A 55,455-nucleotide genomic window follows, 5' to 3' on the forward strand; every position below is an offset into this window, starting at 1 on the left:
AGGAATGCTGTTTGTGCCTGGGGCTTTGTCTTTATGCTTGATGCCACTGGCACACAGAAATGAGCCTTTCAGTTACACCAAATACATCAACCCAAAACTAAAGAGATTCCACCTGTGAAGCTATTGCTGCAGGAATGTGATTCACAGCAATGAGGAAGGTCTGAGGAGGAGGCAATGAGATTTGCTATGATTGAGGCTGCTGCTGGAGCTTCCCAGGCTGGAATTAGTGGTCTAGAAGTCAAAGCTGGTTTTCTTAATTAGGCAAAAGATAAGAGTATGATGCAGACAAAATTGGATAACTTTAAGGACTATTAGGGGAAAAGAACCTCTCTCCAAAATGAACCCCAGAAATCCATCACCAGATTAAAAAGCCTTGATTACCCTGCACTTAAAAATTCATGAATTAAGCTGAAGTGATTAGACAGGGGAAAAAAGAGATACTTTTAAATTATTCAGGATCAGCTACTTATGTACCCCTGAAAGTGCAGATGCAGCACCAAGAGGTATCAGCCCTATAGGGTTTTCTTTACATAAGTGTTGTGACATAAGCACTGAGTAGCCATTTTAAGGGCATCCTTTAGAATGAAAAATGAGCATAAATTAGAATAAAAGATGGGCAAGTATCATAACCAGTTTTATTCTACAGGGAGACCAATAGCTTTCCTTTCTAAAGTAGGAAAAACAAAGCATGAAAGTGGATTTGATTAGTTTTTATATGTACCCATATTTAAGTATGACATAAAAAACCCAGATCCTATTTATTTAACTAGGAACCAATGCTGACACCAGTTTGTCATACATTATAAATATACTCAGATGCTAACAGAAATTCTGCTAAAGCAGAGTTCACAGTTAGGAGATCCATGCTGCAGCTTGCTGGCAGTCTTCAAACTGTATTTATTTCAGAGTGGCATTGAGGCCAAAGAGGCAAATATTAGCACATTATCAGGAAATATTACAGGGATGTCAGTCTGGTATCTAATTACCGGGGGATGTCAAGCAGGAGGAAACTGCATTGCCTTAAGCCGCATCCTTTTATATATAAAAGCAGCTGTAACTGGGAAGATGAAGTGCTTTGTGTACAGATTAAGGGCTATTCTGTGTTTTCTAAGCATATGAAAACATTTCTTGTGTTCTAGAACTGGAAGCCCCTGAGGAGAATTAGTCGCTGTTGAATAAACCAGCCTGCAAAGTTTGATGAAAATGTTTTGATCAAGACTATGACACTTCAGCTTTTCCTTTTCAATAGACAGTAATATGTTAGGAGTTGTCCTAGCCTTTTTGCCATCTTATTTCTGCCAAGGTTTTGTAAATATCGGCTACTCCAAACTGTGCACAAAAACCTGTCTATTCATCACTGTCTTCAGTTTTGATGTCAAACAGCTTCTGCTTCTTGCAAGGGGTCATACTAAAGGAATATTCAGTTTTGTGTGGGGTGAGGTGACCTTTTAAAGGCTCAAGTGTTTCACATTTGACTTGGTTGTTGTAGCTATCCTTCTTCCAGAAGTTTGAAGTCTTCAGTTTGAGGAGCTTTGAATTTTATAGAAACTACTCAGGAAGGCTTTAAAAGCATTCTGAGCTATCACTGGATATATTATATTGTGTCTTTTTTGTTGTTGCTGTTCATTTAGGTCTGCTGAAGACTTATGAGTGTCTTTTAAAGGGCTAAGGATAATCTGACTTTCCTGTAAAATAACTTTTATTATTTCTTACTGTAGTAAGCTTAGTAATTTGTCAGAGTGAGTTGTGTTTTTTACCTGATATTCTTTCTGCTTTGGCATCTTTATTGAGAATTTTCAGTTGACACTCAGAAGGATAAAAATGTTTATACATAGACTCAATTTCAGGATGCTTGAAGGAAATAGATGATGTATGTTAATTAACTAGGGATGTCAGAAAATTTTGATAAGGATTTAGTGGATTAAGGCCTCCTTGATGAATTTAAATTTCAATGGAAATTTGATCAAACCAGGAGTAATTATAAAGCAGCAATAATTCAGCTAATGTTGATAGCAACTCATTTGGTGTTAAATCAGTAGAGATTTGTGATTATTTAAAACTGCAAAGATTTCACAGATAAATAGCAGTTGTACAAAACAATTCCTATTTTTATTTGTTATTCTATCTGGAGTAAGGCAAACTTAGTGGCATATAAACTTGTAGGAAGTGCCCTAGTGAAGAGGAGCTAGACTGTGATACGTTTCATTTTTATGTGGTGGAAAGTGGGTCCAATGGCCAAATTCTTTCCTGTTTTATCTACTGTGAAAGAAATACTTGAGGTTTGGACAGTGAATATTGACTCAGGATTCCAATTACATTTGTGGATCAATTACAGACTTTCTGTGCTGCTGCAGCAAGTAATTTAAGTGACACTTTCCTTCAGCTGCTCCTGTATATAATGCTTTGCTGAGGCATTGCAAAGATGAAATCCACTACTAATTTGTGAGCTGCATTGATTCTGCAGTGTGAGGGCCATATTATCCCATAAATGAGTTGTTAGAAATCAAATTATATAAAATTATTTAAATGCAATTATGTATTATCTAATTATATTTTCCTGAAGAACTTCACAAAGACAAACTCTTAGTTCCAGAAATTAAACATGTGTGCTGGGTGAAGGAGAGCTGAGACTGAGAGCCAGGAAAGTGTTGAGTTGGGGTAAAATAACTTTGTGTATTCCTTAGAGAAATGCAAGTTTCTTTTAATTCAAAAGAAATGTAAAGCATAGCCTGCAAATTCAGTGTGTTTTATTCAGAAGTTCTTCTTTGAATATATTATTTAAAAATGGAGTGATTAATATATGCTTTATTGAAATATGCCTTGGGATATTTTCTTGGCTTTTATTTTCTCAGGCATGCATATTGATTTGCTGTTCTCCACCCTGGAAGGAAGTGCTCTGAGTTGTGTCTCAGCCACTGGATGTATAGAAATGGAGGAGCAGCAGCCACATTTCTATAGACAAGGACATGTTTTCAGGCCTTCCTAACATATTGCCAATATTAGTTTGTGGTTTCCGAGGGTGTAGCTCCATGAATTTCATTAGACAAATGGTTGTAATAAAACACAGAAAAATCTGTAACATTTTCCCTGTTACCATTTTTGTGTGAAAAATATTCTTAGCTCTTCTAATTTTTTCTTATTTTTCCATAATGTTGTGTGGTCTTATTTTTTGGAGACTGAATATCTTCTCTGTTTTTCAGCTTGATAGTTAAATGCTTAAAAAAGCTCTAAATCAAATTGTGATTTGTTTCTCTATAGGAGTTACTGACAGTTTAAGTTTCAGAGAAAATATGTTGTAGGCTCATAAGAAATGATTGTGATCAAATAATATCCTAATTATTAAGGTGTTACCGAACATTTTGCTAATTACCTGTTCATAGTCATAAAAAGGTTAGGCTGGACTGAGGAGCTGCCCTGAATTACTTTCAACTCCAGTGTTATATTTTACCAGTGCAATCATGAATTCAGCCATAAGATGCATAGTTGCGTGCTGTAAATGTTTAAGAAAAATCTTCATTCATCTAGAGACACACTTAAAAAGAATGGCTAGTTCTTACAATGCTTAGGAAGGGACTTAAACTTGGGTATTAGGCATTAGTTGGAGCTTTTTTCATTGCAAACAGCACCATTGGATGACATCTTGAAGCATAAGAATAATCTTTTGATTTGGGGACTCAGAGAAGTAGATCCCATGTATGGAATGCCCACTGCATGGAATAAATTCTATAAAAGTACTCTTTTTTTTTTTTTAACGTGGTAAATGTTACAGAATGGCAGAGAACAGATTTTTGAGGTCTGCTGTTCTCTTCTTTTGCCATAAGGCAGAATAAATTGTCTTATTAATTTCTTCCTTGTAATGTCTGATACATTTGTCAAAATTTTCCTTTTCTTGTGCTCCTGTTAGCAACTTAAAACCCACATAAATATTCTCCAGTAAGTCACAATCTCTTTATAAGTGTGGGTAGAGGTAGTATTAAACCCAAACCCCTCATTTAGGCATTTGCAGCCCAAAATGCCTAAAATGGCTTTAGAAAAGAAGCACAAGAAGATAATTTAAGAAGGATTGGGGCCAAGTAAAGGTGCAGAGCTCTCTGCACATCTCTGGTAACCTCTCCATGGCCATTTTGCAGTGTTTCATTATAGGGCATGTGGATGTGATAAGCTTGAATACAGGTATTAGGGGTAGAATCTGTATTTCTTATTTATGACTGCAGACTTGGCTTTAGGGGCAACAGTTGCTTCATTGGCAAAGAAGGATAAAAAATTAGGTGCTGTAATGAGCACATTTCCCTATGAGAGTTGGGAGAACTGATTTAGAATGTGTAAAACTGTGCCCTTCCAGTCCAGAGCTGGACTGCATTCTCAGTGGGGAATGTACAATTGCCAGGCAGAATCAGCTGAAGGTTGGTTTTTTAAATCCACCAGGCTCTGAGCTAGCCTCAAAACACGTCTATGGAAAGCATGGTATGTGGTACCCTAACGGTGCTGGCTCCAGTGAGATATAGATACCAGGGAGTCTTTTAGGGACAGACCTGTCAAAATATTTCATCTGTGCTTTACACATCTCTGCTTTCATCTTGAGCTGAGACTGACATCTGTCAGATTGTGTGCTATGGGAGAAATGTGATTTAAAGGTTGCAGGAGTGAATGGGATTCTAGATTTCAGATGTGAGTGGGAAGGTCCTTAAACAAGTAAATGAATTAGGTTTTCTCTTCAGCCTTTTGAGAAATGTTTATGAGGATTAACAATTCTAAATGAAGAAGAAATAAATGGAGAAATATAGATTCATAATTTACTGCAGCAAAAGGCTGATTAAATTGATGAATGCCACAGTCAGGGTTGCTCTATTCTACTGATTACACATATCTGCTTAGTACTTGGAACTTTATAATAATTTGATATCAATAATAAGTGTGGTTTCATAAAGAAGTGGTTGTACCAGTATCTAATGGGGCAGAGAAAAATCAGTAACTTTCAATATTGTGATTGAAGATTAAAAAAAAAGTATTAGTTGGTATTATTTGTAAAAGAAACAGTTTCTGTGTGAGGTTTGTCATATTTAGCACAAAACTCAATATCATCTTGCTTCACCGAACATAGGGATTGGATACTAAGACAGTGCATACTTTTGGTTACAGGCTAAAATTTAATTTGGTGTTGTACACATGAAAACCTTTGTTATAATACTAAGTTTACTGCTGAAAATTTTTTATAGTAATATATATTGAAAGATTGAAAATTCAGTTACATTAGCAATGACATATCTCTAAAATTAATGTCTCTGAACATTCGTGGGCAAACCTGTATTACTCAGATTCAAGGTAGGACCAGGTTATGATTATCACAGATCTGGGGAATAATCTTTCTATTGCAGTTTCTTATTGAAAATATGTATGTATGCATACTATGTATGTGTAGTTCATATGTCTGTAGTCCGTATGTGCCTCTTGCAGATTAGGATTGCTCGCATTCTTAAGATCCAAACTTTAAGAAACAAAAATATAAACTATTTGTACACTTTTATTTTATGGAAAACTTAGGAGAAGTTCGTTGTTGGGCAAGGCTTGAGCCTAACTGAGCATTATATATGGGCTGCTGTGTTCAGCACTACATGAGCTGTCTGCCTGGCTGACCTGCCAGTTGCTATCAGCTGTCTGTCCTCTTGTGCTCACAAAGGATGAGAATTTGAGTGGTGTGTGACAAGCAGAAATGTTCTTCTGGTGTGTCTGGTTTAAAAAAAATATTTTTCTCCTAATGAGGTTAATGTTCTCAACTACTTCCGCATGAAAACACACACACTGAGCCCACTGCTACAGGAAAATACAGAACAGTGAGACTGAGATTCTGAGGAGTTCCCAATAGAGAGACAGAAAGTCTTAGAATTTTTTGTATTTGCAGTGTTTATTGAACTGCTGGTATTAGGGAAAAGGTTGAGATGAACTGTTGCAGATATTGGTTCAGAAAGTTGCAGAGGGGTTGGTGAGGGGAGTGTGGCAACATCTGACCTGTCTTTCTGGAATAGTGAAGCAAAGTGCTGTTATAAAACCAATTCTGGGTGGATTAACTGTGCTTATTGTATTGCAATCCGTGAGCTCAGGTAGGAGTGCATTGCCACATATTTGGTTAAAACTACCTCTGCTGACATTTTGCAATGAAGAGAATCATCAATGCAATCTAAGCTGGCTTCTGTTCCCCAGTTCCAAACTCTGCAGCTGCCACCTCACTATTGGGATAATTGGGCAGAAGATGTGTACCTTCAAGACTTTTTCTGGAAATCCTGTGGACTGGACATCATTGCTTTCTTCTGTTGGTGTTGTGTTTCATGCTTGTAACCACACGCAGATGTTGGGTATGGTCTGCTATATTGCTCTGGTTCTGTTTTTTTTTTTTTTTCTGTCTGCCTCTCTACTCTTTTTCTCTGAGTAATTTCATGATGTAAACACGGACCAAAACTTCAACAACAAACAGCAGAGCTGTCTAACCTGAAAGCATAAGACCAAGTGTGGAACTACAGAAACTTCTCAAGCTATTTTCCAAACAGCATAAAAGAAAATTTTTTTTTGGTGACAGGGATTCTTTGTACACTTGGAAGAGGGTGTTTAATTTGGAAATACGTAAAGAATGCCCGGTGAGGGATAAATCCATACCCAGTGGTATGGATTTAATGAGTTCATGCTGATTCAGCACAATTTACCTTCCAAACAAAAACTGCAATATAAGCTTTTAGTTTCCTTTTGCAGAGGTAGTTTTGCTGGAATCTCATTTCTAACAAATCTTATGTTGTTTACACCTACAGTTTTTGATCTTGTGTCCATATACCAGCTGTCAGGAAAGCACCAAGCCCACAAATTACTGATTAGACATGAGGCACAAAGAACACAAGCTGCTACTGTTTGGAAAGCTCAGCACTCTTTGGAAAGGCTTTGCCCCATTTGAACTGTACCAGTTTTACTTTCCCTAATGATATATTGTATAGCTTGTTTGGCAGCGTGGGAGTTTATCATAAGTTTCTCTTTTGTTCAGCCCTGAAATCAGGCTAAAATATGTAATTACAGTTACTTGTCATCAGAGGTCGTGTTTTTCAATAGAGAAAGTGCTGCAATGCCTCTTAAATAGTTTCTTGATGATAATTTGTATCAGCTGTCCATAAGAAGCAACAGTGTGATCATGCTGCCTCAAAAAAGCTTTTTATCAAAGGTTAGAAATAATCTTTATCATTCAAGAGACTGAATTTTCAATGAAGATGGTCAGATCTTTGCAGTCTGTTTGCCAGTTTGCTCAGGTGTTGGGTTGGATTTGGTGTAGAGTTTTTTGCCATTTCTAACCTCAGCTTTCAGGCAGCAGCATCTGCTTTATGAAAGGGGAAACAGAGCCCTGTGTCAGGAAATCCTTTGTAAATATTGGAATATATGATGCATTTTTCATACCGTGCAAGCTCAGTTTGGTCTCTGCCAGCCAAAGCTTCAAAATGGGGAGCCTGCAGCAGATGGCTTCCTAAACCTATCATTTGGCACCTGCATGTGTAAGAGATTCTCAAATCTATAAGTTTGCTCAAAGCCTGGTACTCTTCCACCTTTTCTTGGAACAGAAGAAAGTTTGGAAGGGTTTTTTTCAGGTTAACAGTTGCAAGATTAGATCATGGTCAGTTAGATTTGTGTGAGTGACTGTTGTTTAATCATTTTATCGATAAGTGAAAACCTGGGGAGGCAGGGGAGGACAATGCATTTGTGCAATCCTGAATCTTTTCCTCACTTCTCTAAGTAAATAAAACAGTGATTAAACAGAACACAGAGGGTTTGGGTATGTGGGTAACCAGCAATTTCCATGACATAAGAAATTAACTTTGTTATGGAATAGGTTTAGTTAGAGACTTGAGAATTTCTAATAATTAATGCAACAATTTAATTATCTAGGCAAAAATATAGACCCTTTCTAGGACAAGCATTTTTCTCTTTATGTTAGCATGATTATTTTTTCCTATGGAACAAGAAATACTTTCCTATCTTGTTTCTGACAATAAAAATGTGTTATTTGTATCTGAAATTTCTCCAAAGACAGTAAACTTACTTTGAGCCTATACTTAAAATGTGTTGCTTTGTCCAATTTTCAGTACTCTTGAAATTTAAAAATCTATTTGTGCTCTTGAAGATTATTTATAGCGATTGATAAAACACTTAGTGCTGGCATTTAGATTAAAAGTACCTTGAGTTACATTTGTCTTAGCATTATTGCTTTGCAAAATTGCACAGGGAATGCAGGTTTTCAAGAGAAATTGTCTGGCTATGTAGGGTCAGGAATTAAAGGGAAAAATAGATGTTCTAGAATGATTTCTGCAGGTTCTCATTTTACCTGTCTGCAGTGTAATGCATATACACATAGAACTGCAGCAGCACAGATACCCGTGGTGTGACTAGTGAATCTTGATAGGGATGAAGTAAATGAGGGATAAACAAAAAATCCTGCCTCTGTGGACTAGAAATTGGTTCTGATTTTTGATTACATCTTTGGCGACACTATTTTTTATCAAGATGTTTTATAATAAAGGAAAGCACCAAGATTGCTGTTGTTCCCTTCCCTTCTGCTCTGTCAGTGCTTTAACATCAGGAGAAAGTAGCTGGTAATTGACTTTCCAAATAGGGAAGTTCAGCATGCTGAGAAGCACTTGCTTGAGAGCTGAAAGAGGGAAAATCAATAAGGAAATGAAAGTTGCTGTTTCTAGTACTCCATTAGCTGCCATGTAATAAGATCTCATCAAATAAATCTTATCAGCAGAATAAGCGCATTTAAGAGCAGAAAATTTCACAGATTATGACAGTTAAGACTGTGGTTTTCTGGTATCTCATGTATAAACAGCTTAACCACTGCTGAAGGAATTGGTCAATATGTGAAGCACCAGTGCATGTGACTGGACAGATTGCTATTGATTTTGGTGGGGTTTGGGTCAGGCTTTAGTAACCAAAAAGATCAGAATCACTCAGCTGAAAATGAATGATGATGTAGGCCATATTTTGTCATTCATTTTCCTATTGAATAGAGGGAGAGAGAACAGAGAAAGAAGATTAAAAAAAGTAGGCAGTGAAGCTTGGAATTTCTGGTATGGTGCTTTATTTTGATGTGATACCCAAATGGGAGTGATATTTTGGATTACTGTAGGATAAACAAAAGGATTGATTTATTTCAGTCATTAATAACATCCACGTTTATTAGAAGAATATATAGTAAAAACATCAACAAAGGAGTGAGTTAAGTGGGGAGAATCACAAATCTATATATTTGATATTAATTCCATAGTGCTTAACTTTATTGTAGGAGTGGCATTTAGATGATAGTTACCACCTCAATTCCTGCTTCTTTTCCTTACAGAGACACTTGTTTGTTGGTCAGCTTTAACTGGTGATTAAATAGTGGTTAAATGATGGCCAAATAGTGTTAATCTTTCCTAGATTGTCATTTTTGTATATTTTTTTACTTCCTTCCTAGTGCTACAGAAGTATCTTTATGTTCTTGGCTGAGATTTTTTTAAAATACTTGTTAATAAAGCTTCATAACTAATGTAAGGTTGCTCTCATCTTCATCCTGCCTTTGTGGTACAGGATACCACAGTATTCTTGCAGTAAAGATGATATAGTCAGCTGAGACTACTCTTGCTTCCAATGATCTCAGTGGGGTTTTTCTATAAATATGTGTGGAATTGCTTATGAATTAAGAAACAATCTTCTTACACTGACAAATAATTTATTAGGTCAGTCTAAATCAAACTACTTGGGAGACTGACATTTGCAATGTTATATCATTAATAAAATAATGGATGTTAAATTGAGTACTGTTTTACTATCAGGATGTTCACACTGTTTTCTGTGTTATTTGTTTTCTTCTGTTTATGAAGTGCTTCATAATTGAGTTTCTACTAATTTTATATTCATAAAATTTTAATTATATGGGCTTCCCTCCTGGCATGCATTAATGTGGCAGCACCTACAAAGCTAATAAAATATCTATTCTGATAATAAATTTCAGTCACTGTTGGAATGAAAGTTTTCTAGATCAGTCAGAATATCACTCAAACTCATGTTTTCTAGGCTATGGCAGTCTCAGGCTTTAGATTTAGTGTAAAATTTAATGCAAATTGAGCTGGGAGTCAGCTCTGGGAGTAGAAATGGTAACTTAAGACTTGTTCCTCCCAATTTTTTATGCCCAGTGTTCAGGCTTACAGAGCTGGGGCTGTTGGCTCCAGTGGGAAAGATGGGGAATAGTTGCTCCCAGTTTCTGGACAATAGATGGTTGGCATTGCTCAGGGTACTGATGAAAGTTTGGAAAGTGCACATAGAGGAAGATGTTGCAGGCAGGTCTGTCTATTTTGGTTGCCTTGGCAGGCTCCTTCCTGACCCACTTCCAAGCACGTGGTGGCTGAGCCTTCACTCCCTTTGGCAATGGTGCTAACAGTGAGTTTTTCTGCAGCCCTGTGAACCACTCTGTACCTGCCTGAGCCAGTGCTCTGTGCCTCAGAGATGTCCTGCCTGCTGGGGCCAGCTGCCTGAGGCCAGCTACAAACCCAGAGGGTGTGTGAACTCCTTGGGGTGAGGCTGGAGCTCAGTGTAAGCAAGAACAGGCACCCCATGGGTCCAGCTGAGCCTCCAGGGAATGCACCCGGAGAGCTCAGGTTTGCCCTCTGAAAGGCTCCAGTTCTGAGTGAGGGGTGAGAACACACAATTCTTAAACCCAGCTCAGTTTTTGGTGTGCTGGACCTGGCCACGTGGATGCTGTAGGCACCTGACTCTGAAGTGACCTCGTGTCCATCTCCTGGCTGGGCTGAACTCACCTGCCCCAGATGCTTTCTAGGCAGGACCTGGCCCGGGGCTCTGCCACCCTTTTGGGTGCCATGGGACTGAAATAGTAATTATTACAGAACTTATCTTCTAAGACCCTAAATCCTTTATTTGACCTAGCTTTTGATTTCAATACAAGAAGGTGAAAAATAGCAGGTACAATGGAGAAGGAGGAAAGGTGTTGGTGCAGGCACACTGGATGTCTCCACCCATTAGGCACTGTCCAGAAGCCTGTGAGGTATCTTGCTTCTGGCTGCCATAGTCAGAATTTCTTTCTCTTGTATTGACAGTGTCTTTTTTTTTTTAATATATAATCAAACCCTGACGTTTTATTTGAAGAAAAAATGTAGAGGAAAACTGGATCTATAAATTCACTTTGACTCTTTCTTGGTTTTGTCAGGGCATAACTTGCCATTCAGCTGAATGTTTAATGTGTCTTTCATTTGTAGGCTTTATTGAACTGCTATTTTTAGATGACTGACAAAAATGTATTTTAGTTGCATTTGATTTTAAAAGGACAATTCTTATTTTCAAATTATATTGTCAGAATATTTTCACTCTCCATGCTCAGAGGAGAATGGGAAATGATTCTCCCACCCTTCCCATTGTGGATGTAAATGTGTATATTTCTGTGTGTGTGCATATATATGCATACATAAAGAATGTAAAGAGCTGTTGTGAGCCACTACTCTTCCAGTAGTATAGAGAAATGTCTTTTAATGTTCTCTTCATGGTGGTTGTTACCCAACACCAGCAGGTGAATGTGTCTTTGAGGCTGAAGTCTCTGCCTTTTGCATCTTCTTTGCAGGAAACCTTTCTTTTATCTTCAGAAATGTACACAGGTATGTGCCTGTAAGAGGACTTTGTCCTGTGTTTGTGTGTGCAAATTTTGGCAGCAAGAGGCTACAGAGGTGGTTTCCAGAAGCTTCCCCCATGTCTGACAGAGCCAATGGCACCTGGTTCCAGCATAGTGCCACTGGCCAAGGCGGAGCCCAGCAGTGATGCTGGTGATGCCCCTGGGATAATGTGTTAGGAAGGGGCAAATTTCCTCTGCACAAACACCTGCAGCCCGAGAGAGGAGTGAGAATGAGTGAGAGAAACACCCTGCAGACGCTGGCCAGTGCAGAAAGGGGAAGGAGGTGCTCCAGGTGCCAGAGAAGAGAGTCCCCTGGAGGGGAAACCATCTCTGCAGCCCATGGGGAACAGATATCCACCTGGAACCCCACCCTGGAGCACTCTGCTCCTGAAGGATTGTCTCCTGTGGGAGGGACCCACGCTGGAGCAGGGGGGAGAGGCTGAGGAGTCTTCTTGCCTTGGAGAAAGGAGCAATGTGTGATGAACGGAGCACAACTCCCATTCCGTGTCCTGCCACTGGAGGGGAGGAGGTAGAGAGATCAGGAGTGAAGCTGAGCCAGGAAGAAGTGGGGAAGGGGGAGGGAAGGTCCTTTTGACATTTGACTGGTAATAAATTAAAATCATTTCCCCAGGCTGGGTCCATTTTACCTGTGATGGTAGTTGGTGGTGGTTTCCCTGTTTTTTGATCCACAAGCCTGACTTTCTTTGTCTCCCCTGTGCAGCTGAGGAGGGGAGTGATGGAGCAGCTTTGGGTGGGCATATGGAGTCCAGCCAGGATTCAACACACAACAATGTCAAAGGCTCTATAAAGAGTAATACATTTATTTTGCATTTCAGAATTAATATGGTTTGACTTTGAATTAGTTGAATAGAAACTATTGTGTACACAGTAAGTTATATTTAAGTTAATTTTTAAAATCACTTCAGCCTCTGGAGTTGTAAGGTGTACTTCCAAATCTAAATTCATTAGAAACATTGCTCTACATCAGGAATCTCAAAGAAAACATGAGCAGTGTGATATGGGCTTGAGAAGCACATATTAAACAGTTAATCTTATTTTTCTAAATGGAAATATTATGTGTGTGTGACCTATTTCTTTTAGACCTTTCAGTTACTAGTACAATTTTCCATGTGTTTCCATGACTGATGGACTGACATTAACACAACATTAATATCAATGACAAATCAAGCTGGTAAACTATGAAAAGGTGGAAACCTTTTTCCTGTTTTTGTCAAACTAAAGTTATGTGAAATGTATTCTCTCTTTACTACTCTTCTGAGAGTTTATTTTATTTGGGGAATACAGTTTACTGAGAAACAGAAGAATAAAGTTTTAATTTGTTTTTTCTTATAAGCAAAACTGCAGTTTGCTGTGCTAATTAGAGCAGCTGGATTACACAGCCTGCCTTAAATCCCAGAGGAAATCAGGAAAAGAGGCTGGATTTAAGTATTTTTTACTGTCTCCAAGGTTTTAAATTAAAACCTCTTTTGGTTAATGAGAAAAGCTTAGAGATTCAGTTTTCATTTGGGGAAGGAGTGATGGGGAATTCTTCCTTATTCATATTTGACTCAAAGCATGGCCTTTTGGTTTAGAAAACTACCACAGTCAAATAGTGGCCAGCAGTACTTTTAATTTTTTTGGAGCAGGCTGAGGTCTCTTATAGATGACTGGGCACAGAAGGGAATAGAATATAGAGAAGCTCTTGGAAGAATAAAAGACATGTTGGTGTTCTCAGGTCTTTTAACAGATGTATGACTTCCCCCCAAGGTAATTAATATATTAAAATCTCCACTTTGGGAGATGCATTTGGGTGTCCTATCAGATGCTGGTTATACTAAGCCTGGTCTTTATTTGCATGATTTTTCACTCTTAATTTCAAATCATAACTGCTCTGATTGATTTATTTTTTGTCCCTGTCTTTTTAAGTCTGATTGTGTAAGCCTGGCTTAGTGATTAAAAAATACACTGTCCCAGCTTCTGAGGTTTGATTTGAAACTTTTTATTATGAATGGCTTGACTGCAATGTAAATGTCTGATACTAATGCTTGTCAACCTCAAACACTAGAAAACTTTAATGTGCTGAAAAAACCATGGGCTAGAAACAGCCTTTGAAATACTGTGAAAAGAATTTACTTAACTAGTGAAGAGAAAAATGTCAGTTTGTCTAGAATCATGAAAATGAAAATTAATGAGACTTGCTACATATGTAAATGTATTGCTTCAGAGAATTGTGGCAGAGATCTTCTCTCTCCATCTGCAGTGAGGAGAAAAAATCCATAGAATTTGTGTTAGTGAATCATTAGGGAAGCATATCTAACAGAAATTAATGGATAGGACAGGAAGAGCAGTTTTATGTTAGGGCAACATTTTACCTTCATCAGCCAGGTTCTTCTAACTTGTGACCTTCTACTCAAATTACTAGGCTGAACGACATGAGTAAGATAAACTTATCTAGCAGCAGAGTTATAAATAATCAGATTAGATGGGTGCATTAAGAATAATTAACTTTACGGTGTAAACCCCTGCATCCCTCTCTTTGGATATCAATACCCCTTCCTAGTAAAGAGCTGGTAATACAATGTGTTAATCTTGTGTGAATCATAATTTTTTGTTGTAACTCACCTGATTTCTGATTGCTTGCAATCATATGGCTGTGATTATTGAGGCTTAGATCATTTTTCAGTTGCAACAAAATGCCAAGTTAATGATAGATCACATGCAGCTTAAAAGTAGCTACAGAGCCATGAAAAATCAAAATGTGCTAATTGCTTTAATCACCTACTGATTTTCTTAGAATTAATGAAGGCTTAAGTCAGATGTAGTGTAAGGAAATCAAAGTGATTTTATGATGAACCCACTTTGTGCAGGATTAAAACTGCTTGTAGCTGTGTGTTTATCAGGTTGCAGACACAGGACTGGCTCTGAGCAAGGCTGCCCAGGACATCAGAGCAGGAGAGGACAGAGCTGCTGCCTGTGTGGGTCACTCCAACCTTCACACACAGGGTGATTGCCAGGGCTGCATCATGCTTTCACTGTTATCTCCACACACAAGATGTATTCTGTTCTATTTCAGGTCTAAATCTCCAGAGTGGGAATCCTTCTAAAAACTAAAATAACTGATACCTAGCATGAACTCATGAGGGCTTTCAGAGACACGTGGGTTGTGTTGGATTATTTAGGGGGAAGGAGGACCTCACCCTCGTGCTGTCCTTACCATGGCTCTCTGCTAAATGGTATCTCTTTAATTAAATAATTTTATTTTATTGAGAGCAAGGGAGGACAAGTTACACTTTTGACATGCCAGGAAAGCTGAAGGAACAGAAAATTCCTTATGTCCTTTCTGGGATCTCATTATGCAGTCTACCTGGTAATACATCTAGAAGTTTTGCTTTTAAATACTTAGGTATTTGCAATGTTAATAAAGGATGCTACAGCAAATACTACACATTGACATTTTACTATAACTGCAGTAACTACTTGCTGTATTTGCTTTTCTTTAAATTAATATGTGGTTTCATTTTCTGCAAATGATTTTGTTTGGCAAAATGGGATAACTTTTTGCACATTAATTGTCAATATCCAATATCCATTTGGAGAGAAGTTTTTCTCAAAAAATTTTACTCAACTTTATCTGAAATTTATTTTATTCTGTAGTCTTTCTTTCAGTATTTAGGCAGAAAGCAGGGCAACCCAGAGCAGGTGCCCAGGATTACATGCAGGCAGAATTTGAATATCTCCAGAGAAGGAGACTCCACATCTGGAATTTAAATTTGAAGTGGGAATTCCTTGCCTTAAAAAAAAGTCATTATGACCAATAGTTATAAACTGATGAATTGACAGAGCCCAATATGCATAGAAAAGCATCTGAAATTAAAAACCACCACCTGTATAACTGTACCAGCAACCTAGCATTAAATGAAAGATGCCTTCAAAGTTTAAGACAAAATTAAGTTTTGCGATTCATGGATACCCAGTATTCTTAGCATTAAAAAGTCATTACAATTAAAGGTATAGATCTATATAAAAAATAATGTTGACGTTTATACTCCTGTGTCTAGAATTCAGTGAAGTATTAAGTATTCATCTTATCTACAAACCAGCTGAGGTCCAGAGAAATGTTTTTCGTGTTATAGAATCCTGGTGATTTTATAGCCTCATTATATTAGAAATATTCAGTATAATTTTGTGTTAATGATAGAATTGTAACTAGAGAAGACATTGGGATAATGTGCAATTAAGGTTCTTAATGTGTTAAGGCCAGAAGATTTTTAAATCATTAGAAAGTGATGACAGAAAAACAATGAAAATAGGTAAAAATAACCATTACACCAGCAGCTGAGGTTTATGAAATTTGATAGTTCTTATTCCCAGAATATCTTGTACACAGGGAAACCACTGCTTGTGGAACATGAGCTTCTAAAGTGGAAGGATACTATGGGAGTGCTTTGATTTATAATTAATACAGTGCAAGTGCAGTAGCATGCCAATTCTTTCAGACTGCTTTTACAGAGCTAGGGAACTACAGAGGATACTGAATTTAATCTTGGAAAAGGTGAATTCTTGTGCAAATTTACAGAAGTGCAACTTTTCATGACACTGCAGACTAAAGGGTGTAGGTCATAGTTTTTTCTTTTTTAAATTTATCCTGTTTTACAGAACTGTGCTTATATCAGCTGATGAGAGGAATCTCACATGACAAGCAGTTTTAAAGGCTTGGTGTAGAAAGTGTAGATGTTTTATAGCTGTAGAAGGAACCATGCAGGCAATGTCACTTACAGGAGGGTTTCTGATTTGAAGTATTTGGAAATTTCTCCTGGTGCGGCATTACTGTGCTCATGTCTATCCCCAGATAGGCAGTGACGAAATGGACATCTTGCAACTTTAAATGTTGGCACTTTCATCTTAAAATCAGAAGTTAACAAGAAAAATTAGGAGTAAAAGTTCAAAAGGTTTAGGACTTGAATTGCAGAATTTGCCGCCCTGCACCAATCTCACCAAAGTTGGTACAAAATACAATATTGCAAATCTGCATCATGTAAAATTCAAATCAGTTATTAAGTTTGCCAGTATCTTACCAGAGAATAATCATTTAATCAGGAGTAGAACTAAGGATATCGTGGAACTTCTTTTTGTACCATTAGAATGCTTAGAGTCAGTCATGAATTACCAATTATTAATTGCAAAGCTGGAGACAGATGGCCTGCTTCAAAATAGGTGCACATGAATACTGGTTTCAAGCTTTGGCTAGTGAGAGCTGATTCAGGTGTTGCAAATTCAGAGAAAGCAAGACTGAAGACAATTTGGACGAAGTCTGAATGCTCCTCATCATTGTGCTGTTTCTTAGGCTTTAAGAAAGCTACCAAATTTTCCTGTGTGGATTTCTCACTAGAGCCATATAAAAAAGACTCCAATGTCCAGGAAACTTGTGCATAATTTCATATGTTTCCAAATGCTGGCATTCTACACTTAGCATGCCAGCCACATTTCTCTATTTTGTGATGCTGTTCCATTTGATTCCACTCCCAACCATGGATATCCCGATGCTATTAAACACATATTAATTGGTTCAGTTTGCATACTTAGTTCTGCTAAGTCCTTAGTCAATGTCTGTGAGGTAGGGACCATCATATTAATGAAAATTATATCCAGGGTCCTTTCAGTATACTCAAGCTGAATTTGCTCCTTTAAGGGCTGGAGTACAAAATACCTGCAGCTTGTGCAATGAGACACAAGTGACTACCTTTTATACATTCCCTGTTTTCATTTTTCTCGTGTCATTTGTACTGGCTCCAGGCTGCACAAAATGTTGTGCACAGGCCTATATGAGTATTGTCTACTTGAAAGTGACTTGTGTTTCTGGCCTACTTTAAAGTGTAAAAAGGTAGGAGATAACCTACCTGCTGAAAAAACTCGGAAAGGAATATTAAAAGGGCTGGGTTTAGAAATCTCACAGCATTCTGCTCAGAATTTCCTATGAGATGCCATTTACCTCTGTAACAAAGTCATTGAAGTGGATCAAGAGAGTAAACACATTATTTTTACTGATAATACTTGGTCTAGGATTATATTGAAAATGAGATACATGCTGCATGTTTAATATAGAAGATAAGATTTATCAGTACTCACTTGTAGAGCTTCAGAGTTCCCAGGAAGGTTTTCTTACTTTCTTATCTGTGGTAATAACAAGAAGTTGTATTTTGGGGTGGGTAAAACAGACTTCTGGTGCTTGGTAAACTGTAGCATTTTTCACTAAGGAACAATGGAGAACAATTTGTCTAGTGGAGTAATGTCACCTATAATAGCATAGAATAGGCATGTTCTTCTCTGGATAATAAATTGTGTTATGATGGACTACAGGCTAATTTTGATAGGGTTCATCAGATAGTGAAAGGGTTGGAGGCACTGCAGTTGTGCTGATTTACAAGGGTCAAGATTTTCCTAATCTCTATAATTAGTCTCTGAGACTGTATTAAAATATTCCAGTACTACCACAGTATACCAATGAAAAATGGGGAATTTATTATCCATGTGGGAAAAGGAAGGTGTATCGAGTTTGTGTGGGAAGTTTTTGGCAGTGAGTGGTGCTTCATGGTTGGCTTCTGTAAGAAGCTGCCAGAAGCTTCCCCCTTGTCTGACAAAGCCAATGGAGCCAGCTCCAGGATGGACCTGGCACTGGTGCCAAGGCCAAACCCATCACGAATGATGATAATGCTTCTGTGGTAATATGTAAGAAGGGAAAAAAAATACTGAGTGAGAGTAATTGTGGCCCCCTGTAGCACAGGGGGGTCCTGGCAGCAGGGACCCAGCTGCAGCCCAGGGAGGAGCCCAGGCCAGAGCAGGGGGATGCCCAAAGGAGGCTGTGACCATGGGAAGGCTGTGCTGGTGCCCTGGCAGAGAGAGAAGCCCATCCCAGAGCGGGGGGATGCCCAAAGGAGGCTGTGACCATGGGAAGGCTGTGCTGGTGCCCTGGCAGAGAGAGAAGCCCATCCCAGGGCAGGGGGATGCCCAAAGGAGGCTGTGACCCGAAGGGAAACCGAGCTGGAGCAGGTCTTTCTTCAGGACACATGACCCCAGGGAGAGAGGAGAGCAAGCTGGATCAGGGGAAGAGTGAAAAAGAGAGAGCTTTGAGTCTTTTGGCTTTTCTCATTACTGAGTCTTTATTAAAAGGGAACTCTTTGCCCTGTCAAATAGGCAGAAATATTGAGGTGCTCTGCAGTGGTGGAACTTGTTTGGTGTGTGGCAAAAGCATGATGTTACAGTCCTCTGTATGCACCAAATCAGAATTATATCAAAGATATCAAAGTCTAAACTTTTACCAGGATTGCACATTTTTGTCCAGACCTACTGTGATAATTTTAAACATTAAAATAATGTTTGCTTATTCTGAGGTAAAAAAGAGAAATTTTAGGTTTATTTACCTTCATTCAACATTACATGCACACACACAAATATACCCATGAGGAAGTGTATTCAAAATAATTATCCCTCACAAAAATGCAACTGATACTGGATGTATTACTTGAAAGTCTGTTTGTGCTTTCAATTTTCAGTGCTTTGAAAATCAGGTGCTTTTCAAAGTATTATCTGTCAAATATAAATTGTGCAATTAGCACTTGCTGGTTACTGATTAGGCCTTCAAGTTTTGTATTCTAAAAAGAAACTCGTAATATATATGTTAATTATACAGATGTATAAAATCCTGTATAGAATTACATTTGATTATACTCTTGAGTTTTTAAAATATGGAATTAAAAGACAGTAAATATTTAAAAATATAATTCTAGATTTTAAACATGGCATCCCTAATCTCCTACTATTTCATGTAATTTTATACCATATTCTTAAACATGTAGTGCCATCCTCATACCCAAAAGTGTCAAATTTTTCTGAGCCTCCCCGATGACCTGTTTTAAAGCAATTGTCCATTCCTCACATCTTACAGCAGTACAAGATCAGGTAGTCCAGAAGCACTCTTGGTATTGAATGAGAGGAGACAGGAAGGACTGAGTCAGATGCACTTTTAGATAATTTTCTTCTTTTATTTTTGTGTGCTATGTTGATTTTGAAATTTTGAATTTTTAATGGTCAGTGGTGCCTCTGCAACGCTAAATTGTCATGATTCTTGATACAATCTTTCACACTTTTAAACCTAAAAAAGTAAAGCAGCCATGGGAAGCTGAAGGCATTTTTCAGAGGTATTTAACTCTATGTGTATTTCTAATAAAGACTTTCGTAACATTGAACATAAAAAGGATAATTTTTAATCTAAAACATCATTACTATAATATGCAACCTCTGATTTATAACTTTTGTCAAGTTTTACCTCCAGCATGATTATTCTAGAGTAGAATATTTATCAAGAAATAAATTTCAATATATTTTTTGGTGAGGGAACTATATAACTTTGTAGTTGTTAAAGATATTTCTGTTGCACAGTGAATATGTTGAATTGTCTATGCAGCCTTTTGTATAATCCTACGAAATTGGCATCCTTTTTCAATACCAAGTCAAAGTTTTTCTTTGTATATATTCACATACTCTTTGGTTGGAGTAGTTGAATTTCGTATGAGCAAAAACTGAGAAGACTCATGCAGAAGTGAAATAACCTCTGGGTAACTGAACCCACTTTATTACTCATTGGTTCAAAAGCAGTTTACAAATTTTAAAAGCAAAATTATGTTGTGCTCAATGCAGTGTAAGTAGTACAAATATAAAAATTCATGTAACATCTTCTGTGCCCAGAGCTGACCATCAGAAATATAATCAAAGACAGATCACAGTTGGAATAGCCTCTGATAGTGATAGGAGATGGGAGAGATGAATGGTTGTAACTGAATGGACAAAGAACATTAGGTTCCTGATTGCACAATAATAATGAGGTGGTCACATAGAGACTGGAGAGAAAATTGAATTTCATTTGAATCCTTATAGTGCTGCATTAGAAATTCTTCAGGAGCCAGTGAGAATGGCAGCTTATGAAAAGAATTAAGAAAGGAAAAATAATGAGGAATCTGACCTGGGAAATGTTCCTTGACCTTCTCAACTGTGCCTAAATATTTTTTTAACACAGTGGTTCATTCTGAAATTCAGAGAGAAATCTGAATGCAGGAATATACAGGTTCCAGTATGAGAGAGGTTCCTCAGTGCAGAGCACTTCTGTTTGTAAGGCACTGAGGAAGGGCATTTTGTGTATTTAAGCCTTGTTCTTGCTGTGCCATTTTTCTGTCTGCCTTATCTGGCTTGCATCCCATGTCACAGGCAATGTTCCTAATGTACAAAAGTAATTACAAAATAAAGTCAAAAGCAAGTGTTTGACATTTTGTTTTATTTATTGTTCAGGTGGTTTAGCTTTCTGATTTGTTAATCAATTTTTATGTATGAGTAGAAGGTAAATGAAGAACCCTTCATGGAAACCCATGATAGCTGGCCTCAAAGACTTTATTTGTACTTTTGGAAAGCAAGGTAATTTCTAAACTTAAATGATCACATTATCTTCTTTTAATAGTGGGGGTTTTTCAGTTATAGCATGGGGGTTTGTAGAGTCTTTCCATTCAGACTTACTATTAGCAGCAATGTAAAAGTGCATTGCTCTGACACCTTTGTCAGTTCTGAATGGATTCACTAACTCTGTGCAATGTACTGACTCTGCAAAGGCATGTTCATGGTTTTCTAAGTTTGGATAAACTGATTACCCTTCACACCTATGCTACCTTCATTATGACTGTTTTGAATTTCCCACTGTGCTTTCACATATATTTCAAATTCCATGTTCCTTTTGTTTTCACAGATGCACCTTAGAATCTCATTCTTTAGCACAACATTTTTATTTTACAGTATCCTGTTTTTAAATACCTATTCACTAACTCTCTGGACCAGATAATCCTGATGCTGGTGTAAATTGGTGGTGATCTCTTGGAAATCCATTGGCTGTGCCAGTGCAAAATTACTGAGAGTGGGGGGGAGAGTCAGAGTATGAGATTCTAACACATTTAAATTAGCTATTCTTCAGGACAGAGGGCTTGCATTCATTTCCCCACTAAGTATTGCAATACATTAATTTGGGCTATTTCACTTGTAAGGATCCCTGCTTCATTGAGAGTGATAAACTATCAGCTGTAATTTACAAAGCAGAGTGATTTAAATGCTTCATCTTTATGGAATTCTGAGTCTTATCATCTGTGGGCAAAGCATCTCTGATTAAAGTATTTTGTAGCATCATGTGACAGTAGAATTAGTGCTGAGGTCTTGCTCTGAGTTTTATTGATTGGGAAAGATGAGTGCTTCAGCAGTGAAAATAGTAGAGGTCAGCTAAAAGCATACATGAAACAGCTCTGTTCCCCTGAAAAAGGAAAGAATTCAGCATTCAGGACTGCTACAAAAGTGACAGTACATTCACACATTCAGAGTGTGTTGGAGCCACTGGTTGTCATTAAGCCAGCATGTTTTGTGCTTTAGGCTTTGCTTTGAAGTCTAAAGAACTCACTGATAACAGCAATGATTATCTTTTCCACTTAGGCCACTGGTTTTGTCAATCTCCAGATCTTGGATTAAGTAATAGAATGTTGAAACCTTCCCACGTTACCAAATTGTTGCCGTTTTCAAAGAACACAGATGGGAAGGTAAAAGTAATTAGGAACCTCCCTGCTTTGTCCTTGTGATCAAACTTTCCCAGGTAATAAGAGAAAAAGTAACCACAGCAGAAGAATGCTACCGCAATGCTTCCAATTAACATAGTTTTAATTATGGCATAATTATCCCTCTCACATCTGGTATGCAGCTTGGTTCTATTCTTGTCTGATAATCAACACTGGGATAATCTGGCTAAGTAAAGAATGCTGCTTAGAGACAACTAAGAAAGTAAACTGTACCAGAGAAGATTTTAGAACCACATCTGACAGGTAACTCAAGTGTCCTTTCATAGTGCTGTGCTTGGTTTCTCTCCCTGCAGATCTACATCTCTATCCTATGTCCATTCTACCCATGTTTTGTGTCAGCAGCAAGACCTTATTTACCTCAAGAAGCAAAGTGCTACTGCTTTTACTTCTAGTGGCAGAGTGGAAGGAAACTTGCAAAACAAACAGTCTCTCTTATGTCCTTGAGATCAGAGTCCTGTACTAACTTGGAAATGCATATTTATGATTTCTGAGAAATTCTCTATGACTCAAGCTCAAGGGTAGAAACAAAACAGAAAAAAACAGATGCACTCAAATTATTACAAGATTGATTGAATGTCAGTAAAAATCTAATAGAATATTATGTGGCTTTTGAAGAGAAAATGGGGAAAACTATGAATTACTGTAATAGTCCAAGGTGACATCTGATTTTTAATCTTTGAAATTATTTTGTTCAAAAAGAGTAATATTTAATTTCTTTCATTTTGATGCTCACACTTTTCTGACTGCAAGGCATCAAGGAAAACAGATCTGTGTGACTTTTGCTTAAGGTGCTGTCAGTAAAGCTGGCTATTGTGGAATTATTAAATGTCTTCAGTAGTTATCACCATGCAAGAAGTTTTATTGAAGTATTCTAAACTAGAATATCAAATTATTCTGTGGAGTCTTTCATTAAAGAGATAACAGAGTTAATGAAACCCATTGATTCAGTTTTATTTCAGATAAAGTACAATTAGTAGTTGGATAATAAACTTAAGAACACTGAAACTTAAGATTTTTGTCTTGTAAAGAATTTAATGTTACATGCTCTTATGTGTGCATGCAGACTGTGAGTGGCACTATGTTCTGTGAATCAGACTTCTGTCTCATTGCAAATTTTCACGTGCTGGGGCTCTTGAAAATCAATATTAGCAATATTTTCTGATAAAAATCCTGAGAAAGACTAACACGAGTTCTTCAGTAATCCTTGTTATTTTCTGCTCAAATAGAATCTATTTCCTTTCTCACTGCATAGAAAAGGTGCCTCTCATTAAGGGTTAAGGATGGGTGAAATTCCAGGGCATCTTTGAAGAGATTTTTCTTCCACATCTATCTTATGTTACTTCAGGACAAAATGATCTCCTATAATCTTTCTAATTTCAGTATCAAAATGAATGGCAGATTATACTAATCTCTCACTAACCATGCAGAGTAGAAGAGTCAATATTAGCTATACCACATCTGTCCTTTAAAAGGCAGTGGTTGTGCTTAACTTCTTGGTCTTACGTGGTCCTGCAATGAATAACCTTGTATTATTTTTAACTATGTCCTTAAGCAGAACCCACTGAAGCCAAGCAGAACACTTTTTATGATTTTAGAGTGCATTGGATCTATCCATTATCTAAATATGGCCTTTTTATTGTTCTAAATCAATAAATCTGTTGCTCTGGCACATTTCCAAGTGCTACCCTTGAAACAGTTGCTTATTCACCGAATGGCCTCTTTATAGCAAACCACAAAGTTGCCAAATTGCTTTGGATTTACTTTGCATTGATAAGTCCCAATTTTGTGAGTATAATAGGTCTTTAAAATGAACCATGTCTTGCTGGCTGGCTGGTCCCACTCAGGGTTGCAGTCAGTGGCTGGATATCCAAGTGGGGAGCAGTGGCAGGACGTGACCTCGGAACTCACTGGGCTGGCACTGTTTCACACTTGCAGGGACAGAGGCATTGAGGGCACCCTCAGCAAGTTTGACAGCACTGAGGTGTGTGGAGTGACATTCTGGAGGGACAAGATTTGATCCCAGAGGGACCTTGATGGGCTTGAGGTGTGGGCTCATGGGAGCCTCATAAAGTTCCACAAAGCCAAGTCCTGCAGCTAGGTCAGGGCAAGCCCAAGCACAAACACAGGCTGGGCAGAGAATGGATTGAGAGCAACCCTGAGGAGAAGGACTTGGGGGTGCCAAGGGATGAAAAGCTCACCTTGACCTGGCAATGTGCCCTTGCAGCCCAGAAAGCCCAAAGGTGCCCTGGGCTACACCAAAAAGCAGAGTTGGCAGCAGGTCCAAGGAGGTGATTCTGCCTCTCTTGTCACCAGGAAAACTCAGAGCTGTGAAAGTGATGAAGATAATGACATGCTTCTTCCTGCTGCGGCTCTCAAAAGTAATTGCTGAAGAGCAGCGGTACTTTTGATTGGTTTTTGAGCTTTTCAAATTATCTTGTTTGGATTTTTAATGCCTTGTGTACAGTTACAATGGCCTAAAGATTTCAAAAAAGAAAATATCTACTTTTCCACTAGACAGCATATGAATTGTTCAGATAAGTGACATTCTCTCTGGATTTTAAACCATACAAAGGGACATTAATATGCTTTATGAGGAGTACTTGTTCTTGGTAGAAACAATATCTTGCTATATTTGAATTGAATGCTTACCAGTAGTTTTCTTTTGCCTTAACTGTGAACTGGAACATCAGCTTAACTGAGAAAAATTGTGCCTCCATGAGCAAATAATGGGAAACTCAATAGTGCCTGTGACTGACTAGCTGGGGATTTCTACTTTCCAGGAATATGTCTCTGAGTATTTCTAGATCTGTAGAAGTTTCTACCTGAATGGAAAGTTTGTTTCCTGGAAAACAGTTAACAGGTACAGTGATGGCAGCCCTTAATATTTTGGAAAGATTTTGTTTTTGTAAGTCCTGAAGTGTTCAGCTTATTAAAACAGATTTTCTTACCCTTGTATTTAAAATGTTTTGGACTGCATTTATATTTATTGTGGTAGTATTGTATTCCATTAGTAGATTTTGGGTTTGAGGAAAAGCTGCCTGTTCAGACAGTGACCTCCTGTTCTGAATTGTGGGCAGGTAGACAGTGACACACCTGTCTGTGAAACTGTGCAGAACAGACCAAAAGTGAGGACTTGAAGGAGGAACAAAAACGTCTCCTTTGGATATAACTTCTGAAGGATCAGTTCTTGCCACAGTCCAGTCCAGCATTGCTCAGACACTCTGTTTCTAAAGCAATCACTTTATATATAAAACTTAAAAATGTAAGTTTATTAGTGGTTATATTGAAGTGACTTAGTTTACTTCAGAATGTTTATGAATGTTGCACTTCTTTATGGGTTTGATCTTCTTTTTTCCTTGTATTTTTCTAGATGCACACATTAGACTAGAAGAAGTGACCTCATGAAAAATTGGGTAGGAGTTTGGGTCAATGTGTGGGGCTCTTCTCTTGCCGAGGTTTTTTGTGATTCCCCTCAAATGTAGAACATAACTAGAGGATGGCAAACCAGAGGTGACAGTCATGAGCCATATAATTTCCTACTTACTACTATTTTACTGTCTTAGTGGCCTTATTTTATATGGAAAGCCCTTATATATCTTACATAGCTTTTATTCATCCAGCAGTTGTTTTTGTCTTCTGTGCCAGATGGGTTTGTGGAGTAAACAACATAATATGCTTATTCTTTTTTTTTATCTATGAAGCTGAGTTTATTCTAGCAATTTTTTTAAATGTGAACCCCAAATACAAGTTCACCTGCAAAATGGTAATATTGTGTGGATTGCTTCTGTGTAATTAATGTACGTGTGATTTTACTAAAATTAATGGGAAGTTCTGCCATGTGCTGCAAGCAAAATGTTACAGTCTTGGAGTTTAAGTAAATGAGAGTTTCTGGCTGTTGTACTATAAACCGTGATTTGTGTTTTTGTGGCTTTATCTTAAGCGCCAATTTCTCCATTTAAAGCAAAACAGCAAAAGTTACACAAACATCCAACCCTTGGTCTGAAAACAGAGGTGACTTCCCTTGGACTGTTTACCTGAGAGAACATGGGGTGATAGTATTTCCAAACACTGATGGATGGGCTTAGGAGCAGATTTTGCAGGATTATCTGAAAGTGTATTTTGGCATTTCAGTTGCCGCAACACATTTCCTTGTCTCTGGCAATTTCACTAAAGAGGAGAAAGAATATTTGTGGTTAGAAAATCCAATCTTTACCTTATTTTCCCCTTTGTTGATACAGTAGTTTGTTAAAGCTAATCCAACCTGACACCACCTTGTGTCATATTTAATTACTCTCAAGCTTAGCATCAATTTTGAGCAAAGTCCTCAGGTTAAAATCCAGAACAATTCAATTTTTTATGTTTCAAATAAATGTTGAGAGATTCTACAAAAGATCATAATGTCTTTGTAGTTGAGCACAACATAAGTTTGTGCACCTCCATGTACCCAGATTTTATCTGTGCCTTAGATGTGAGTGTGGGGTGGGCTGGAAGGAGAGGGAGCTGCATCCAAAGCAGCTGCCTGTGGAATATCAGACCTGGGACTCCAGCAGGAGAACGTGACTCCAACTTGCTGTTGTGTCACTGACACATCCTCAAGGAAATGTTACCTCCAAAGCTAACTTTTCCCCATCTTTTTAACTGGCAGGCTGACAAAGGTTCTGTTTTAGAGTAAGTTTGGGCAGTCTAGATGCACTTACTGAAATTCTAGAGCCACACACTTGGTGAAATTTTAGAAAGAATTTAATTGGCTACAATTTCTGGGGAAGTCTCAGTTGACAGAGGTTCACCAGCCTTGACTGTGGTGATTTTAGTAAAGACTGAGGTTAGACTCTCTTCGTGTGGCTGTTTCCCTTTCAAAAGCTGACCTGAGAAGTGTGGCTATGCAAGGTGATTATTTTGGGGCAATCAAGAGGTTGCTTTGCTTTACTTCCAAGTAGTTCAAATTCTGACTTTTCAATATTTTCAACTATGAGATAAGCAGTTGATATAACGTCCAGCCCCTTCCAGAGTTACAGCTTCAACAGAACATGTAAACAGAGGCCAAACCTGCTGTTGCTTCTGTAGAAAATGTGCTTTGACATCCGTTAGACAAAAAAAGGGAGAAGAAAGGCAGGCAGCTGTTACCTATGAAATTAGGATGAATCCAATATAACTAGCCAAATTAACTCTAGCATTAGCAATGTTAATATGTTTTTGTTGTTTTTTGCATTTTTCTTTAAGGGGAAATTTATGCCTTGACTAAAAAAAAAAAACAAAACAAAACCCCTAAGAACTGTGGAAACAAGTTTAATGGGGAAAAAATAGTTTTGAATTTTCACAGGAATACCCAGAAATTTCCTGCTAGATGCCTCCTGATTCCTGCCTCTACATTGCTCTGTATTGGCATTCATTAGTGGTGGTTTCTAGAGAAATTACTGGCAGTAATGACAGGATGTGAAGTTTACAGCACATAGGAAGATAAAACAGTGGTCTCACAGAATGCAGCCTAATTAGAGTGGATCTGCTCAAGACAGAAAACCTTTTCACTACAACCAAATTTTATTTAGCTTGGATTTTTTTTTACAGGTTGCTTGAGGCATCTTCACTCACGAATGCAATAAATTTATTCTATTGTTCAACAATATCAGGTTTTGAGACCTCTGCTACAGTTCAGTATAATAATATTAATATTTGTTGTCAATACACTAAAAATAGACTAAAATATTTTAATTTACATTCCATTCTATTGAGTTTTTTGGTTCAATATTTCTCCTCATAGGTTTCCATGTGAATACAGTTAAGGGCTAGAACACCTGCTGCAGTAAGTGCATGAGGGAAATCTTTGGTGATGAATCGTACAACAGAAGAAGGAGGATAATGGGAGTCCCATCTGGACATGAAAAGGAAAGAGCACTAGACACAAGACTAGAACATACTGTGAACTGTTCTTAAATCTTTCTTTTAATGGTAAACAATATGGTGTGTTCAACTTGCTATTGAGCAACTGTTCATGAATTCTGTACTATTTCCCAGAAACGCAAAGTATCCTTTGGAAGGATGTAAAGGAATAAGAAGACAATGGAGACAATACTGTAGAACAGTCTTGGAGCTGTGGACTATGTCAGAACTAGCAGGACTTTTTTCTAGAAAACATTATTTTGCTCTGTTTTAGTGATTTTTAATTTTTTTTAATCACTGCTTAGTTTAAAACATAATAGTCTAACAAAATCAAGATAGGATTTTGGCCTTTTTACTTTAAAACATTTGGAAAATAACGAACTAAATATTTCTTCCTCGTAGTCAGAAATATTTATTACTAAGAAAACCTGTTTCTGAAATGCATTGAAGTATACAGAAGAAATAATTTCTGTAGTAGGCCAAACTAGCTTTGCTTTGAAGTAATATTTTCCTTTAAGGAAAAACATAAAAGACTAATGTATACATATTCATTAAAAACTCTCTGAATATGTAGTTCCTTGGTGGATTGCCCATGCTTTAAGATAATGTAAAGCTCACAGCTTTGCATCAGAAAAGCAGAAATTTTTCTCTGATTAACCCACACAATTTTCTTAAACTGCAGGTGAATATATCCTGGCAGGTACTTTGCTGGATTGATGATTCTGTGTTCAACAGCATTTAAAAAAATCACATCTCAAAGCTGATTGTGATGTTGAGCAGGACTGGTAGGGATGAACTATCAGACCAAGTTGATCCTGCAGAGCAAGCAAACCAGTCCCATTTTTTTTACTTTTCCATCTTGGTATTGGTACAGTGAAAGTTAATTATTAAAGCATGAAGAAAATTCAGCTCATTTTTTAAAAGTTTGTGTATGTTGGAATATTTAGAATTTTATGTAATCCTAGGCAGAAGTGACAAAGTATTTCTTTGGCAAACTTTGAATAGCTTGATGCGTGTAACAAAGAGATGCTATAGTCATATTTCAACTAGACATGGAAGTAGTATGCTTGAAATTGGTGGGTTTTCTTTGCTTTGGGCTTTTTTGTGGAGTTTTGTTTTCTTTTTTTCAGTTAAACCTCATCAAAAGCAGACAAAACAGACAGGCAGCAGTAACAGTTCACTATAGTTCATGACTACTGCTCCTGATTGAGATCACTTTTGTCACAGATTGTTTCTCAGTGACTTAGTGTGTATAACACATATGCTCAGATTGTTAACAGTAATCAGGCACTCAGTGCTTATAGGATCTGAGTACTTAATATGTTTTAAAAGTTCTGTATTCATCCTGTGTTTCAGATTCACTTTGTAAAGCTGAGATAATGTTATTCCTCTTCTTTACAAGGATATTGTGAGATAAACGCATTAAATGCTGCAATGTACTTGGGACTTATGCTAATTCTAGGTGTCTAACATAGTCTAGTAAACTAAGCACCTAACGTGTCTAGATGGTCTCATCTTGCAGAAATTGCCTGGGTAAAACTTAGCATAATAAGAATTATCTTTGTAAATAAGATGAAGGTTTAGGTGCTGATGTAAATACCAACATCAAGGACTCCAATGACTTGAATGAACTTTGGTTTTGGTCCATCAAAATTTGTCATGAGCAATTTTCAACACTCGGGTTCTGAAAGATTAATTTTTGTTCTGGTTGTGTCTTGTGTTAAGAATAGTCTTGTGATTTTTTCATAGGACTGTTATGTGCTCAAAAAGATTTGAGTGCTGTATTTATGTAACTCTAATGACTGTGACCATTTCTGTTCAGGTCAAAGGAATTAGGTTTCTGAGGCAGTAAATATCACCACTATTAAAGGCAGTCATTCATCCATTTACAGGCTGTCAAGTGGCATAACAGATAACTTGCCTTTTCTGTTAGAAGAATCAGCAAATGTTTATTCCCTCCAGTGCTGCTCTGTTAACCCCTTTCACCTGTTCCCTCTGTCCACTGCACCTTGCCCTGAGTGGAGTGATGCACTTCACTGGAGAGAGAAACAGCAGTAAACCTCGTTAACATAAAATAGTGAGTTAACAAAATCAAATGGTGAATGTGACAGTGCTTTAACAAGGTACACTTGACTATTTACTGCCTAAAGGACAAGGTCAGAAAAAGCTGTCAGGGAGACTCTCCCACTGAGCCATGAGATTAAGGAAGGACCCTTTGCATTCTAGACTCCTTCTCAGGCTGCAGCTGGATCCAGTCCTCGTCTCAGACTTGGCCAATGGTTTATGTCCAGAGGAGTTTATGTGCACAGTCAATCCTTGGTATCACTTGGCTAAGATTTCAAAGGTTGGGACTCTATTGATCACTCCCTGATGATCTGTTGTGGCAAGGAACCTTCCAGCCTTGAGGGTAACCTTGAGAGTTGTCCCTGCTCAACAGGAGCTCCTGGAGTGCCGCCACTGCCAGTGGGAGAGCTCAGTGGGCCCTGGGGTGTCCAGTATTTATAATAAAATGATTGACTGATATGATATTTGCATAGTGCCAAGACGTCTGGGTCGCTGTTCCAGACAGCCCTTGGCTGCCCTGAAGCCATCTGTCCCCAGAGTCCCCAGGAAGCTGGATGGAGGCACCAGAGCCCCGCTGGTTGTCAGGGCAGGGAGGGGGCAGCACACCCCACACAGCCAGCTAATTAAACATACAGCCTCTGGGGAAATGCAATGATACTCCAGGAGATGGGAGTGCTGTCCTGGACACTGTGTTCTCAGTCAAATTGGTGTGTGCTGCATGCAAATTCTGCACAATTCCACCAAATCACACCCTTTTGTACCACCAACAAAGTTATCCGCTAGAATTTTTCTTTTTGTGGTTTGAAGCACTTCTACTGACTATACAGAGACCATTGTGATCATGTTTATAGGTTTTATTTTGGAAACAGTATCTGTGTGAGAAAAATAATTATTTCTCATTGAACTAAAAACCCTTGCAGGAATTGGGAAGAAATCTTACAAAATTTCATTGTGAAGCTGAGTGTTGAAATATACTTTGATAAATATTATGCATGGTATTTCAAGGGATAGTACTGAGACTTTTTGACAAATTGTAACTTTCTGAACCTCATTTTTTGATGGAATGTCCATGATGGTTCGTATGGCTCTGAGTGCCATAGCAAGGGGAATAAATTGAGGTGGGCTCTCCTTTAAGAATCCAACCCCTCCAAATGAGTTCAAGTGATTTTTAGATGGAGACAAAAAATATTAATTCAATAGTTTTATTTCAGCATTCCAGTAAGTACTAGAAATAATTTTATTTTCAAACTAAATCTATGGAAATGAACAAAGCTCATAAAATGAAGACATATTATTCATATTTAAAGTGAATTTCTTTAACTATTCTAAAGGCAAGCAAGATAAAATGTCTGAGTGAGTTTAATCTTTGATTTATCGAGGCAAATAAAATAAAGATTCTTTACATTATAATGTTAATACAGCCAAAATTTATATAGTTATCATAAATATTTATTATTACTACTGTATATGTTAGATAAAAGCCATTAATTTAAGTGCCAATGATTTAAGATAAGGAAATGTGGACACTTCTGGCTAAGGAAAAGATGATTCTAAAACTCACTTAATCACTTGTAATGTGTAGAGGAAAGTGCAAATTAAATTTTGATCTGAAACATTAGTGATTACAACAATCTCCATTTTCATTCCCCAGTGCTAGGTGAGTGGTATTGATTCCTCTTGAAATCTGAGATGGAAGCTGAGGGAACTGAGGAGCAGCTGAGTTAACTGGGTTGTTTAGGCTGGAGAAAAGGAGGCTTGGGGACCTCACCACTCTGCAAGTGCCTGCAAGGAGGCTGCAGGCAGGGGAGGGCTGGTGTTTTCCTTCAGGTAACAAACGACGGGACAAGAGGAATGTTGTGCTAGTGAAGGTTTAGAGTGGAGGTCAAGAAAAAATTCTTCACTGAAAGGGGGCTTCAGCGCTGGAATAGGCTGCCCAGCAACACGATGGAATCACCATCTCTGGAAGTTTTCAAAAAATGCATAGACGATGTGCTTGGAGACATGGTTAGTGGTGGACCTGGCAGTGTTGATTTAATGGTTGGGCTTGAGATCTTAGAGATCTTTTCCAGCCATAGTAAATATATTATTCCATGATTTTTAGTTAAGGTAAACCCAGTGTCATTTTGACAGAGTTTTAGCAGGACACATTTTACCCCATTAACTGCATTCAACTGAAATGATAGTTTTAGTAGCTTAGTTTGTTTTGTTGTGGCATTCACCAATACAGTTCATAGGTCCTCTTTTTCTAGAAGCTTTTTAGGACTTATATATGTTTTTCAATGGCATGTCCTGTCTTACTAAAAGGAGTGGAATAAAACTGAATTCCCAAGTAGACCAGAATTACAAAATACACTCTCCCTTAGATGCATGTCAGGCTCTCTTTTATAGAGTTTACACAACAGAGCAGCTCACATCTGTAATAAAATCACCTGGAAAGGCCTCTGGGTAAGGGAGCTGTCCTGCATTTTAATTTTGGCTGTGCACTTAGACATATTTTGGCCACAGACACAGAACTGGATATAAGAATGTGCTTGAGCTGCTTAAGGAGCTGCCAGTACACCAGGAAGAGGTGTCACACCTTCTTTGTGGCACATCCCCTTATTTCCAGTCACGTTGTCTCCTCTTGTGTCTGGTGTCTGCTAATGCAATAGTAAGTGGTAAAATTAAAATAGAATAAGAAAATTTTTTCCGTGGCTTCACGGTTTTTTTTACCACTTGTTTTGGTCCCAGATTAAATCAATGAAAGCAAATAACAATAAGCTGTATTTTTAAGCTTTCTACTGAACTGCTATCTCAAAGAATTCATAAGCTCCATTTTGTTTGTCCAAGTGTCTTTTTCAATGGCTGTGACTTCTAAACATGTGCCAGTGGAAATGTACCATGTTAATGTTCTCCTGCCATGAGCAATGAGTGTTAATTAGAGCTGGATCTGACTTTGTCTCTCCTTGGATTATTTAGGATAGTGAGAGCTCTGCTGAATGGCTGTTTGTACAATCCATCTTTTAATCCACTCTCTGAGGCAGAAGACTATTCAGAGTAAGGTTTGTAATTATTCCAGAGTGCCTTTGATTTCTTAGCATCAAAAACAATCTCTTACATTATTAAGCAAAAAGGTTTTTTTCCCCCAGAATAGATTTAGTTGTCCACATTTACTAAATGGAAATAATAGTTTTAATTATGGTCAGCTTTTTTGTTATATAAAGGCTTTGTCGATAGCAGTATTTTATATTTGATATTTTAGCATAATATTTTGACGGGAAAAGCAGCTTTTCTGTAAAGAATAATGGGTGAAATAATGGATAAACATAATTTTTGTCTTGTCAAATTGTATGTTAGAATACTTTTTGACACTTTGCTGCTTTTCAGCAGCACTTCAACTTTATTTTATAGAGAGTTAAACATAGTAGCCTGACCCTTTCTAATCAGTAGTAAATGATCATCATTTGTGTGCATGACATCCTCAGGTGCTGGATAAATACCCTCGTAGATTGATAGTTGGTCAAATGTATCTAGCCAAGCAGACCCATGAAATTATATTTGTTTTTCTTTGCTTTTAGTGACAGACAATTATTTGAGTACCAAAGAATTGAGTAATAAACCTCCCAAAGTCTCCACTGGGATTGGATTTTACCCACATGACATTTTTTGATGCTTTTCTGCAGGAAGTGGCTGGACTGTAAATGTGTGCTTGCATAACTTATCCATTTGAATCAATCCTGGGGGACCTAGAGGTAAATGTATTATACCAGTGGGACAGGAGACTTCTCATTTTGCAGGCTTTTACCTTGCAGGACTGTAATGCAAATAAAATAATTAACATTATTTTTTAAGTTTTAGGCTAAACAACAATAGCATTGAAGATCTATGTTTTATTTTTTAATGTCTAACATAATATTTCTTGTTATAGAAAAAAGAATTCATGCACGTCTTTTGTTCAGCCAATAAGTTTCAGTTAAAAGGCAGTTGATGCTTGGATGTGTGTTTTTTTTTAAATTTTTCCTTCCTAATTAATGCTAGTTAATGAAAGCTCTTCCCCCATGCCTTTTGACTTAAAGCCTGTGTTATGGTACAACTGATTTGTAATCCTTGTTAATTTTTAAGAATAGGGAAATGGTTTCCGTTGCACATTTTTTTGTTGAAAGACTCAAATTTAAAAGAGAAAATCAGCTGAATTTCGATTCATAAGCAGTATATCTAGGCAGATCCTAGAGTCTGAATATTGAAATAGTTATAAATTGTTATAAAGTGTGCCAGGTCTGATATTCAGATATATAAAAACAAATTTCATTGTTAAGTTTGAAATACATTCCTCCTTCAAGTATTACATACAAAGTGCTCATCTGCAGTTTGTTTACATGTTCTAAAGCTTCCCTCCCTCATTATTTCCCTCATGTTTCACAGTCCTGACTTTGGCAGTGGTAAAGCTCCTCCTTCAAGAGCACTGTGCAGGAGCAGGGACACAACTGCCACGTGGAATTTTAGACAGGTTCTCTTTAATGGGAGTTTAAACTAATGCGGTTCACAGGTTAGGCCAACGTTGTGTTAAAGGAAAGCATCCTTAAGAGAATCTGATTTCCTCCTCCACTCCTTACACTTACGCACAATAGGATTTTCCATCTTGTTTTTTCTGGGACTTTTCTTGCCATTGGTTTTGGGGTCGCTTGGGGATCGCAGGCTGCGCGTGAGTTTTGAGTTCTGCAGCCAGGGATGTCTCAAAACTTCATCTATGCGCAGCCTCTGGGACACATCAGGGTGGAGCAAGTGGACAATGAGGTTCTTGCAGTCTGTAGAGAGATTTTTTGCCTTCGTGAAGGGAATCTTCTGTTGTTTCTGAACCTGGAGCATTTCCCTGACGTTGGAACTGTCAAATGGCTGTGAAGCAAAAAGCATTGCATACAGGATAATGCCCAGGCTCCACATGTCCGAAATCCTGGGGTCACAAGGAATATGCTCGAGCAGCTCGGGGGCTGAGTACGCAAGAGACCCACAGAAGGTGCTGCTGAGAATAGTTTTTCCATTTCCATCTCGAGACAGGGGTTTTGAAAAACCAAAATCTGAGAGTTTAAAGTTAAGACAATCATCGAGAAGGATGTTGTCACATTTCAGGTCCCTGTGGGCAAAGTCCAAGTCATGGCAATGCTGGATGGCAGAAGCCAGCTGCTGGAACTTGTAGCGAGCGGTGCTCTCTTCCATCGCCCCCTGGCTGCTCAGGTAGTTCAGGAGGCTCCCCTTCTCCCCCAGCTCCATCACGATGTACACTTTCCCAGAGGAAGTCTCAAAAATCTCATAAGTTTCGATGATTGCGGGGTGGTGCAGTTTCATCAAAGCCTCCATTTCCCTGGGGAGAAATTTTTCCAGGACATTCTGAGAAATTTTCTTCTTGTCAATGATCTTGATGGCCACTTTGCATTTCAGGCGCTGGCTGTAGGCAGCTTTCACTTTGCCATAGGAGCCTTCTCCAAGAGTATCACCGAGGCTGTAGCCCTTCTTTTTAAGCACCACAGCATCCATCGTGGGAGAGCTGTAGGGACCTGCCCCAGCGGGAGCTGCTCTGCATCCTGTGCTGCTGGGCTGTGCTCCACACCTGATGGTGCTGCAGGAGAACTCTGGGCCAGGTGTGTGGGCGGTTACGGGGTGATCTCATGAACAGTCACCCTGGAAGGATCTTTCTGTCATTTCATGGAACTGCTCTGTGACATCATGGAGGCAAAACCCTACATGGAGGTGCTGGCTGCTCTGTGCTGTCACTGATGGTCACCCCTGTGCACTGCGATCAGAAAACAGAGATAATTTCTCTCAGATATGTTTCTCTTTTTAACACGGTCAAAGTAGGAGGACTGTTTTTGTATTTTAGTTTTGTAATGTTGTTTTTCAGTTGTGCTGTTGCTGTACATCATTAATACAATATACTCTGCAGTTTTGGTGGATTTTAGGAAAATAACAAAAACCACCTGAGGACTGAGACCTTGTGGAGCAGTGCATAGTGTATTCAAAAACGTTCTGTTTTATTTTCCCCAGTGGTATGATAGATCCTAGTTTGTTAATAAGTCCTGTTTGTTGACTTTGATTACATTAACAGCAGACCAACCTGAGTCTTCCAGGGAGTACTGGGAGTCCCACCAGTTCAGTGTTTTATGTCAGTATTGTTATGAGAGTTCTAGAAGTCTGTTCCTTATTTCAGAAAAAAATAATTCTATGGAAATTCAAAATGGTCACTGCAGAAATCTCCCTATGTGTGCACATTTCTTTCCTTGCTTTTAGCACTTAGTGCTACTGAACTTCCCAAGAAATTGTAGAGAAAAGTTAATTTTTATTAGCCATGATAACATTGCAGGGTACATCCACATAACCAGATTAAAGAGTTGAAAATCCCAGAAAACTGCAATTACTTTCAATGATATTCATAACAATTTTGTACTTCTGTTCTTTGATATTAGGTAACATACTCTGAGTTGCTTTCAAATGGATAGCATTCTTTTAAACTGAAGATTTTATTCTAGACTCTCTAAGGCTACTATAAATGTGAACAAACCAAAAAATTAAACTGTAAGTCGGGAATGATAGTAGTTCCCAAGGGATTAAACCTGTGGGTTTTTTCCATGTTAAGTGGTGCATGTTCTTATTGAATCAAGTATTTTGTTTTGAATTTAAGAATGATTTGCAGTGGATATTTAGCACGTGCTGCTCCGTATGTTTTTTTTTAGTATTTCAACAGGCACATAAAAAGGAAAATTTTTGGGGAAGGGGAAAAGAGTAACTCCCTGCTGTTATTCCAGAGCAAATATTCTTAAGGGCATGGACAATTTCAAATTATAGGTGTAACTATTGAGCATCATGCCTCTGTCTGTCCTGATGGTGCAGCCAATATCTGAATTGTGAGAGGGAAGGCAATAACCATTGTGCTGGCATTGGAAAGAACAAAGAAGAAGAAAAGTCTTTAAAATACATGCAAGAATGCATAAAGATTTATGGTGGACTATTACATGTGGCTGTTTCCAGGACATTAATTTAATTGGTTCTTTTCAGGTGTAAATAAAAATGTGGCCTTGTATTAAATGTTGGATAGCCTCATATCAGCTACTCATGCTTAAAATCACTCCAGCTTTTAGTGTGCATGGCTTATCTTCATGTCAGCCTGTTAATTCTTTAGGAAATCTGTTTTGCATCTAGACATTTTTATATTTGGTGCAAGGTACCCAAAATGTATCACTCATGCTCTGCTTGTTGTTTGTGTATCTTCTTACAGTCATTATTATGAAACTTATATAAAGGGATACAGAAAAGTATTTGTTATGGTGAAATTGTTAAACAGTGATTTCCACCAGAGCTGTGTGGCAGTATTAACAGAATACTACTACAATTTTTTCCTCCTCACAGTAATTTAAGGAAATGATCATGTTTTTGTGGGAATGCTCATAATTTAACATTAATATAAATTAACACAAAATTGAATGTCAAATCTGAGTGTATCAACTTGTGCATAATTTTTTGAGTAATTGACTGCTGGTGTTGTCACAAGTAATGGATCTGGAGACCAGTAGATATTTGTTCCCTGCTCTGTAAGATCAGTCATCATGTCACCATGGAACCAATAGATTAAGAGGACCTATATTCAGGAAAGCAGTTAATTCCTTTGATGTGTAATGTGGTTAAACTTAATCAAAATCTAAGTGAGAAGTCAGATCTATTATCAGTGAAATACATTTTTGTCTCCGTTAGTGTTAATGTAAGATTTTCTTTAGCTAAAACAGCTTATTGGTGTTTAATTAGAATTTTGAATAATACTCAGAATCATCGATATTAACAAGTTTACCAAATTTATACAGATTTTTTTCTGGTGTCCGTCTGTGTCAGTTGTAATAGACTCAGGGCTTTAATGATGAAAATTAAATTGTCCAGTGAGAGAAATGCCAGTATAGGCTGAGAATTAATTCTGAATCCAGAGGGGGAAGAGCAAACTATTAATTCATTACATCTGACAGAAGCAATTCAGTAGCTTCCTCTCTAGTTACTTTAGTTGTACTTGTTCTGAAAAACAAAGGAAACCACCCCTTACTGTACATGTTGTGCACATGGAGTTGCTGGACTCATCTTGTCTCAGACAGACCTGGTTGTCCGTTGCTTTCTTTATTTTTCTTGCACTTCTGTCATCCCCTTTCACAAACCTCTAAGGTCAGGGGATGGAGAGAGCACTGAAATCCCCTCTACATCAGTGCAGCCACAAGTGCACCATCTGTGTCTCAAAAATCAGGTGCTTAACCCTGGATCAGGGATCAGTACAACAGGAACTGTGCCATGATGATATTGGGGAGAACAGGTGGAAGCTAGAAACATTTCAAGCCCTGGATGAGTATTTCCTTGCATGCTAAATCTTCTGGCAAATGATTTTTCTTATAGTTGTACAGCATCATTCTATAAAAATGGGGTACCTGCAGCATATTTGTTTCCAGGAATAGAATTCATGATGATAGGCAGGGGTCCAAATTGCTAAGACTCACCTCCACACAACCTTAAGCCCCCTTTTTAAAAAACGCTTCTATTTTCTTTTCCTTTTTTTTTCTAAATCAGAAAACTGCCTTTGAAGCTCATTGATTATGCTGATAATGCATTTTTAAATAATATTTGTGCTGATTTTAGCTGGGATAGAGTAAATTTTCTTCATAGTAACTGGTATGGGCCTATGTTTTGGATTTCTGTTGATAATTCAGGGCTGTTTTCGTTATCATGAGCAGCACTAACACAGAGCCAAGGCCCTTCTTGCTCCTCACCCACCCCACCAGGCAGAGGCTCCACAAGGAGCTGGGAGGGGACACAGCCAGGACAGCTGACCCCAGCTGACCCAGGGCATATCCCATAATATGGCACCAGCTCAGCATGGAAATCTGGGGAGGAGGAGGAAGGGGGGACGTTTGGAGTGATGGTGTTTGCCTTCCCAAGTCACTGTTAGAGGTGATGGAGCCCTGCTGCCCTGGGGATGGCTGAGCCCCTGCCTGCCATGGGACATGGGCAATGAGTCCCTTGGTTTGCCTTGCATGTTAAACTTCCTTTATCCCAACCAATAATTTTTTTTTTACTTTTATTCACTCCCCAACCCACCTGAGTAAAGTGACTGAGAGGCTGTGTGGGGCTCAGTTACCATCTGGGGTTTAACCATGAGAGTGTTGAAAGCATTTTCCAGCCTTACCAGAATTAGGTATTGATTTTTTAGTATTTATAGTTTCTTTTCACAGAGATTTCACAACACATTTGTCCTGGTTTTCTAATATGAAAGAATTATCACACAATAAATGTAATGGATTTTTTAGAGTATTGTCATGGGAAGTACTCTGCTGGCATCAAATTCTTTCTTGGCAATTTCCTGGAATATTTTTCAATGTTTGAAGGAACTTTAAAATATGATTTATTTGTAGAAATATCTCTGGAGATAAAAACTTCAGATTGACTTTTAATTTCAACCTTGCACGTGTGGGTTTTTGTTCCTAAAGTGCAACATCTCATGTGCAAGTCCTAATGTGGAATTGCAATTTGTGGTCTGACTTCTCCATGGCTTTCTGTTCTCCTCTGTGGCTCTGTGTTGTAGGAGAGCTGGAGCTGCTGATATTCATGTGGAAATGTTAACATCCTGCTGAGGGTAGCTCTGCCAAAGCCATTCATCATATCTTGCCTACGTCTGGCAAGAATGGGGAAACTGGCAAGCAAATTGCCAATCTTAGAGGGGGAATGGGTTTTTTTGGTGACACAAAAGTGAGGTTTGGGTCAGAATTAGGGATGAGTTGAAATCCTTATATTTCATGTCCTTCTCCACTATGCAGATGTGGATGTTGTGGATGTTTGTCTCTGGATTGACAACAGTTTATATTCTAAGACCTACCAAAATAATTTTCCGCAATAAAAGTGAATTAAGACTTCCAAAATAAGCAAAAAGAAAAAAAAAGAAAAATTTCAAGCAATTATTAAACATATTTGTGTTTTAAATTTGTCATTTATGGGTATATGAACACTAGAAAAGTCCTTTTTTAATTTCCCTAATAATTTGCTTATGAATACAGTTCTTTGAATAAGTACATGCTGTGAATATCAAGTGTGAAAATAGTCCAGGTTTCACAAGAATGTTGCATAAAAACAAAATGAGAACAGAGTGTTTCTGGAAATAGTCACAGGTATTGACCACTACTTGGGAAACATTTCCTTTACAGTATGTAAGGGCATTTTCAGGCATTTAAATTGAAAATAAACAGTTTAATTAAAAATGAATCCCACATGCTGGATGAAGTACATGGCTGCTTGGGTGGTAATGCTTTTAGGCTTATATTCTATACAGAATTTTAGAAATCCCACCTTACCTGTCATGAAATCCTTTTGTGTCAGAGTCAACCTACATGAGGAGATAAACAGATGGTATAACCGAGAGCACACAAAATGCTAGCTTAGGTATAATGCACACTGCTGATAACCCACTAAGCCTTCCTGGGTATGCTAATCCTAATTTATGTTAAATCGTAATTAAGACAGTTTTGTTTATTGGTGGTAGCCATGAGCACCTGGAAGACTGACTAATCCCATCCATGTGTTGGGAACAATCCAGCTGCTATTGTTAACTCAGAATGCAGAAAAATTTGTATTTGTGAGTTGTTTTCCTTGGTGTTTTTCAGGCATTTATCAAGGCCCTTTTCCCCATTGTATCAGGAATTGGAGCAGAAGAAGCATCCTAAACAAAATGGATGAAGGGATTTTTTGGAGCAAGAGGCCAAAAATCTAAATAGGCTCACTGCGTTTGCAGCCAAACTTTAAATCAGAATATCTCTGATATACCCATGCAAAAATAGATTCACAATTTCTGTTGTAGCTGTGCCTGTTTGGTGTTGCACATATAATTTGGCATAACTGTCAGATTTTCAGGATTCTGAAGGGTTTTATTAAGGAGGCCATGGGTGTTCCATTAAAGTGAAATGATAAGTGATGGGCAGAGGAAAAGGGGCAGAATAAACTGAATCTCAGGAGAATAAAGCCATAGGAATGGGGAACACCTAAGCCCACATTGTGCAAAATTTCATGTTTTCAGTCGCATCCTTTTTCTTATTATAGGCTAAATATATGTTCTCACAAAGGTTGCTGTATATGTATCAGGTACAGGTTTTGGACCTGATACATGTATCCACACAATTACATCTATCATGGATTGTGTCATCAGTTGACAAGAATTGTTTTCTGCTTCATGTAAAGCATTTCTTCTTAAATTGTATGGAGGAGAACCCAGGTCAATAGAAAGTATTACTGTGAAAGACTTTTCCTTTTAGAAGAATTCCTGTCCTGGAAGTGTATTCATTGTAATGACTTCAAATCATCCAATTTAATAATTTTTTCATCTTCTATTGTTAAATCTTTGAGCTGTTTCAGATTTCTTGTTCTTAAAAGTTTCATTTTCTGTCTTGTCATGATGGAAAATATGCAAACTACTGTTAAGTGACAACTATATTCTCTGTAATGTTTTGAAGTCAGCCCATGGAGAGACCACTTGCAGTGTGGAAATTTGGATCTAATTATCCATTCATTACATACTGGAAAGTGTTCATTGAATGAATTTTTCATCAGTTCGTGGTAAAACAGAAATAAAGAATTAAGGACTAAAGGTGAGCGTGTATCTCATAGTTTGTACAAAATTCAAGTGTGAGTGCAACTGCTTTGCAAAACCCTCTGATTCTTCTCACATTTAACTCATGGTATTTGCAATGACTTGAATTTTCTTTGTTTTTGTTTCTTGCCAGTTACAATGAGATTTGATTTTCATAAGAAAGCAAAATTAGAATTGAAAAATTTCCAGTGTACATATATTTGTTATAGAGCCTAAAATGAATGCCTTATCTGTAATAATTTCATGTGGATTCTTCCTATGGACAGCAGAGAGCAGCAGTGTGATGACCTGAATCATAAGGAATAATGTTAAGGAATAGTTTCAGTATTCCTTAACATTATTCCTTATGATTCAGGTTAAATGCTTCCAAAAAAGCATTTAAAAAGTTAAATGCTTCCAAAAACCCAATTATTGCCTTGATACCAGTGCAATTCTTTATTGAGATACTTTTGAAAAGAAATTAGGAGACTGTGGGGGAAGAAATGACATTTCCAATAAAATAACTTTATGAAAATAATTGTCAAATGAGGTGTTTACATAGAGCAAAAAAAGTGACAGCAGAGGGTAACTAAGGGAAATGATTAGTGTCTGAGCTGTGTTTAGAACTCTCCAAAATGATGATGTAGAGCAATAGAGAAACATTAGCTCACAGACTATAGTTGAAAGAAAAAGTTTACTTGAATGTGTAATTAATAGTATGAAAGTTGGTAAAATCAATAACTCGAATTTTTGGAAATGATTAACAGTGTCTACAAGTAATTTGCAAGTCAGAATTTTTGTTTGCCTTAGGAGTTCATGGGTACAGATCAAACCACATTAAATCATTCAGGGTAGAAGTCATCATGTTCAATAGGAAATATTGTTTCTAAGGACTTGAAAATACTTTTTTCATGTATCCCACTTCATCCAACACTTTAGCTCAAACCTCAAATTTGCAATTTTGGATTTTTTTTACCAATGATTGTGTTTTACCCTCCATTATTTTCCTTCGTAAAAACAGGATGCAGGCTCTGGTGGGTAATGAGCAGATATAAATACCTATGAGTCAGATAAATTATGCTGGGTCCCTTCATTCCAGGGCTGCTGCTCCCCTGAAGGATGCAGGCAGCTGCTCTTGCCCTGGTGATTGCTCCTTGGAGTCTGGCTTGCACAGGGCTGAATTCCTCACCTCTCCTTAGGCCTTTGCATTTCTGTGCACAGCTCCTGTGGACAAAGGCCACAAATTAAATGCGAAGAAATGAAACAGCGAGCACAGAGCATGAATGTGACGTGTTGAAAATGGCTTATGGTGTACAAGGAGTAGCACAGTGTTGATCATCTTAATATAGAACTGAACATAGATGCACAAAATCTCTGCGAAGCTGATCTGAGGGCCTGAGTTTGTGTGTCCCATCTGAGTCAGAGGAGGTAGCAAGTGGAGTTTTCTGATGGTTGAATTATTGAGGTGGCTATGTGCAAACTTTTTTTATCCATTTATTTTTTTTCCTGTCTCTCTTTGATGTTTAGGCCCCAAGATCTGATCTGAACAGCACTGAATTAAAAATAAAAGCTGCTACATTTCACAAGTAGCAGAGTATGTTTTTTAGAGCTCTGTTCTGTTAATCATGAAATTTTTATTCTTTAGTTTCTTTCAGTCTATTTCCCTCATAATGAAACAGGCTTAATTTTGGAAACAGGTGGTCCTTTAGCAATTCAGAGCTATTTGTGTTCTTGAATTTTTGTTTTACAAAGGTTTCAATAATGCAGACTCTTCTTAATGTCTTTGTGATCCTCATTTTTTGAGCTTTGTGTACTCCTCATAGTGTGTTTCTAAGGTTCTCCCCTTCTTCAGAGAGCCTTAACATTTCTTCAGCCTGAAATCATGACTGAAATTCTAAACTAAGCTGTTGCAGCAAGTTGCTTTTCAAACAGATCTGATCCTGAAACTTTTTACTATTATGTAATTTCATGCTCTCATGCCAATTGTTTGAGCTTCTCTCTCCCTCGAATTAGCTGATAATACAGAAAATTTAAACCATGTGTAGAAAATCAATAATTAAATAATTTTGGCTCTGCCTTCTTCCCTCTCAATTCCTGCAATCGCTGCATCAGCAGAGAATATTGCATAATCCTTTTAATGTATTGACCACATAAGTCAACACCTGCTTCTGCCAGCTGTCAGAAGTCAGAATTACTTTTCTGATAGAGCTTTTTATAAAATAAGAATTATTTACTCTTTTTATCTATCTGTAGATCTGCTTTGACTGGTTGACTTCAGCGATTTGAGTAAATAACAATAGCAATTTCTGAGCAGTTTGGTGTATGACACCTTTTTTTTGTTCAAATTCTTGTTGACTGTATTAAGCGGAGAAAAAATTGCTAATTGGCCTTCAGTGATATAAATAACTCAGTGTTCCAAAAAAGACAATAGGATTTTATTGCAAAGTGGGGTTTGGGGATATTGAACTTCCATATAACATTATAATAATGTGGATAGTAGACAGATTTTCTTATTTCTCCTTTTATATTGTCCTTTCTCTAATTGACTCTTGGACTTCTGTGCAGTTTAATTCATTGATAAATTATGTTTGTATGGAATAAAGGCCTATAGCTGCCAGTTTATTTCTAGAATGTCAGTCTTATAATTGCATATAATTACTAGTGTTATCGTGTAGACTTTCTCAGTGTCTTTTCCTAAGTTGTAGTCAAATGATTCCTGAGAGTGCTACCACTCACAACTTCGACCTATTTTGAGTTTAGTTGCCAGAACTGCCATTTTTAACATTAAATCATAAGCTTCCTTTTAACTCATGAGCTTCCAAATACCCAGAAGGAAGGAAGTATGACTAAATGTCACCTAAGAAAGTGAAAAGAAAGTGATGGGGAAAAAAAAGAACTTCCATTGTAACTGTAGTTTATTACCTGTATTTCTGTGTATCTTCTGTCTTTCTGGAGAGGGAGAAACAAGGTGTTGGTAAAATCCCATAATGTTTGCAATGGAGCTTGTACATTCTTAAGTTCTTTTGCCGTGTTTTGAAGATCAATGGAAAAGTACCCAAAAAGCAAAACCCCGAAATTAAATTCACTAAATGGAAAATAAAATCCACACCAAGCAAAAGCCTCTCTTCCAGGGTATCCATCAGGTTTCCTATGATATGGGGGGATGTAGGGATACTGTGAATGTTGGGTAACTTTGGGGAAGACCATGTTACCTCACTGGCTGTTAGGAAGGCAACTGTCATCTCTTTGGGCAGGATTCAGCTGTGTCTCAATATATCTAAAATCAGGGGAGAACATAGAATTGTTATACCTAATTTATACCTACATGTTATACCTAATCACAACTGTTGTTTAAGTGATTTTGCTACAGTAATTATTGCCTAATATCAGCATTCTTTCTCTAATACACATTTGCTGTCACTTAATTCACTGTTGCAGGATAATTATTCCAATGGAACCGTCACTTGTGCAGCCTTGGTACAGCATTATAGTAATAAAGAAATCAAAACAGACTTTTAAAGTACTCTTAATTCCCTTTGAATCATAGCAAATGCTTAAAGCAGTCTATAGATGAATTTTTTGGTGTGTATTTGTAGTTGTAATTTTTCTTCCTAAATCAGAAGCACAGAAAGAATCTAAGAAATGATGGACAAAAAGACCAAAAAAATTATTGGACATTGTGTAGTAAAATTGTCTTTTCTGTTTTGTCACTGGTGATTTCTTTCTGATCAATGGCATATTCCCAAACATCAAGTTCCCAAATTTTGTTTTATATTTTAACATGTTGATTGATTTTTCTTCAAACTCATCTTTGTGGTAGGTGTTAGCTAATTGGTTTTTAGCTTTAGAAAGAGCAAAGCTCCTTTCAGGAGACAGCTACTAATGTTGTTCTTTTTTTTCCATTACAAAGCTGTGTGATGGAATTAAAAGTGTGGCAGGGAGCTGGGGCTGGGTCTGGTATGACAGTGACCTTATTCTGACTTTTTCCTTGCAAGACTGAACCAGGTTTTATGATAAATTTTGGTACCAGGTTTTTGACACAGCAGTGTAAATACCCCAAATCACGTTGACATTTCCTAAAGATCAAACAGTCTAGTTTGTGAATAAGTGATGCTGTGGTTCCTTGGAGACATTCACAATGTTGCATATAAATGATATAATAATTTTGTCAAAGACTGGATTGGTAGAAAAGCCTCTGCATTGTGCCTGAAATGCAAGGGCTTCCTTATTTGTGTTGAGGCCTCACAGTGGAACTGTAATTTTGAGTGACCCAGAGAATACAGGGGAAGAACAATGACTTAAGACAGGAATTGTGAAAATAACATAATAGAAGCCAAGCCAAGCTAATGAGGTTTTTATTAAGAGGTAAAGCTTATTGAACTTCTCCTGCCAGTTGGCTTTTGGATGATGATATTAATTATTGTGTTTGGCCATTGCAGGACTCGTTTTCCTGGTGGACCCAGAAATAGCTCTGTTTCTTCAGAACTGACACTTTCCATTAAGTATTCTGCTTTTACCCTCTACCTGCCTGCATGAGACTGCATTTGCTTTGTAAATGAAAAAGCTTATTAAGTACAATGGGAGTCTGGGCACCAGCATGGTTATTCTAACAGTTTATTGGTGTAGTGCATTAGGAAGAGTAAGACATGCAGAATTCACAGAGCTAATTTAGGATCTATTCTTCCTTTTCTAATTGTGTCTGCATTTATGCACTTCTGAAAATCACTACATTGAGAGATTTTAATCTAAATTCAGCGTGGTGTGAACCCTTTTCCTTATTTGTGCTAAGGCAGTCAAGTCTTACCATCACTTTATGATGTTTATTCTACTTTACTGCTAATGTGCTGCTGAACTGTAAACAAATATAAACAGGGTTATCAGGCAAAATACATTAACATAAGCATCTTAGTTTCATGCTCTTTCTACATCTTCAAATGGACTAAGTTTTTAAATGAAACATTAACTCTTACAAGTAAAACAGAAGTTTTACTGTGTTCTTTCTGTAATACTATCCCACTATTAGACTTTACAGTGTGTATTTTGCTGTGTTCAGCCTTAGAAAAGTGAAAAGCCCCAGTGTTCATTAAAAGTTTTTGTGTTAAACTAAGAATTTAAAAGGCAAGTTAAAAATTTTGTCTTGACCCACATGATTTGAACACTAGAGCATCTTGTATAAATGAATTGACAACTTTGATCCTGTTGGGAGAGGGACAGAGATCAGTGGGCATCTTGAAGTTTTTGTGACAGTAATAACAAAAGGATCTGAGTTTCATTCTAGTTCACATGAAATTCCATTAAGATGGAAAATATTTATTAAGATTATAAATTGGAGTAAACAATCTACCTTAGGGGTGTTGTGCATACAGGAAAGGGATTCTGGCACTCAGAAATGATAGAGAGGTTAATTTATTAATAATTTAAGTAGATGTTCAGGTTGTGCAAAAAATAATCATTTGCACTTACTCCTAGAGAGTATCCCAGGCTGTTTTTAGTTTCTTTAATTTATCTTTTAGACAATGGGAATGCATGCTGCTGTAGTGGTTGTATTGCTGCTGTAGTGGTTGTATTACAGCTTTTTTTCCCCTTATTTGATCTAAACAGTGTGTATCATGTCTCAGGTTACTGGAGTCTTTCTTTCTACAAGTAAATTAGCAGGATTGTCCATTAGAAAGAAAATCTGTTCCCTGGCAGCAGAGAGAGTTCCTTGATAGCAGTAGAGTCTTGACCTTGCTTAGTCATCAGATTGGTTTAACCTGCATAACTGCTTATAACATCTGTCATTTTATAACAGCTCTGAAATGCAGAGTTCTGGGGATATTGTGGCCTTAACCAACAATGAGTAATTTCAGTAGGTAGAAGTTTGTCAGTTAGGCTTCTAGTCTTCCAGCTATTTAGTCTTGAAGTTACAAGATCAGATGCAAAGTCTTGACAACCTGTTCATCCTCAACATATTTGCAAAAAACTTATTTTATCAGAAATTGGAGCTAGGTTGCTGTAACCTACTAAATAGAATTGAATAAAATAGGAAACCCCTCTGTTTTAGGGAGGACTGTTTTAGATTACAGGAATACTGTTGCCTGGGAGAAAAAGAACCTTTTCAGTTGGATATTCTCCTGTGGCACATGAGGATAAACTTTGCGGGTTTTTTGTTTTTTTTTTTGGCAAGTGATTTACTTCACATTGTTTATACCTCCTGAATTTTGGATGACAGTAAATTATCAAGCTTTGTTTTACAAATTATTACAGGGTTCTGATGGGGAGCTATGGATTCCATACTGAAAGCCATGTTCATCAATATAATATTTTTTTTCAGACTTGTAGATTAGCTGTTGGCTTACAATGGGCTTCTGCATCCACCTGTGTGCCTAACACCCTGTAATCACTGGGCTGTCTTATGTCAGCTCTGATGAAAAGTTTCTGTGGGAGAAAGTGCACATAAGGAAACCTAACCATTAGGAGTTAGCATAAACATATTAACAATTAACACAGGAACAGATGGACAGTTTTCAAAAGCTGAACCCTTGGCCACAGAGAGATCTGGAAAACCCAAGCACAGACAAAGCAGATTAAAAGCTAGGAACAGTGGAGAGTTTTGTCTAGTTTTTGAAGCAGATTTCTAGAGGGAAAAAAATTGTGTCTGAGATATGATTATGATTGTCTTAACTTTTTAACTCTTGAGTTTTTAATTGGAGATATGGTTCATTTTTTCATTTTTCTCGATTTCCAGCAAAGTAGGTGAGGCAATTGGGTGTGACTATGGCAATGTGTTTTTCAGCCAGTAGGAGGACTAAGCCTATAAAAAACTCCCCTGGGATCCAGGTTCTTGAGGAACCCTAAAAAGTTTATATCAGGACCCTAATTACACATTCAGAGCATCTCCATAAGTCTCCAAAGAGGCATTTCATTTTCTTTGTAGTTTCTACTCAAAACACACCTGAAGCAGCACAATAAAGTAATGTAGAAGAAGGGAGTCAGTAAATGCAGTTAAAGCCAACTGTTGTTACCTGAAAGGTCTTGTCAGCCCCAATTAATTACTAATTACGTATTATAATAATATGAGTTATTATACCAATAGATGTTTCCTGATGAACAAGAGCAGATAAGAAGAGATTGGACTATGAAAGTGTGTCACAAACTGCTGGGGCTGTCAGGCTGGCTGGGAGCTGCTCCTCCACGTGTCAGGGACAGGTAGGAACAGAAGCCCAAAAGGTGAATAATCCCACAGGGTGCAGCTCAGCCTGAGCTGGGGAAGGCACTGATGGAGGGAATCTCTCCCTGCCCTTGCCACTCACATGCTTTCAGAAACCCCAGAGTTCTGTCTACTTCATACAACACTCACTGATTTTCTTAGATACGTGTGGAGTGGATTTTTCTGTAAATATATTTTAGAAAGGCCCAAAAATTTTAATTGCCTTCTGGATTTTTTTTTGGTGTGTGTGTCAGAAATTATGCTGATTAATAGTGTTCATAAAGGGGCAAGATCACAGGCACAGCTGTCTCTGAACATTACCAAAGTTATAAAGCTATTAATTTCTCAGTGGTACCATTAAAAGAAAAATATTTTATGCAAATGTATTTAACTTTACAGATAGTTATTCAAATTGTGGGAGTTACATTAGTGTCTTTTTAAAGACATTTTCCCTTTCTATCATTCTGGACATTTTCATTTGACTCTATTAGAATTGATAGCTCTGTTCCATGCTAAAAACTAGCATCTAGCTTTAAATTTTAGTTTCCGTAGTTGATTATATGACAGACCATGACCAGCAACCAAATATTAAACAGACATTAAGATAAAATTAGCACAATACTGAAGATTTCATGTGTTTATGTTTATTTTCAGCTCACAAAGCTGTGCTCTATTCAAATAAAAATAGAAAATAGGTAACAAAACCCACCACGAGCAGGACTATTGTCTCTTGCTGTCCATTGAGTTCCTATTGTCTTTTGTTCCATTGAGTAACCAATAACCAGTTTGATGTACTTCTTACCTTTGCATGACTCAAGGACAGCTGAGTTCTGTGTGGTTGTGTGCAATATTAGTGATGTAACATTTCAAATCAGTGAATTGATTCAGTACAAGTATGTTAACCCAAATTTGGTAGAACCAGTAAAATGAGTCCCCTCTGTTATTCTTTTGGATAAAATGAATTGTATTGTGAACCAGATTTGGCTGAGTGTATGGAAACAGAGCCTGATAGACCCTATGGAATTAATGGACACCAACTAAAGTCTTTAGAGATTAAGAATATCTTCCTGTTCAATAGCATTTGTTATCTTAGTTTTCAAAGCCTATGATATTCCCCTATTTCTAAAAATAATAAGGATGTTCCTAGTGAAGCATAATAAGGATGTTCCTAGTGAAGCATACTCACATAGCCTAAAACCCAATTTGTTTCAACAATTTTTCTTTGCCTTTTAACAACTTCTTAGTCATGTATTTGGCATATTTCATGGTAGTACAAAAAGCCATCTTTTCCTTCTTGCTGTCATCTGTGTGCTCTTCATCTTATAAGTATTAAAAGAGCCCTCTGGCTGGAACGTTAGGTGATCTTTATCCCCATTTCATTATATCAGTGAAAGAAAACAAACAGTATTTTTAAAATGTAATTGAACTCTAAAAAAAAAAATCGAATTACCCCAGGCAGTAAATGAGAATGAGCCACTTAAGTTTTAGTTTGAATACATTAATTTTTTTAGTAGAAGTCTATTTCAGCTACAGTAGACTACAAAACAGATGAAGTTTTCAAGGCATAATTTTTTATCTATTGTAGTAAGTTTTCACAGTGTTGCAGGTCAAAATGAGTTCTGTAGTTTTAAATTAGTTTTTTGGATATTAACAGCTTAATGGCTGTGGAATTTATATCAGGATCATGATAATTTTTTTAACTTTAAGTGTGCTATATGGGCAATATAAAAAGCTGCTCAAATTATTAAAAATTAGTCTCTTTGCACTAACAGAGAAGCAACAGAATTAATGAGAAATCAGAACATTTGCACAAGGTACAAAAGATTCCAGAAAGCAGGTTGCATTCATTATGCTTTTCATCAGTAAGCACTGTTGGTTCTCTTTTGCATTTCAGTGCCAGCTGAAGTTCAATGCCAATACAAGGTCATAGGGGAATGAATGGGTTCCAACAGTACTTTTACTTTATGAGCTATTGCTCATTTCACCACTTCAACACTGGGAGAGATAAATTTTCTAATCCTGAAGTTATTTGAATTAGCTGCTTAGAACCTTTTTGTAAATTATAATACTCAGAAGCACCTAATTTTTACATTTTTGTGCTAAGAACTTATTGAACAAAAACACTGTGTACTGTACATGTGCCAAAGCAACCCATAGGAGGTTTGAATATCTCTGAGTGGCTTGGTGCCAATGACATCTTGAGCTGACTGTGCTGTCTTAAAGTAAAAATCTAGAATCAGTTTTAAGCTTAAAAAGACAAAAAATCTCTACTGTATAAAGCTCTTGCTATTTATAAGCAGAATAAAGGGAAGATATTTGGGTTCAGTGGGCCCATAGGTTTGAGATGATGGGATTGCCTGCTTAACTTTTCTGAGCTAACACAGTGAAAGGATGAAATGGTTTGACAAAGATCCAATTACATACACTTAGAACCTGCCTTTTCTTGGGTTAGTTCCATCTTCCCTAGGTGACTTTGTTTTGAAATAGGATTAATAGTCTTGCCCAGCAGGGAAGGCACGTGGGGATTGCTGCTTATGGGGTATTATGTAGCTGAGAGTTATAACCATAATTTATTTACTGAAAGTGATGTTGGTACCATTGTAACTATGTTCATTTGCAGCCACTGTCTGTTTATAAGGTATCAATTAGGCTCAGTGGCACTGGTAATGAGTGAATACTGAAAGTTATAAGTGCAGGATGCACATTTCCAAGCAAAGGAAGAAAAAGTTTTCAAACTTGGAGCATTTAGACTTCAAGTGCAAAGTTATGGACAGCACCAAACTTTGTAAAAATTTTCTGTGGAAAATAAATAAGTCTTTGAGTTCTACTGATTTCTCTCCAGTAAGTCAACCAGTGGTGATGCAAAAATCAAAGAGTTTCTAAGGCATTTTTCGCTTCCAAATTCAAACCATATATTGTGTATTTCTAGGGGGTGGTTTGTTTTTTTTTTCATTCTAAAACAGTGGAACTGTCCCAGAGAGGCATGTACAGTTTAGCTTTGCTTTTCAGACTTGGAGTTCCATGGGCTTTGTTTGCAGTGTCACAGACTTATCCTCATGGAAATGTCACTCTGCAGGCAGGGCGGAGTGTCCACTCAGTGACAGAGGCAAAGGGTGTGACAGATCCAGGTTAGGTACTGATTACCTGGGTTGATAATTACCAGGATTGCTAATTACCAGGACTGCTATTGATCCCAGGCAAAGCTACTCCTGGCAGATGGATGCAGCTCTCAGAGCCATCTCCCAGTCCCTGCAGTGAGCATCTGTCCAGGGCACACGTTGGCCTCTTGTTGCATTTCAGAGGGAGAAAAGCCCTCTTTAGGGAGCTCAATGATTTATCTAAAGGCAAATATGCATGTGCTGAAACCAAGCTGCCCTGTTGAGGGACTGCAAGGAAAAGAGCACAGTCTTTGGGAAGGACAGTGCTGCTGATGGTAAATGCAAAGCACACTTTTGTTTGGCAAGGTCAAATTGAGGCATTCAGAAGGAATCAGGTGCAAAAAAATCCAACGAATGAAATTAAAAACACTACATTGGTAGAAATTTATCCTTTATTTTGGATGTTGGATCATTGGTGTCTTTCAAGCTTTTCTCTGTACTTTAAGAGTAGAGATGGGAATTTTTTTTCTTAATAAAAGCTTAAAACCAAAGGACATAACTTCTTTGTAGCTACCAGCACTTTCAAATGTGAAGGGAATAACTAAACTCTTAATGGTAAAGTAGCGTGGCCAGTCAGCACCAGACAACTAAAAGAAATTCTGGTGTGATACAGACAACTAAACCGTCATAAGCATGTGGATATTTTAATATTACAAGAACAGATTTAACACCCACTCCAACTCACAGGACTCATAAAATGTAACTAAGACTATAACTTTGTTCTTGGAGAATGGCAAACTTCAGTTTTCTTTTAGTGACTTCAGTGGAGTACTGAAACAAAGGGATTATGTTCTGTAGTATAATTAAGAAGGGAGATTTGCATGAAAAAAAAGATGAAAAATAAACATGTTAAATAGTTCTCAATAGATTTTTTATTCAGTGCTTAGAATGACATTGATTCCTCATACATCCTCTAGATAGCAAAATAAAGAAAAAAACATGATGACTTTGAGGAAAGAAATGACCATCAAATATGAAAATAAAGATACTTCTGGCCCTAGACTGTCAGATTTTTGATTTCAGATCATATGAAAATAGACAAAACAAACTGAGAGATGTGAAGGTGTATTGGCTAGTTTGACCAAAAAACCCTCTATTTGTTTATCCCCTGTAAAGCCAAAGTAAGATTACTCTTCAGATGGCAAAGATTTTCCATGTCTTTCTGTAGAATTATCATTGCTAGATTTTTCTTTAAAGTAAATTCAATGGCATCATGAAACACCTGCATTGGAATTGTGCATTCTGAGTCTCAAAACCAGCAGTACATCCCCTTGAAACTTTAAGTACTTTCCCTTATCCTAGTTCAGAAACTCTCTATTCAGCTTTTTTTTTTCTCTACAACCTACTTATTTTTGTTTTATTTTGCTCATGGTTCATGCATTTAGCAATGTCTGTAAATACCAGTTGGTAGCACAATATCTGAATACCTTCTGCATTTTCTGTATCTAGCCTTAAATACCTTACTGCATACTTTAGTTCTTTCCAAGGTAAAACCCATCAGTGTCAAATTAAAACAGATTGCAGAATTTTGCTCTTTATTCTCTGTCAGGTATTTCTTGACAGCCTGGAATTTGCACTAACCTCTGTTTGATCCTTGACACTCCTGACAACCTCAAACTGGAAGTTTGTTAAAGGGTGCCAACATATCTTGTATATTAACATCTATATTAAAGCGAGGTTTTAAAAAGAATTTTGATAGCATTTGGCACCAGATAACTTTTAAATGGTGATAATTGTATGCTGTTATCATTGGATATATAGTTCCTGATAATATCAATTGACATATCATTTGGCAATGGTTCTTGATTTCTCTCTGGAAAAAGCTGCTGGTTCAGTTATACTTGCACATTCTATTTCAGGAATAGTTAATGAAATTATTTCTCAGGAGGAATTTTTTGGCATATTCAGGTTGCATATCCATTTTATTGGGCTCTAGCTGAACACTATGAAATGTGACGGACAGAATGGTACAATTTCTGCAGTATGTATTTCAGTGTGAGGAAGAACTCTTGGCTAACTTGGCCTGTCTGCTGTGAACTGTCATGTACTACACAGGAGAGAAAAGTTTCCTCTTGTTTATGAGCTGGTTTGATCTTGGTCAGCACAGGCTGGGTACAAAGGCCCCCTGCTCCACCAATTTAATCCCAGATGTGTGGTCGTGTCTCACTTCCTGGGTGCAAGGACAGTACAGATAAATAAATAAATAAATACAAAAGGTAGTTTTTATGAACAGAATATCACCTCCTTCAGCCCTAGCAGCTGTTAGCAGCAGCACTATCCTGTCTTGGCAGAACACTCAGGCAGAGCCATGGACTCTCTGGGAGTCTGTCATCATGTTTGGAATGATAACAGTTTAACTGTGGCCACTTGGAAAGTTTAAGAATCACTTCAGATAAAAGACCATCCTATGGTGCTGTTTTCTCTGGAGGGGTTGTCCTAGTCCTCAGATTCTTGCAAAATTTGAACTCGCTGTCTTTTTCTCAGACAAATTACCAGTGATTACAACTGAGGAAAGACTGCAAGCCATGACATGGTAATTATTCTAAGAGATAATTAGGAAGCAGAAGAGAAAAATATTACTGAAGAATGAAGACAGCTGCATTGTAACTTAAAGCAAAATTGCTGAAACTCACAGCAATAAAGGAATGGTATTTTGTATGTTAGATGTGGAAAATGTAGTCAGCTCACTAAATATTCACCATTTGTTTTTACCCCAGGAGGTGACAGGCATGAGAATTTGAGTCAGGAGTGGTGCTATTCCAACCATTCCATCATCTTTTCCTGAATCAGAATGGATTGCATCTAAATCTTTCTCTCTAAAGTTCTCCAAGGTGTTATTGAAAACATACAATGATGGATATCACAGTGACCCTAGTGACTTCTATCAACTGCCCTAATTAGAAAATGTGGCAAAATCCAATATAAATTCTCCTAGTTGTAATTTAATTTCCTTATGACTACCATGAATGTAATGGACACAGAGAACAGCTTAGAGACTTTTTCTTTGCAGTAGTAAATATGAAAAATCATTCTTGTTTTCCTTCTATGCTCCTTTATGAATTCAGTCCTTAAAAGAAGTGACCAATCCAAAGAGAAGTTAATTCAAAATGATGGGTGTTGTTGAGCCAGTTAACTTCAGGGCTTGATCTGATGCTGATTGAAGGGATAGGAAAGTGATCCTGAATCACAGGAACTGCATTTTGGCCACAGAAAGTGGC

At 37.5% G+C, this 55,455-nt stretch overlaps 1 protein-coding gene across 1 annotated transcript; it reads right to left on the minus strand.

The window, feature by feature from the left end:
- Positions 1-34,686: 34,686 nt before the first annotated feature.
- Positions 34,687-35,822, minus strand: LOC102045288 (testis-specific serine/threonine-protein kinase 2-like). Its single transcript, XM_005419855.1, has one exon. The coding sequence runs from the start codon at positions 35,788-35,790 to the stop codon at positions 34,822-34,824; it is 969 nt and encodes a 322-aa protein (XP_005419912.1). The 5' UTR covers positions 35,791-35,822; the 3' UTR covers positions 34,687-34,821.
- Between the last annotated feature and the right edge of the window lie 19,633 nt (positions 35,823-55,455).

This window comes from Geospiza fortis, unplaced genomic scaffold (genome assembly GCF_000277835.1).
Source record: "Geospiza fortis unplaced genomic scaffold, GeoFor_1.0 scaffold157, whole genome shotgun sequence".
Lineage (NCBI taxonomy): Eukaryota > Metazoa > Chordata > Aves > Passeriformes > Thraupidae > Geospiza > Geospiza fortis.

Excerpts from the sequence above, each read along its gene's own strand:
- LOC102045288 (XM_005419855.1), bottom strand. The coding sequence starts at position 35,790 with ATGGATGCTGTGGTGCTTAAAAAGAAGGGCTACAGCCTCGGTGATACT.